The sequence below is a fragment of the Emydura macquarii genome, unplaced genomic scaffold (genome assembly GCF_026122565.2).
Source record: "Emydura macquarii macquarii isolate MOO-44397 ecotype Brisbane River unplaced genomic scaffold, CSIRO-AGI_Emac_v2 contig_1483, whole genome shotgun sequence".
NCBI lineage: Eukaryota > Metazoa > Chordata > Testudines > Chelidae > Emydura > Emydura macquarii.
Window position 1 is genome coordinate 17,718,743 of NW_027131620.1, and position 60,948 is coordinate 17,779,690.

Below are 60,948 nucleotides of genomic sequence, written 5' to 3' on the forward strand. Positions count from 1 at the left end.
GGTGGCTATTTAAGTGGACTGATCCCTAAACTCCCTGGCAATGGCCTCGCAGGTCATTCTGGGAGGGAGAGGCCCTTTCCATTTCAATTTGTCCAGCATCTCGTTTACGGATGAGACTGTGAGTTCTTTGGGGCACAGCCCTGGCCCTGTGAACTGCCCAATGTGTTTTTGAATGCTGTAAGGGTAATAAGATAATAATTTGGGAGCATGCAGGTTTTTTTTGCTTTCCTGCTCCCTTGCGAAAGGCTTGCTGAGCATCCATGGACAGAAAATATGGTCTCCTCAACTCTCTAGGCATCGGCATCAGGAAGACGAGAGCATTCCTGGCTTTACTGATGGCCTCCTTTCAGAGGATGCTGGAGGCAGGGAATTGTCCTTTTCAGGGAAGAATGGGGATCTCTCCCTGGGAAGTAACCCCATCTTTTTTGACCAATCACAGCCGACAAGGGCCTATTGCCCATAAAAACAGCAACGCTGGCTTGTCAGGGAATGTGCCTGGATTCTTGACCCTGCGCCATCCGCTTACAGGTCTGTGGAATTCAGAGGCTAAATCTTGGGAACTGCTCCACCTCCTGGATCAAATGCAGATCAGGACAGGCCCAGCATTCACTCCAACTCACTGCTATGGAAAGCATTGATTTAGCAAGTCCAAAACGTGCATCTTGAAATATTCTTAAGCATTAGCTGAACATGAGCCATCAATAACCCAGCCATTACTGATCCTCCACCTTAATCCTTCATGCCTTCTTTGTTGCCTTTTTGCCTCTCTGGGAGGATCCTATTCCTCCCCACTCCACAGGCATCACACGGGATCCTTCAGTTCCTTTCTCTGTAGTGGGATGTTCTTTGCGCCTCCTTTCTAGAATCCCTTCAAAGCCCCCACCCTATTCAGCAGTCCTGCCCACTGGCCCGTGTTGCTGGCTGAAGTTTAGCTTCCTAGATTCACTGAGTATTATTCATCTTTTCTGGAGTCTTTTCATTGTGAAAATGATCTGGGTTACCAAGATCTAGAAATGGGCTACTAAAAACTTCAATTTCGGTAGCCCCCTGGACTTCCGCATTACAAATCTCTTCTCCCCTACTCTTTCCCAAAGCGCTATCTAGAACAGGGTTTATTACAGCACCCATCGCTGTGCTGTTGCACCCAAGTACTGAGGCTCTTTAAAATGCCATTTGCCATCTGGTCATTGATTTAGTGACATTGTGGACCTGCGAAATAATTAGACTGCCAAGTCTTGGTAATACCACCACTCCCACTGCGCTCTGCTGATGCAAGAGGAAGCCACACTGAAAGAGCTGAGATTATCACCAGTTGCTGGTACTCAGGGCTTTACTGAGAATATACACGAGAAGGAATAACATGCCCCACTGCATATAATGCAGCTAATCCCAAGAACATGCCTCAGTCTGGGCACCCCGAAGGTCCCATGTCCTGGCACCCATCACCCATCCTACCTTCACCCCTCTGTTCAGGCAAGGTGATGTGGGCTACCTGGATCATGATCTGTGCAGACCCAAAGCTTGCCGAGGCTGGAGATTGCTCTGACTCGCACCATCAGTATGGCTGTGCCCATGTAAACCACAGTGTAGACAGGCAAAGCCCCTCATTTGCAGTGGCAGAGCTTATCCTGGTTACAAAGATGACCTCTGACGGCTGCAATAAGGGCAAATCCTTCACTTAGACACGGCCTCTCGCTCCCTTATAGCACTGCAGATTTTGCTGAAGAAATAGTAGCAGATGCAATTAGGGGGTACCTGGGCTCAGTACACAAACAGCTGGGAGCCTGGGACCAAGTAAAGCAGTAAACTGGGGAGTGTGTGGAGTCAGAGTGGCTTGGGGAGGGGTCGAAGTGGGTGTCTGTTCACCAGCTGATTCTATTGCCACCGGGACAACCCCAGTGAATTGGTCGGGTCACCGTTTAGCGGAGCCAAGGCAGCGCGGAGCTGGTGAGTGTGGAAACTGCTCCCCTTCCGCCTGCCCTTTTCCATTTCACCGCCGGGGTGGAAAAACAGCACCACTGACTTGCAAAGCGAGCGGAAGCCAGTGACCTGAATGTGGAGGCAGGTGTAGGCCGCACCCGGAGTTCTTATCTCACACCAACACGCACACTCCAGGGTCAATGGAGCGTTCCTAGGTTCACAGGTGGAAAAAAACTCCCTGCTGATTTCCTTTTCACCTTCACTGTGACATCACGGACATGGAACGAAACAGTTCCCAGAGCAGCTTGGGGCATTTGGTGGCATGAGGGCCCAGGGACGCAGGGACAGGGTTATCCCAGCAGATGGCAGTAGACCAATGAGCAGGAGTTAATTATGCATTTGGGGATTTTAAATATTATCCTTGATTCGGGCGTTTAGCTAAGTGCACACAGCAATTCATCCTCCACGTTTTACTGACACTTCACCGGTGTTAATGTGCTGCAGCTGGAGTCTTGGCTTGTCCTGCTGTCAGAGACTCAGGAGAATGGCCAGTCCTTCTGCCCTCTTTTCCACTCTGGATATGCAGATGCATTACATTCCCAGCCTTTCCCAGCTCACTCAGCTTTTCTCCTGACTCAGGAACCTGCCTGGGTCTCGTCACCTTTCCCCCTAGATCCCCTGTTACAAGAGAACTATAGACAGAGCCAAGGTGGAAAACCAGACTAAGCAGAAGAGGAATTTCAAAAATTCCTGGGACTTTAAAAGGAGAGGGGCAGATGGCTGCAAAGCAGTGGAGTTCAAAGTGATGGCCAGAGCGGTCAGGATGGGCATTGTGGGACACTTCCTGTAGGCCATTTACTGTGACATAACCAAGCACAGTGTCTACTCTGATGTTTTGTCGTGAAAAGTTTGGCGAAAAAGCTCTATGCCTCGCATCGAGGTGGTTTTATTTTGTCACAGAATCAGGGGAGTTGGGTTGGGGGGGGCATGATTGCAGTGTGTACACCACCACTGTTTTGCAGCAAAAGGCTGACTTTGGTTGACAAAAGTCTCTAGTGTAGACCAGGCCTTAGCTGAGGTAGCATGCCAGCCGGTTTCAGCTGTCTTCTGGGTATGGCACTGATGTCCCACCACAACCTTTTCAAAATTCACCCCCATGATACTGGCTTTTGAAAAGCTGTTCAGCACAAGAGAAGGGACTGACATAGAGCAGTGATCATATTGCAGCTCATTCACTCATGGAAGCAGCAATTAGGAGCAAAAGAACAGGTCTTCTGAGGATCTCCCATAACTGCCAATATCCATCTACCTACCATTGTCTACCCGGGGACTTAGGTCGGCTAAGCTACGCCGCTCAGGAGTGTGGTTTTTTACACACCTGACTGATGTAGTTAAACCAACCTAATCGTCTAGCATAGATCCGGTCTCAGGAGGGGCAGGCATGATTGTCCCACTGCCCATCACCTTATGCAGAGCCTGGGCAACCCCATGTGTTCAAAAATCATGAGTCACCCACCCTCCTGAAATCATCAGAGTGGCATAAAAATTATGAGCTTTTAAACATAATAAATGTTGGGTGTTTTTGTTTTGTTTTGTTGCTTTTGGTTTTTAAACCTTTAAGTTGCAAATGGATGGATGCTTTTCTCCATAACCGAAAGGGCAAGAAATATCTATCGAACTCCCATTTAAAGCTGGGATTCTCACATACTCACTTAACACCAGGCACTGGGATTTTAAGAAACACCAAACATTGGGCGAAATAGCTTTTTCCCTTGCTAGAGCTTTGCCAGCAGGTATCCCACAATACATTGTAAAAATTGCCCAGCATGAAGTGAGCCTGCAAGCAGGGTGACCCGTTAGCTACCATCCCCCACTAACCCACGTTTACATCAAGGCAGTGTGACACTTGGTGGACACAAATGATGTTGCTTTCACTCGTTCAAGGAGTAAGTTGGATGGGCCAAGTCTTAGGGCACTAACTGAGGACTTGGAAGACTGGCGTTCAAGTCCCTGCTCTGCTACAGCCTTCCTGAGAGAGATCGTGAGTAAGTCATTAGGAGCCAATGCAGTGGCATGCCATGACGTTTTTAACCAGGCATGCAAATGTACACTTGCATGCAAAAAGGCCAGGACCCCACACGTATGGCATGTGTGCTGGTCACGCTGTGAGAATGCCATTTTGTTCAGGGGCTGGACAGAAGTGGCTCATGGGCACAGCCAGTCCTGATGCAGGCACTGCAGGCCTCGCATGCACCAACAGCATATCCCTGGGCCAGTGGGAGTTAGGTGCCTATATAGCTTTTTTTTTAAAGTGGGCCTTACCCTCTCAGTGCTCCACCTATAAAACAAGGAAAACACCACTTCGCCAGCAGTGTTATGAGGATAACTACAGCTACAGTGCATGGTAATGGGGGGGGTCATATAAGTAGCAACGAGAGAGAGCCCCAAAGAGCTTATTTTTTATTTAACTAGAGTTACACTGGCAGAACTTGTGTATAGACAAGCCCTTAGATGCCAAAATGGGAACATTTTGAAAATAGGATCCTCCTGAGAAATAAATTCATTTCGCTCTTGGGTAAGTTGGGGGCCATTTGGGGAAGCACGCGAACAGATTTTGGTTAAAACATGTCACCTTTCGCTCCGAGTACAACAGAACTCAAAGGGGAGGATAAAAATCGTTCTGCTGACTTCAATTGGTGGGGCAGACAAACAGGCCGCTGAACTTTGTCCTCCTCGCAGCTTTGTTTTTATGTAAGTCAGAGCTGCCTGAAGCCATGTGACTGGGCTAAACTGGAATCTGGGAGGGTTTGGGATTTAGTTGTAGCTGAGTGAAGTGAGGCTTTAGCTTTATTTTTAAGAAGTGCAGCTGATTGATGCCAGCTCATGTGCCAGCAGGTAAAAATGACCAAGTTACATCTCATGGGTCAGTGCTAGGGCACGAGGCCCTGCAGAGCGGAGGTATAATCAGCCTTTTATCTAAAGCCTGTTATGCACAACCTCCCGCTGCTGTGAGATCTTGAAGGCAGTGAATGGTGGGACTGAACAGCTGATTCCAAACGTGAGTTTCGCTACTTTGCTCCTCAAGTTGATGCAAATCTCATCCAGTGGTTGAGAAAGCCCTTGCCCCAGACAGTAGGGAATAGTGCAGGGCTCAGGTTCTTGATGTGGGCAAAATACACCAAGATCCCTTTGCAAAACAAGCTTTTTTTCAGTTTCATCTATGGAAATGTTGTGGTGGGAGCTTCAGAAAGCTCGGGCAATTCCCTCAGCTCAGAAGAGGAAGTGTGGGCAGAAGAGTTTATTCAGAAAAGTAAATCCACCCACTCCTCATGACTGTAGCAAGTGGCACATGAACACCAAACCCAGGAATAAATCAGTATCAGTTCCCTTGGCAAACAGAAGTCACAGAGGAATAAAGGTCAGACATGATGCAGAGGTTGGCTGATATATTGGCCTTATTTTACACAAGAAGCAGATTGCTCAAGAGAGCCCAGGAGACAGGACATAAACATTAGAAAACAATAAGGGGTGACGTAAACATTGCTGCTACAACCATGTAAGAGTCTGAACACGTGAGCCCCAGTCCACTTCCCTGCACCTCTATTAATCCTGCCCCCTAAGCACCTGGGCAGGTGTTCTGCTTCTAACACCAGATAGAGGGGAATTAACTTTCACAGGGGCTATAATTCAGGTAAATACAGCACCTTTTGGAAGGCTCAGCACTTTTCCTAGTGAGCAGCCTTGCTCTTTACCACCTGGGACAGGCCATTTTACAGCCTTTCCTTACTCTGTGATCATGGAGGTGGAGGGGCTGCTCACATCACCACTGTGCTTTAGGCAGCCTCATACTATTAGATAGAGCAGGCAATAAGCTTCTGAGGGAGTGACTGGGTGCACTGGATCCTGAGGGCTATAGTAGCTCTAGGGTCCTGGTGTATACTTAGAGTTGCACCAGTTTAACTAAGGGCTTGTCTACACATGGAAATTAATCTGGAATAAGGTAAAGTGTGAATTTAAAGTGAACCCACTTGGAGTAAGGCAATTTGAACTACAGCACTCATGCTAGAATAAGGGCATCCACAGAGTTAATCAGGAGCAGCTATTCTGGAAGAATTCCTCATGTAGACAAGCTCTAGAAGTGTGGTTTTAAATGTATTCAGTTAGTGTGTCAGTACTTACATGCATGCATTAAATGTGTGTAACCAATTTTAAGCCAATGTGCGCCTCCACACAAGATTTTGCATGGATTTAACTAGACTGATTCAAACCTGTGTGTGTAGACAAGGCCTAAATGCTCTGTATTGTTTTTCTAAACAAAATTTTCTAAACAATTTCTAAACAAAATTTTAGAAAGTACTAGTTTATTTGATCAAGTACCAGTGATGAAAACAAAACAAAAAAAGCACAAATACAAATGAGAATTTCTTCCAAACATCCAACGAAAGACAATTCATGATTCACAGGTGGGGGGCACTGTCTGTAGACAGAATTGCAAATGGGTTATTTCCATAACAGCAGAATTAAAAATAAAACATTAAAAAGAAGTTTCCACATATTCATTCCAGAGCTAGGCCCTGGAACAGCCTTGTCTTTGAATTGAAAGGAACCCCTAAACAAGAGGAGAACTCCTGCTAGAGACTGTGTTGCCAGGGTTCTCAAGCTACAGGATCACACCTTAGCATGGAGTCCACAGAGTGGAGTCCCTTTGCCCCACAGCTATAGAACACAGAAGAGGTCCACTTGTCCTCTCCCTTAACACCTGATTTTTAAACTGGTGAACTGCACTGATTTCAGTTACGTTATACAGGGCATAACGACTATAAATGGAAAGAGAATCAGGTTTAAAGTCTATGAAAAGGCAACAGATTCAGAACCAGTTTGATTTTAAGTAGTCTTGTGCAAGACGACATCTTAGCCCATGCTGTGTAAAGTTAAACCTCCCACTCCCGCCCACCCCCCCGCGGCCAGCTATGTTGAAATCTTCCTTGTATCTGGAGAGGTAGAGACTGAGATCTAGCAAATAAGACTGATGAAACAAGAACAAGATAAGTGGGTGTTCCATATACCAATTCTGGAACTGCCGAAGTCTGCCAGAAAATCCTGTAGGACAGGCATGCATCTTCTACTCACTCTATGAAAGTTTTGTGGAATTAGACCAACTATGACAGAGGTAGATCTGCTTAAATGATCTATTAGAACACCTTAAAAAGAGTTAACAACAAGCGGCTTGAGGAAGCTCAGTGGTCCCATACAGCCACCTTAGCAGGAGACACAAATCAAACCATATTCTGAATACTGAAAGCATCCTTCCGAAGGAAAGGAATAAGGACACTAGTTCAAAGTCTCTTAAAATAAAAACTTAGCCTATAAACTGAGCAGCAGTTTTGCAAAAGAAAAGGTAACGCTTACTTCCTTTGCACAGTGAGCTGCCAACATCGGTTTGCATCTCATGCCATAAATTAGAAGTGGCACTTTGAAATGAGGGGCAAGGGATCTTGGCTCCACCACTTGACTATGAAGGAGCAAAGCCGGCATTTTCAACACAGCAACCCTGTTTCTAACTCACAGCAGTTAATCTGATGGCCGCTGCATTCAGGGCATGCACAGAGCATTAGTGACTTAGCTAGTTCAGCTACCATTAGCCTGACCCCCAGCTGTTATGAACAAACAAAATATTACTGCATTCAACATAAACAAGAGATTGCACAAAGAGCAGCATATAAACTAGACAAATACACCCTCCCTTACAGACAGTAAGACTGCACAAGCCCAAAAACCTCTAGACTTTTTATTCTTAACATTTGTACACTTTGCTGAAAAAAATATAATATATATAGCTCTATAGGACTGATTACAATATATTACAGGCCAAAAAACCCCCACCTTTCCCTATAACATACTTTAATCATGGTCTAAGATTCCCATTTTGCATATAGAGTAATTCTAGCAGAAGTTATTGCCTTCGGTTTATAATTAATAATTCACAGAATAAAGCTTAAATCGATTTCACAATCACAAGAGATTCATTATATTAGTGTTTTACATATAAAAAAGGAAAAAATAACCAAAGAACAAAACATGAAAAGGAACTATAAATAATCCTATAAAGATCAAATCCAAAAACATTATGGAAAGTCCCCATAAATATCTTTATCAATGACATTCAGTAGCTGCTATATAGAAACAGAAAAACCTGTAATATTCTGTAGCCAACGCTGCTTCAGTTCAGAATATGAATTGTATAAAACACAATATACAGCTAGAGAAATGCCCAGCAAAGGAAACAAAAAAGGATAAAAAAAATTTTAGGACTATTTTACAAAAGTAGGGTTTTTTTGGGGTTTTTTTTTTTGTTTTTTTATTTCAGAACAATTTCTACAAACATATAAACGTTAGGCTATTTTCCCTACTAAAAAATTATTATAAAATCCTGCATTAAAAAGTAATATTTCTCCAAGCTGTAAGAGATCAGGTGCGGGGAAAGGGTATAGTTTCAGAGTCAAACAAGCCAAGAGACTTTCCTGATTTTGCAGACTGTGGCCCTACCAAGGGCTAACAAGGAAAAAGAAACTTCTCCCTAAGAGCCATTTAGGCGATGTAGTTATTTCTCCCATAGGCCCTTTCTGGCATGTGGGCATCCTTAAGCCCAGAGGGCACAGCAGCTCCCTGATAAGGCAATGGTACACTGTAGTGTAAGAGAGTCATAAATAATTCTCTATACAATGCTTTACAAGATTGACCCGCTGCAGGACTGGCCCAATACTACAGGGGAAATAGAATAAAAAATCTTCTATAAAACAAGGCAAATTGGATAGCTGGATACCAGATGCAAACGCAGGCAACTGTCTGCCATATAAGTTGCATCATATACACCCTCCACACAACCAAAAATAAGGATTTGGCAATCTTTTGCAACTTTTTTTTTTGTTTTTTTAACCATAGCTATGACAATGTTTCCCTCCTCCCCCCCAACTCTTTGCATTTTGTTGTGCCCTTGTTAGTTTAGCAGGATGGAAGGGTTGCACAGAAAGATTTTTTAAAAATCACTTTGAAATTAGATCCAAGGGAGCATTTGTTCAGAGTGTCTTGGCTGAGGTCCAAATGCTTTAATGGTCCATTTTTGCCTCAGAGGGGCACAAGGTGCTGCTGGCTTTAAGCATAGAATTCATTTGTAGGGGCTTTCTTGTAGATCGGTTTTTTGCCAAGATCGTAACTGCCCTCATCCTTTTTCTTCATGCGATAGACCAACAGTAGGATCAGGAAGACAGCAAACAGCAGCCCCACTGTCCCACCTGCAATAAGAGCTGGAAGAGAGCATAGAATGAATAATCAGGATATCTGAGATTTTAGGAGGAAAGTACTGCCCTGTGAGAAGCTGCTTCACCAGTCATAAACCCATGACATCTATCCCAGGCTTCCATCCAGGTTAGCCAGCATTTCTGGGCTTTCTACTGATAGCTTCCATCTTGCTATAAGTGACATTTTCAGTCCAAGTGGCATCTACAGACTAGAAGTCATTTTCCATCCAGTTTAACAATAGTTAATGCAAGAGTTTAACATTAAAGTTTCTTCTGATTAAAGCAGGACAGAAGCTTCACTAATACACAGCGCTCTCCCAGCTCATTAGAACAAAGCCAGTTGGCTCAATTTCAAGTGACCTGTGGGGTGTGTGCTTTTGGTCACCAGTCTTGCCCTCTAAAGGGAGGAACAATCATACAACCCTATTTTTGGCATCCCCATTCCCCCTTCCTCCCACATTTATAGCATGGCTGATCTGTCACTAGAGTTTGAGGACAGTTAAGTTACCTGCAAGAACTTCTGTTCTCTCAAAGATGCTGCTGTTGGCTGTGCTGGCCATGGCAATCTTGTTGGACGGGTTCCCTTCCTCGGAGGGCAAGGCTTTGCGCAGAATTATTTCATTTTCTACAACCTGTTTTTCATCCACATCTTTTGTCCCCTCACCACTATCTTCAGGGATATTGTTATCACTAGAGATCTGAATAAAGCAGAGACAAACCACACCCTGTCACAAGCAGCTACAAAACACTTCAAAACAGGAGACACAAGAGGGCAGGGCAGATACCCTTTAATGACAGGACAATTGAGGTCATTTAAGAGTTCAGTCCATTGTGAGCACATTAATCCCACTCACGCCAGGGGACTGGATGTGGAAACTAGCTGTGGTTGGGATGAAGGTTAAGGCAACAAGAGCCTTCACATAGCAGACAGGTCAGACAGCAGTTCTGCCTTATGGAGAGGGGTTGTTGAGATAGGCTTCTCTGAGAGCGCTAAAGCAACACTTACCACAGGATTCTCTGCAATGACTGAAGTCACGTCATCTTCAGCATCTAGATACTCTGCAACAAAACAATATAGCATTAGTTTCCCTTGGCTTTCAGTGTGTTTTCCCAAAGCCCAGGCACACCTGTCTAACTAAGGATCTGCTCTGATTAAAGTTCCCTCTTATCTGTAAGTACTTTTGCCAGTTAATATAATTTTGATTACGCAAAGCCACATGATGCAAGCTCAAGACTAACTCATACATAGTAGAAATCTTCAGCTCATCAAGTGGCTCTTGTTGCAGGGTATGGGGATTTGCTCAGTAAACCAGTATGCTCAAGTATGCTGTGTTGGTTTCAGGAGGGCACTCTTTTGAACACCCATCCCTAGAGGATGATTTGCTAACATGCTAACCACAAGATCTGTCCGAACATGTCATATGCTAATTTCTGAGCTTGTTCTTTACCTTTTGAGAACACAATGTGCATTATGTGCACATAAAAGCTGCAACAGGGAGCTGTTGGAACTAGTTTATGCTGAAAGCCAAAAAGAGTTCTCTTATAACACTGACTTTCCTCTTTTTACTTGCCTAACTTTATCTCCTACACAGATTTTAGGGCAAAGTGGGAAGTTTTAGAAATTTTGGAGCTAGAGGAAGATGAGATTTAACAAAAACTATTTAACCTTACAGCCCCTTGGTATTAAGAGGGGAAAAAGATCTAAGTAGCGCATGGTCTACTCACTGAAGAGAGTTACTACAAGGGTAACCTACTTGGATGCCCTATAGAGTGAAGACAGAATAGGAGTCCCACATCGTGGCACGGTGCTCTTTTGCTATTCCTATCTGTGTACTTCATTCAATCAAGCCTCCATATGGGAGGCATTTGATTAGGCTGCTCTACTGATCCGTCTGAATGACTTGCTGAGCTCAGCTTTACAGACTAGCCCATTGCAAGTTCCATCAGAGAGCCTGAGACTCAAGGGATTGTGTAGTTTTTCCAGGTCAGTGCTATGAGGATGTAATAGTCAGAGGAAGACTCCAGTTTAAAGACTATTTCTCTCTTGCTTCCATACCTTCATCGCCAGAACCAGAAAACCCATCATCCTCTTCGAGAGTGAAGTCAGGCCTGGGGTCACTGATGTCTTCATCATCTGGCAAGGTTCCAGAAGAGAAATAGCCCTCTCCATACTTTTCTGGGTCCATAGTCTCAGTTTCTCTCATCTGAGAAGGGAAAGCTGGCATTAGTTAGCTGATAGAGACCCAGACAGTTCCACAAGACGGCAGTTCTCAGGCTGCTAGCAGCCATCTGCAACCAGATCAGTTTAGCCAACACAGTAATATTTCACCATCTAACTGAAGTTCAATTCAGCCCTGCTAAAAGCAGGGTCTTTACTTGCTTGGAATGAGCTGAATTCCCCTAGGAACAGCTGAATTCCCCTAGTATTTTTCAGAGCAGGAACAAAGACTGGCCTGAGTGGGGATTTCCTGAAGGGTTTGAGGTTCAGAAAATTCCCATGAAGTGACCAGGGTCTGAATTTACTGGAAACAGCTTTTTGTGCAAGAGCTCAGGGCAGAACCCCTTGAGGTAGAAGGGAGGAATAAATTTATTGTGGTAGGCAGGAGAGCAGTGGGACTTACAATACCTGGAGACTCTTTTCCAAGCCTGCGTCAAGAGCTAGCTTGGGTGGCCACTGTAGCATCGAAACCTCAAACTCAGTAGGTTTGATAGCATCATTATTTCACCTAGTTTTAACCTTTGTACGATAAAGTGAGATTTGTTTCCCGCCCCCCATATATTCTATTGAACAATACAATGAGATCAAAAGCATTATAAATAGTAACTCATTTGTATGAAGTGTCCCCTCAACAACACACCCAATTCAAAAAGCAACAGCTCAGCAATTCCCTCCTGAAATTAAAACCATGATACTGCTATCTGACTAGCAGTCAGAGTTATGTGCATCAGCATGGCGGCAGCAGCACAGATAAGCCAGCCTGTGGGGGCATACAAAGGAGCCCGGCCAAAGTGACTTTACAAAGATTTGGATGTTAAACTGCATGACAATGGTTTAAATTGGAACCCATTTTCACCTGAGCCTCTGAAGAGTAAGGGGGTGAAGGCAGAAAGTTTAGGCCAGGATTATATAAAGTCCTGTAACTGGTCTATATAATGGTGATGCTTTAGGGCCAATCCAGGCAAGGATTCCATACCCCTGAGATCATGGAGGGTCCACACTTCCAAATTGGCAGAATGCAGTGTTGGCTGTGGAATTCCAGCAACAATTCAGAATTCCACAGCCATTAAGTCATTCGCGTGGTAAGGGATTTAACCCTTTCCCTACAGTTGGGAGTACAATGCAAACTGAATGGACAGCTGCTGAAACTGGCGGTGGCAGCATTAGCCTTGTTTTTCTACTCATTCCCATTGCCATCACCAGTTCCACGCCACTAGCAACAGAAATGCACTACGGTTGGTGGTGGTGCCTAGCCACCTGTTACATGCATGGAGAGGCAGAGATTCACTAAGCAGGGTTGGGGGGAGGGGGGAGGAGGGAGACTTGGGAGGTGTGGGAGGAACCAAAATTTTGGTTCTCCATCAAAGCAGTCACGCTCCCCTCCCGTCCCCCCCAGATGGAATGCTCACTTAATCTAGTAGCCACTGTATGACCATTTTGTAATCAGGGTCAAGTGCTCTCAGTGCATCAAGTGGGTCAGAAAGCAGCCTCGCTGCTGCCTTGCTCCAGGTGTGGTCCCACTGCAGTAAGAGACCTGTGGCATGGCTGCAGGGATGACATGCAGGGCTCAGGCTGCAGGGCTAAAAACTACATTACAGACGTATCCATAGACACTCCAGTACAGTGCCAGATAACAATTGTTTGTTCCCCCTTTCCCCCCATGACCTGCTTCCAATCTGTAGGCACTGGGGTTGCCCCAGCCACTAGGTTCTGCAGTCAAGGTATGAGAAGCTTCTCCTCATATCCTGTATTCGAAGTGCCAGAACAGTGGTGCAACAGCTTTTCAGGCAGCTCTGGTTTGATCCACCCCTTCAGTCAAAAGGGACCAGGAAACACTTGATTGAGCATCCTGAAAAAACCAAGAATCGTGGAGAACCTGATGCTGTCAGACTCCTCGTCTCCCATTATGACCTAACTAGGACAGCTAAAAGTGCAGCCTGGAACAAACATTCCCAGCATCACTGATCATTTATTTTATAGGACAACATTTTCCTCCAATGTTAATTGGAAAGGAGGCATCTGAAGCTAGCCAAGACACCAGGGCTCCCTGGAGTGATGCTACAGTTGGAATAATGAAGTTGCTCCCATCCCAGATGTTTTATTAACACACAAAAAGCATTCGATTGCCATTTACCACCAGGCTACCATTTAGCAAGCTGGGGTACATCCCCCAGACAGCAGCTTTCATGTAGTATAATAGCAATGAGTTAAGAAGGTTTTCCCTTGCAGGCCACAGGGCAGACAAATGTTGTCAGGTGTCTATCACCCAGACTGTACTCAGGAGGGGTGAATCACAGCCATCCGGCAGACACAAAGCCAAGTGCTAACAAGGGAGGCTCAACAGAGAAAGAAGCCTGGATCAGTGAGTCAGTATTAGTGGGTACTCTGGAATACACCAAGTTCAGATATCACAGAGGCCTCATCATCAAAACACACAGTCAGTGTGTATATGAGTGAGGTCCAAGACGAAGGAAGTTACTGACTCACAGCAGTAAATGAGATTATATGGAGTGTTCTACACCGCTGCTCATTTGGCCCTGGGCCCAGGAGAACACAAGTGGGACGTTCACTCTTCATCTACAGGAACTTCCTGGTAAAACATCCAGAAAGCTGCTGGGGAAGGTGGGGGTGGCGGCAGGAGGGAGGGAGGCTACACTTTTACCCACAGAAGTGTAATTGGGTATCCTGGAGTCGCCTCAACTCCTAAGCCCCAAATACATAGTCTTGGGGTGCTGTTGGGCACCTCACTTCACCATATTCACACACACAGGAAGCTCATTCCAGTTTCTCCCTGCACAAACTCAAAACATGCCCACATAGCAAGCAGGCACCTCCCAGGAGCTAGATGCAAATCCAACCTTGCAGAGCACTCTGAATGAGTCGAGTTAACAGTGCTATGCTCTTTGCAGGGTGGGTCTGGAACAGTGACATTCTTTGCATACACACCTGCAAAGGGCATACAGGAGCCATTCAGCACTCCAGTGGGGTTTGTGGGCTCAGGGAGGGGCTTTTAGTTCTTTAACATTGTCTTATAGGGACACTGCATTTCTAAAGCTGGAGGAAAGTCTCACCCGCACCACTCCTGTATATATACTACAGGCTTCACCGGGAGGCAGATCCTGGGAATGCAGACTCCCTGCCAGATGAGAATGTGCAGAGTCTCTAAACCCTTTTTCAAAAGCATTTGGCACTTGCCAAATGTCCTCCACAGCCACATTCAGCCTTACATTTTTGGCAGTCATCAGCTGGAGGCTGGTATCTGACTTAAACTGCTCGTAGCCAGTTGTTCCGACACCTGCTATTACACTGCTGGAACCGCCTAAGGGCAGAGGCCAGTGACTCTTGTGGGAGAGAGACTAAAGGACTGCGCAGCCCTATCTACTTCTAGCAGCTGAAGTCAAGCCCTCCTGATAATATGCTTGATCAAACAGAACCCTTTAACTACAGAAGGATGTTGCTTCTGCCCACGTCCAATTCCAGGATTTCTGCTGAATGTTAAGCGGCTTTCACCCACAGTGAGTGCCAAGAAAGATTAATAAACGTCACTCGAGGGGGGAAGGGAAATAATGGGGAGGAGCTTTCCCCTGCCTAGCAATATCAAAGAGGTTTACTTCTTAGCTGCCACCCAGAGCGTGTGCAGGTATCCACACACTCCACCTTCACCTGCATGTGCTGCTTCAGTAGGATCCACACAGGGGAAGTTAATGTTTAGGTGCTACAGGAATCAGCACACTAGAAGTGCCAAGATAACAGAAGGCAGCTACCTCTGCATGGATCATTCATGTCGACGGAGAAGCCTATATGGCACCAGGTAGAGGAGCTGGCAGGGCTGCGATACTTGATCCCCTCTCCAGATGAGGAGTCCAATTTCATCGTGGCTTTGGCTCCATTTCAGGAGCCCAGATCACCACTAGTTGCTTCTCAAAGTGACGTCTGCTCACAGTGCAGCATACAAGATTCCCGTCCAACACGTGACTTTCCTCAGCCACTGACAAGGACAAATAGTAAACTCTAACCAAGCCTGCCTGTCTCCTCCAGCCCACACGTCACTGCCATCGCTTACGTGCCTTTCACAGGAGCAGCAACCAACCAAGTAACATTCTATTGGGCAAGAGCAGAATTTTCCAGACATGAAAAGCACATGATCAACTTTTAGTGCTGGCCATTGTCTCCAGTCTAACACACCAATGTTTGAAATCACTGTTTGCAATCAGGTTTCTTTGAAGGCTGGTAGAAAGCGAGTTGGATAGGGGTTACACATGCGGAGTCCCAGGTATCTGAAGTAAGTTTCCAACAAGCCAGATAATAGAGCTGTATAACTTGTTTCAGTGTCTCTGCTACCCAGCACTGTGTACACACGCCCAGGAGTAAATAGGTGAAAGTCAACGTTTCACAGACAAAAGAACATGGACGTGGGCCAAGTTTGGGAGGGCGGGAAATGACAAGGAGGCAAATCAGCACCTGGCTAACTAACTATCTGCATCCTGCAGAGACAGAGGTAAGGGGAGCTGGTCTGGTGGCTCCTTTGCAGATAATCATGTTTACAGATAGTAAACAATTCCATTGTTTTTAGTTTCAAACACTTAAACTTAGGAGGTTAAGAACTGATTTCCAGAGGCACTCAACCACACACACACACGGATGTGAACCCATGGAAAGTGACAAGTGACTCCTACCCAGAGAAGTCCTACTGCAAGCTCCCCCACTGAATCTGGGAACGATCATACAGGATTAGACTAGGGATCCATCTTGTCCTGTATCCTGTCCGACAGAAAATACTCAATACTACTTACTCAATACCTGAAAATACTCCATACTTGAACAGTCATGGATTAGCCAGCCCATATGGGAAGTTTCTTCCTAATCTGGTCAGTGGTTGATTTATACTCTGAAGCAATTATCCTGCTCAGTACAGCCAGTTGTTCGCAATAGAAATATCTAATCCTTTTGAATTCTACTCTGATCTTTGTCTCAATAATATATTCTAGCAATGAAGTTCCACAGTATTATAAACAGAGTGAAAATATTTCCTAGTTTTGAATTTGCCACCTTTCATTTTCATTGAACGTCCCTTTGTTCTTGTGTTTGAGACAAGGGAGAAGTTCCTGATCTACCTTCTTTATGGAGAACCATCTTGTCCCCTCATTAAACTCAGTCCTGATTTTTTCAGTCTCAACACAACAAACTGTGTTCCTCTAGTCATTTCCCTTGAGACCTCTTAACACACACTGTGTTCTGAGGTTTGAACACCCTAAGTGAGGGCATGCCACTAATTTATATAATGGTATTGAATCTTTTTAGGATTCTTCTCCAGCCAATTCCTTATGCAGTCTAGTTTTGTTTGCTTCTTGCTGTGCATTGAGCATTGAGCAGAAATTTTCCATTGAGCTGTCCACAGTGAGGCTTAGGGCTTTTAAACTGTAACCACTCAAGAAAAACTACTCTCACACAATTTAGTTGTAGGGAGGACTGATGGATCCCCAGTTACCCAGACAGACTGGAGTGGTTTTGAGAATATGCTAGTGCCTGTCAGCCAAGTGACCATTAGGGACTTCCTCCAAGATGCAGATCATAGTGTACGTGTGGCTCTAGGGACTAGCATGGAGTCATTAAGGGCTATTGTATTAGTTGGGAATTCATGATAAGAGAGACAAGAGCTATTACAGCACAGCCTGCTTAACTCAATCACTCTTTAGTGTGTTCCTTTTTGGCTTCAATCAGAGGCATTGATGGGGGCACTTGGAAAGGAGTGGCATGTGTTGTTTATCTTATGACACTAGGACATATCCCCCATCCTCCCCAGGCATACATATACGGTCACATGCAGCAGAAGTCATATTACTATAATGCACATCTAGATTTCAAGTTAAAGGGTTCTTCAAATGGGGGTTATACAATACACTACAGAAGCCAGCTCCAGAGTCTGTAGTCAAATAATCTGTGTGTAAAAGCATGCCTACACAACCTACACTAATTAGCCCCCTTGCTAGATGTGTCAGCAGAAGGGCCATGGACAGCGAACTGTGTCAGTGCCAGATTTAACGCCCATAGGGCAGGGACATGAGGCACATTGGTAGAGTACATACGTGTAGCTTCACTGCTGATGCTTGTGAGATGATTGACTGAAGTCTCCATGGCTGTCCTCCTGACATTAGCACTGAGTTCACTTAAATACTTCATTTCTGTCCCTTCGTCCCTATTCTAGGTCACCAAAGGGTTGTTATTCTTGTATCAGGAGATCCCCAAAACTAAGCAATTGTTGAAGTAATTTTGGCCAATGTGAGTTTGTCCTACCATGACACATGGCTGGGATCCAACTAGTCAAAACTTCAGTTTGCTGTAAAGCTAAGTGTAAACCACTGGAAATTTGATGCTATAATGGAAGTGCTGAGGCCAGCTGGCACATGCTGGAAGAGCTGTGAGGACAAGGTTGGCAAGAGAGCAAGAACTGCGTTTCTAGAAGCAAAGGCGCTAAGGCTGGGACAAGAGGGAATTTCCACCCACAGCCCTTTGTTCTATCTGATTTACTTACCTGGGACTCGTCTTTACCCCACCTGCTGGAAGAGACTGTAACTTCATAGTAAACCGTTACTTTAACAAGCACTCAAGAAGAGCCTTCCAGAGAACTCAGTGATATTAAGATACCTGAACCTCAGTTCATTTTAGCTTATTTTACAGATTCCACCAGACAGCTCTCTCCTATTAAGAGATGCTTTAGATTAACATCAGGCTCAAAAACACCTCCAAAACAAGAGCCACTCATTCCCTTCTAGCTTCTCGAACACTGAAGCACTGTAGCACCGGGGATATGCATGGACAATATCTTCCTTTCTCGTTAAGAGCTCTATTAAAAGGAAATCATCACTTCAGAAGCAAGAGTTACAGAAGACAGAAGTTTAGGGACTGCTTACTACTGTGGAAATAGAAGTTGGATGGTATCACGCCAGTCCAATATGACTGACCTCTGATTGTGAGTGGTTCAGCACAGCCAGGTAGTAGAGCTATCCTAACATCATGCCTTCCCAGGATAATAAGCATTTCTGCCTGTGGTGAGCACAAAGGCCTGGTCTACACTTTAAATTTAGATTGACATGTTAAGTTGCTCAGGGGTGTGAAAAATTCCAACCTAACACCTGGTGTAGAGGCGGCTAGGCCAATGGAAGAATGTTTCTGTTGACCTCGCTACAGCTGCTCAGGCAGGTGGATTATCCACCATGATGGAAAAACCACGTCTGTCACTGTAGACCGTGTCTCCACTACAGTGCATTGCTATAGCACCGTTGCTGTGCTGCAGCGCTGAGAGTGTAGACAAGCCCCAAGTCTCACTAGCAGAAAGGGCGTTGCTTCTTTTCCTCGCTCCAAAACTCCTCTTCTTCACATATATAAACTCCTTAGCAGAGACATTGAAGAAATCACTTCTGTGCCTGAGAGCAGCACAAATACCCTAATTTCAATCCAGGTCACACCTAATTATATGAGCATCCCTCTGTATAGCAAGCACTGTAACAGATCCACATTAGCGGACTCTCTGTGCCCTCAGGTCATGGGTGCCTGTTTGCTGGTCAGCAGGCCCCACATTATTCACAGGATAGACAGCACCTTCTGGCTTTACTGCCAAGGAAGAGAGTTTTATCAAGGTTTTACTGCACATGTGTGCACTTATATAGGCTGGAGCCTCCTGAGCCAATTGTGCTAGGAGCGTTCAGCGACAGAAAGTGCCGCTGTGCATTTCCTCCAATATACATTAAAGTGTTAAGGGCTCGGTTATATTGACAACGCTGTAGCAACAGCTCTCGCTAGGCAAAGCGACCTTTACACCCAAACTCTGTCACAGAACTACTTGGCTAAGGTCTCCTCAGGTCAATATAAGCTGCCAAAATAAACCCAGAACTTCAGATTAGACCCTGAAACCTGTGCAGAGCAGGAAGTGGCAAGAGACAGAACGGTAGGCCAGGACTTCTGCAGACAGTTACCGTCCAGGTGCCTGAGTGGCAGTGAGAATGCAGCAGGCAGAACAAGTCCATAGTCAGGCATTTTCTAGTCACCAGAGACTTGGAGCCTCACATTCAAGTTACAGTGCAGCCCTTCTGCATTTCTCTCTCTCAAGTTCCCTACCAAGTAATAAGGATAAGGATAGTGATTCACTTGTTATTCCTCCAATACATTCCTATTGTGATGCTTTAAACTCTGTGGCAATGAGGGGCTTTCCTCACCACTGCCATCAGCCAACACTGCAGTGAAACGATAATCCCATAGCAGTAGTTACAATGTACTAAGCATAGACGTTGATTTGCCATCACCAGCTCAGCAAGAGGGCTTTACTGTAGACAGAACCCGAGAAGAGTTAGTTCCACTATGTAATCCAGAGTTTGCTCTGGATTACATATTTGTATTCTGGGTTTCATGCTCTCTAGGATCAGTTAGTCTTTTTTTTTAAAAAAAGAATGCACATGGGTCAAAAGCTATGTCTGCATGTGTCACTTTAAAAAAAATACTCTGCAAAAGATGCAGAGGAGGAGAAAGGAATGACTGGGAGGGAATGAGTTCTTGTTTAAATACAGTTGTCTGATAATTAGCAAACACAGAACCATGAAAGAGGTTGTACAGTCCCCATGACAGACAGGCATATGCAGGAATATATTTACAGCAAGGACACTCATTAACTAGCATTATAACCTCTTCTTATGAGCCAGCTATAGGTGTTTGGGTTCTTAAGTATCTATTGGTTACAAAGTCTAATTTCAGTATCTTCACTGCAAGGATCTACCCAGGTTTTAAAGAGAAATTCACTTAAGCAGCTCAAGACAGGGTAAGTAAAGCCAGTCACTGACAGCCATAGTGTCCAAATTCAGGGGAGGAGGTCTATTATGCCTGTTCTCCCAGGGAGGTGAAGGCACAACTGATACTCAACAGGAGACTATCCTCTTATCAGGAGATTTATATACCAAACTTTGATGTTTGAATGACAGAGACCAAAGCCAAAGAATGCAGCGTAATTTACTTGTCTTCCAAAGTTTAGTCTGTTCCTTCCCTCACCTGAGGGAAACACATTGAGATCTTTCCTGGAGCACAACTCCATCTCACAAGTTATTTTGCAGGGCAGTTTTTTTTTTGTTTTTTTTTAAACTTATTGCAGAAATCATGCTCACGTGTGTCTTGCATCTTTATATTCCTTTGTAACAGTATGAGCAAGATTAGGACAGGCAGAGATCAGATTTCCAAGAGAATTAGGCACAGTAGAAGTTTGGTGCCTTTCCTAGCTGGCTCAACATGGAGCTAAGCTGGCCCAAAATGCAGTTAAATCTAGGCTTGTTTGTACAGCTGAGATCCTGATACTACACCTTGCAAATGTTTCCATTCCCCACAATCTCTTTAAATTGAAGCATACCAAGAGACCTAGAGATTTAGGCTTTGTTTACACTTGGATGGGATTTTTTTTTTATTAAGCTAACATAGTTATGCCAGCAAAACCTTCCTAGAGTGTAGTTAAACCAGAAAAGCTTTTAAGTGTAGCTAAGGAAGGCTCCACTAAGGTCTTGTGTCCAGGCCCAGGAAGCTAATGCCCAAGTCTTACCTATTCCAGGTACTCACACTTTCCCAGAACCATGCAAGTCACCTACTTAAATTAAGCATGCTTGCAGCACACCAGAAATCTAGTGCTTGGTCCCCTGTCCTCCTACCTAAGGGGAGGGATATTTCAGCTTCACACACACACACCCCTATTATGGTGGGGGGGAAGTGGGGAAATGTCTTTCTAAATGCAGGTTAGTAATCTAGAGGACCAGAACATTTTGTTTGTTCACTCCTTCTTCGGCTTCTGGAAGCCATGGACCTCACAGGGCTAACAAGGCATTTAGTTACCAGCATGCACTGAAGACAAGGCACGTTAACAGGAGTAGTGTTTATACGACAGTTTTTTCTGATGCTTGACCTTTTGTTTTGTTAGAATTAGTGCCAAGACCGTGTATAAACAGCTTCCTATATAAGAGGCTTTAGAGGATGAGAGAAAGGTTCAGGATCCAGTGTACATTTCTATTGGCAATAAATATTTTTCTTTTCTTGGAAAAAATCCTCTTAGTAAATGAAGTTTCCCCCACTCGCCACCCTTGCAAGCAGAAACAGTCTTTTTAATGAGCTCAGAGTAAAATGGAATCCTTACCACCTTAAGGAAAGGTACCTGCTCTGAGGAGACTGTGGAATTCACAGCAACCCCTCCTAGCACTGTGATTACTGACCAAATTCCTAATTCTATACTGTCAGATAGGGAGAAGAAATCAAATTTAGGAGTTGCAGTTTAGCCTAATCAAATTTGATCAATGGTCCATCATGCTAGGTATACCTTCCTCCTACCACACTCCATCAGTCCATTGGTCATAGTTCAGTGTCCAGTCATCAGGAGTAGCCAGAACCTGATATTATAGACTGTAAAATTCATAATACATCTGAAATCCTATACCTGAGGCTGTCTGCACTGCAAAAAAAGGGCGTGAGGGTTTGGTTTTTTTTTTTTAAATAATAGAATTGAAACCTCTCAAGAAAATTCAACCCCTACTCACACACCTACCTGCAGCATCAAGGAAAGTTTGAGTCACTGCTTCTGGTAAGAGAAATTAAGCTATTACTCAAGTGCTGACAAGAAATTTACAAAGGCTTGTTGTGGTTCTTTCTTAGAAAAAGTAATTTTCAGAATCCAACAGAATATTTTAGAAGTATGACTTCCACAAGTCCAGATCAGAGTGTAACCTCTATATTACCATTAGTAGCAAGTTCTTGGAGAAGTTCTGAACAGAGACAGCTGTGGGTTTAATGCTTCAGCAACTCATCTGTATGAGGAAAAGGTATTGGACTCTAAAAGTCTAACTTAAGCTGTGTATCTAACACAAAGTGAAAATTCTCACCCTCTCTGTCCCAACCGGAAATGGGAGTCTGAAGTATTTAATCCAATAAAAAGCCAAGAGGGCTGCATTCAAGTAGGATCTTTTATAGCCCGGTAAAACAGTAACTTACTACATCCAATGTGAAGTATTTAACAGGCTGCCCCCATCCCATTCACTAGCAATGTACTCAACCTCGCCTCATCACAACAGCTCCATTCTAGTGCAAATCATTTCATGCCTTAATCTAAAGGGCCTGCATTCCACCAGGTTTCAGCAAGCAGCCACACGCTCACTGACAGAAACAGCATAGAGGTCAGACACTCACAGCTGGTCTACACAATTTTTGTACTGGAACTATATTGGTTTAGAAATGGATTATAGTTAGAGAAGTACAACCCTCTACTGTTTGACACATTTATACCAGTATAAAGGTGATGACAGAAGTAACGTGCACTGTATAGCTTATTTCTGTCATCACTTTTATACTGGTATAACTGTGTCAACATAGGGGATTCTACTTCCCTAAGTACAATCCATTGCTAAACCAGCATAGTTCAAGTGGTACCCAAAAGGAAAAAGACCTGTTCAGATCGGCCAGGACAGCATGCTTCCAGGAGGGACAGGATAAAGCGAACATGAACTCACAGCAGTGCAGAGATGTGTGCGGTGAAGATATTTTCCTGTTTTGGGGAGTCTATTATATACAGGGTTATGCACCAGAGAATTCCCCAGCAGTCAATCACTACACAAAAATTTAATTCTACTCATCTGTGTGAAAAAGGCTATTTCTGACAACAGAGGTCACTTATTTTACAGATACTAGCACCACATTATTCCCACAGAGGCAGTTCCAGCCCAAATCACACCAGGCATTTAGTGAGTACCATGTATAGAGCAAAACAAAGAGTCTTCCAGTTGAGGACAAACTATTGCTTTAAAAAATAAAATAAGAGAATCAAATCAAGTGAGGATTCAGAGTCAGCCAAATGGACTCAATAAGCTAGTGCAATTTCAGTACAGTATTCAGCAGCAGTAGGAGTTTGAAGTGTGGTAAAAATAGGCTGTGGGAATTCTGCTGAAGTTGGCATGGTGAAGACAGACAGAATCTCACTCCCATTGTTAGGCTGGACGTAGAGTTAACTGAGCTCAGCCTTACAGTTGAGAAATAGGACAGAAGTAGGGCAAGACAAGACACTGGATAAGACAGCAGAGCCATATTAGTATCCTAAAATGGATTCAAATCATGCACATTGGAAAAGCTTGGAATTGCCTCCCCCCACCCAAAAGAAGCCCACCAAAAACCAGAAAGGAAAGTCCATGGTATCCTAGCCATAAATAACAGTTTTCACAACTGCTGGACTGGAGTTGATTTCAGCAGACAAATTGTCCATGTATCTTTGCGCCAGCAGTAATGTGGGAAGGGGCAGGACTAGGAAGAGCATTAGGATAACAAACATGTTTAACTTCTTATACATAATGGACTTGGGAATCTCTAATATTAGAATTCTCTGAAAAAGTGAGGCTGCCTCTATCTGTTCAGAATGGAAGATCTCTCTTCAGCTCTTCTCAAACAGGGGACTCAGAAAAGTAGACATGCAAGGAATAAATTCCCCAGCTTCCATTCTGGAGACCATTTCACAAGAGAAGTTCCCCTCAGGGACCCATCTTGCTAGTCCTTCGTTTCCAAAGGATTTCATTCTCTGAGCCACAGGGAAGGGCTCTAGGACTCCTACTTAAAAAGTTAATGCAAGGATCCTAGTTCTTAGTATTCAGAGTACTGAAGGAGGGGACTACACCAATGTCACTCCCACCCCATTGGTTGTGACCAGTTTGTATATTAGAAACATTTCTGTGAAGTGCTGAAAACTAAGAGCAACTAACTGCCTATTCCAGTGGTTTTCAACCTTTTTTCATTTACAGACCCCTAAAAACATTCACATGGTGGCACAGACCCCTTTCAAAATTCAACCTGTAGTCCACAGACCCCTACCACAGAAGTCAGACTGAAAAGTAACTGAACAGAATTCAACTGTAAATGATGCACATACATGGCATTTGACACAGCGTGAGAAAGGATGCTAAACTGTGGGCTTCTATGGTAACGACAACACTTCTGGGTTTTGACTGGTAGATGGGGATATTCACATACTTTAGATTTATCAGAAAAATGAAATGCCTTTTCTGGGACCTAAAACTTTATTTTTCATAGTCACTTTTCGTGGACCCCTTAGACATAGTGTGTGAACTCCCAGGGGGTCCAAGGACCTCAGGTTGAAAACCACTGACCTATTCCCTCCAATACAGCTGCTAGTTTGAGAGGAGGCATTAAAAAACATTGGATTTCGTGACAAGAGCCCTTCATCTCCTCCTCTTTTTCCTTCAAAACTCTGGTCCATGTGCATTAGTCTTTTGTAACACAGTCTGCTGCTCTATGTTGGGGAGGTACTGCTCTGGCCAAGTTAAAGCACATCCTGGCTGAACACATTCACGCACTCAATGAACCTGCCAGAGTCAGGTGAAGCAGTTGGACAATAAAGTTATACATACAGATAACAATATTTTGATTTGATTCGGAGGGACAGATGAGTAACTGGGCAAAGAGCAGAAAGAACAGGCCTCAGGGACTGATGGTGGCAAGACAAGCCAAACCGGTTTAAACATTAATAATGCTGCACTACTTTCCAAATACCGCCATTGTCAACAAAACATCGGCTCAGCCAGTCAGATGCCCACTGAGTTCTGAGAAGCATTTAACACTTAAAAAAAAAAAAGCGTTAATAAAACAGGCAGGTGTTACAGCAGAAATGCAGCGCCTACCTGCTTCACTCAAACCTCTTTTCTACCTTCACATCTACCATTTAATAAGAGTTTGATTAAAGAGACAGTTTGAACATCGTAAGTGCAGAACTAGTGTATGAAATGCTGCTATGATATGCCAGGCAGTGCTGCCAGGCTTCCCACAACTAAAGCTACCAAGCCTAGCACAGGGCAAAAACTTCTTGGGACAGTGCAGCTTTTGGATGCTCTTTGACCACATTTGGTGTGAAATTAATATTACAAGCTAGTGTGCTTGGGGAATATGATGGGCTGTGGATTTGCTATGCTGTGTTCTATAGAGTTCAGATGCCTCCACAGAAAACACTTCTGCATAGTTGTATCTGTAACGCCTTACGCTGAGCTTGCAGAACATTCAGTACAACATACTGCCCAATGCTTAAACAAGTTTGGTTGTATTTTAGTGTTGCAGTACTAAATTAATGTACACCAACAAATTTGCTTAAGTAGAAGTGCTCATAATGGGTCTCCCCCCGCCCCCCTCTGGTCTGGTGGTGACAGAGCATCTAGTTTTAGTGAGGGGAGCTCCCTTTTTGTAGTGTTGGTACAACATGCTGGATTGCACAGCATGTGGCTTGTAGTTTCTGAAGGGTGAAGACACATTGTTGGAACTCCATAGGACATGGATTTTATTTCCTGTGTTTGTGTAAGGGCAGGGCCTTGAGGGCTATGTTATGCTATCTGTCGTTGTTCCCACAGAGCCTGTACAATGCAAGAACCAGAAATGCTTTGGAGCAAGCTACACTTCTTCCAAATGGAATGAGGTGATACTCCATGTGGCTCTCAATGCAGCCAGATTTTCTCTGATTGAGAAAGCCTTGTACATGTAAGAGGGATGGAAATATTCCTGGAAGCTCCACGGCAGAATTCCTATCCTCTGTTAACATGATCCAGTCCGTTACTGAATGTAAACATGATGTAATATTTAAATGTGAGAGCATTCCTATGAGCCCCATCAGTTTTAGGAATGTAGGATCAATCTTTATGAGGCACTGTGCTGCCTTTTCAAGGAGTTTGTATCTATGAATTTACTCAGGCTTGCTGGTCATAGAGAGCTGCTGCCCAATGTTAAAGGAGTAGACACTTCATGTATTTTGGCCTGAGAGCTTTCTTGCTAAGCCACCAGCAGCCCATTTCAGCAGCATCTTTGATTAGACAGCAACAGCAGAACTTCACAGCAGAAACTGAACAAAAAGTAGTAAGTAGTGATCTGCCTAGAGAGTCTTAGGCTCCATCCAAGTGAAACAATGTGGGCGATTAAACCTAGTTTTGGGATACTCTAATCTCTTGCAATTGCCCCAGTCCCAATGCAGTCCCTACTGACCAACACCAAAGCAGGAGTCAGAGCTGGATGCTCTCTGATCGGAAGGTAGACACTTGTTAAAGTTAAAAGCCAGAAACCCGTTTCAAAAGAAAGGTCTGTGTTACATACATGCCTGGTATATGTCCAGGCTCATTCTGCATTACCAATGGAAGTATTTTCCCTCTCCCAAAATACCTCCTTGGAAATTAGAGAGGGTCTAATGCCCATAAAATGAGGGGTCCCAGTAGATAAATTTAGAGAAGCTTATAACCAGAAGTTTTACATTTACAACACTCATCATGGTATCTGAGCACCTTACAAGTTCAAAATATAATAATGTTGAGGGTTTTTTTTAAATTCCTTTCCATTCCCCTCGATTTTTGCTCTCCCATACAGTTTTGCTCCTCAATCCTAATCTACATTCTTGCTATGCAAATCCTGTCCTGCCCGCCTTTCCCCAAACTCTACCACTGCTCCTCAAGCCTAACCTGCAGCCTCCCTGCTAGTCCACTTCTGAGCCTCTTTGAGAACTACTGGGGTACAGACAAGCAAGAAGAGCAGGGCCCATGCAAGGCCCGTGTAGTCACAGAAGCAGAATTAAAGGGGAGACCACAGAGCTAAAGGAACGCAAGAGAAAAAGCAGGTACTGTGGTAGATTAATTGTAGGATGAGTAGAAGGAGGAAGGCTGTAAGGCATCGAACTAAAGTTGATAAAAACAGAGCCTGAAGGGCAGGAGGGTGGGTAGTTAGTAAGAAGGTAGGGCCAGCATCAGAAGAGGTATCACCTGATGGGAGGAGAAAAGAGGAAGACGGAAGATTTGTGAATGCTCGGAAAGAGGCGGAGAAGAGAGAAAAAGAGATGGGGGACCCCTTATTTGCAAAGGGTAGAGAAGGGAAAGGAGTCCCTGACGCAGCGGAGGAAAAGAATGTGGTAAGGACTGAGATGAGAACAAGGAACATGGTGTAGACAGGCTAACTGGAAGCAGAATACAAGTTGAGTCTGGGGTGTAGCAAGTCAAGTAGACAGGGAAATGGAATTTGGAAGCATAGCAGTGCAAAGGCAAGTGACAGATCCATTTGAATGGCAAGCCAAGTAAGCGTTTGTCAACTGAATGCCCAAAATCAGTTGTCAATATATAAATAATGGAGAGAGTAGTTCATCAAGCTAGGCGGTCCTGTCACCAGCATATTTTCGGATGGAAACCAGCGACTCTTCTCTCTCATCCCACTCCTTTCAATACACAAGCAGGCACAACTAGGGATGGTTTTGCAAAACCACAAAACAGGGACAGCTTGGATCTAAATCTGCCCCTTCCTACTACCCAAAGTTCGTGGAGGTGGGGAAAATCATGGCCATATTTACTTCAAAGCCCTGCTGCATGTTCCCTTGCTCGATAATGGATGTAGGTTGCTTCAGGAGCAGACATAAAATCATCTGGAAAGAATGGCCTTTCTGTTCTCTCACAGAAAACCTGTTTCCCTCCTGATGGGAAAAGCCAGGTTTCTGCCACCAGCACATACAACATTAAGTCAGGGAAGGACAAAGAGTCTCACAGGGTATTTGAGGGGGGCAGGAGGGGGAAGAAGCTAAACCTGGAGTCCTGGCTCCACAGCTTAACATTCAGAAAGATGGGGGCGGGGAGGAAAGGAAGAAGGTGTTTGATCTCTCGAAGGCTGCATGACACTTTTCTCCTCCGGTAACAAGGCTGCGTGTAATCCATTATTACTCCCCCGAGGAGGAGCTCGAGCTAACGAGCGACCAGAAGGCGAGGATGGCAGTGGAGCAAAGCTGCTCTTACCCAGCTATAGTTCGGCTGGGAGAGTCCACTGGGTTTCCCCCCAGCAGCCAGGCACGCTCAGCCCGGGGAAGTTGGGGACTGGCCCAGGGTAAAGGAAAGCCCCAGCTGCGGGGCGTGCCAGAGGCGGGGGAGTCCAGCCGGTCCCGGTGACGTGAGGCTATTACCGCAGAGCGGGGGTCTGGGGCAGCCTTACTCACGGCCCAGCTATGAGGACAGGGCGCTGTTTGCGCCATGGGCTGATGCTAGAGCCCGGGGGCGGCCACAAGGGGGGGGGGGGGCAGGCGGCACCGTCCGGCCGAGGGATGACGCCGTTCCACCCCCGGGACCTGCCACTCCGCCCCGCCCCGCCCCACCAGCAGGGGACGGAGGCGGGAAGAGGCTCCCGCGGGAGCTGTCCCGCCTAGGGCTCCCCCCTTTCCAGCCCAGAGGGGACTTTGTCCTCCGCACTCCGGGCGGCGTCGCCGGCTCGTCTCGGTTCCTGTGACTCGCCGTCCGTGTCCCTGATGGTCCCCCCCGCGGCCCGGCGCCAGGGAAGGGCTGGGGAGCAACCGCATTCAGGCAGAGGAACGAGCCCCCGCTGGGCTGGGAAGGGGGGAGCCCCGGCCCTCAACCCGTCCCTGCCTCAGGCGGCCCCCGCGCTCGCAGCCCAGCGACGCCCCCCGGCGGAGGCACGAAGCCCGCCCCCCGCGCACTCACCGACTCGGCGGAGGCGGCCCTGGCGGCAACCAGCAGGAGCAGAGCGGCACACAGCGCCCCGAGGCGCTTGGCTGACAGCGACTGCATGGTGCGCGGAGCGGAGCGGATCAGTCCCGGGCAGCGGAGGCGCAAGCGAGCGGCTAGAGCCAGCCCCACATGGCCGCCCGTCTTATAGGCGCCCCGGCCCCCGCCTCCGGCGGGCCCAGCCCTCTTAGAGGCGGAGTCGCAGAACCAAGCGGGAAGGGGAATGGCCGAGTCGGGGACGTGCCGCTTTCCCTGTCCCGTCAGCAAGGAAGGGAGCGGAGCTCTTGGGATTTGAGTGACCGCCTCACACACCTTGACAGCCGTCGCCACCATTCCCCTTACAACCCACTTCCTATCTCCCCTCCTGCCCCCATACAATCCCCCTCCCAACCTCCTGGGGCCCAATCCCACCCTTTCCCCCCTCCACCTAACAGCCTCCTTCCCCAGTCCTCTATTCCACCCCTTCACCTAGGGTGGCCAGATGTCCCGATTTAATAGGGACAGTCCTGATATTCAAGGCTTTTTCTTACAGGGGCACCTATTACACCCACCACCCCATCCTGATTTTCACACTTGCTATCTGGTCACCCTACCTTCACCAATCCCTACATTTCACTACCACTTTACAGCCCTCTTATGTCCCCTCCCCCACACTCTCATTTGCAACTTTAACACTTCACCTTCACCCTTGAAGGCCCTGCCACCATCCCCTACACCCTGCATCCCCAACTTCCCTTACACTCCCCACCATCCTCCCTCCACCACTTTCTCATATACCCCCCACCCTCTTATACAAATAACTTTATAAATACATAGGAAGGGAAGGAAATAGCATGGCCCAAAATATGAGTTACCATCTCGCCTATGTCTCTTAAAAACCAACATACAAGAGAGAAACCAGCATACGATATCATATAATTATGATTTCACATATTTTTATATATAATCGCATGTTTCCATCTGAAAATATGCTGGTGAAAGAGGACGGTCTAGCTTGATAGCTATAGGAGGATTTTTTTTTTTTTTTAAATCCTCATTATCCTCCCCTCTGGATTTCCCATTTCTGCCCATCTTCTCTAGGTCTCTCCTGCTGATTACAAATCATTCTAGATAAGATCTGGCTGTACTTCTGCGTGTTATACTATGCCTAGCACACTGTTGGCAGTTAACAAATAATAGATTACCCCAAAAGGGGCCAATGGGAATTAGTGTTAATAAAAGTGCACCATGAAATTAACAATGACTGGTCATTTTAGCTTCTTCTGGAAAGAAGAAATGCTCAAAAATATAAATAAAGCAGGTTGTATTTTAAGGGTATCAGAATGTTCCATTGACCATTCTCCTGAAACAAGGAGAGCACGTTTTATGGTAGGAATGAGGCCCTGATCCTGTAATCTGACTAATGCACCTGGACTCCTATGCCTATGAGGAACCTTATTGATTTCAGTGAGACACCACTCAGACATAAGGGTCTGCCAAAAGGATTTAATTACAAGATTCAGGCCAATATCTAAATCCAGAACAACATTAAAAACAACAAAGACCATGATGACAATGTTCTCTCCAGCATTTAAGACTAAGCTGTTAAGACTGGTGATGTTTCCAGAGCAAGTTCTCATTATCAGGCAACCCTTAATGCAAAAAAATTTCCAGGAAACTCTATTTTGCCCCTGAGCACTGACTGCAACCACAACAGACTTTTTGACACTGAGCTTAGATACTACAGTGCCTAGATACAATACCTTTGATAAACAATAAACAATAATATATTACTCATGTATTTTAGGAGCAAACAGATGTTTTAATATTTTTGCTAGAAGCTACACAGTAAGGCATTAAAAATCTATATTTGTTTTTGATCAATGCAATAGAATTTTAAGGAATATTTCCAGCCTTCCTTAAAAATAACAAGTGTTTTGATGTTGTTAATAATATCTGGGACAGGCAGCAATTTGAGCCCTGATCCTGCTATGAACCTCATGCAGGTGTAGGCTCTGTTTGCATGGAACTCATTGCAGGACTGGGGCTTAGGTAGTTTTTTTTTTGTTTTTTTTTTTAATATTTTAAGCTGCAACAATTAGTACCATAAAAATGGAATCCATAAAAGAACATGAGTAGGTAATATAGGTCCAAAACGTAGGTTTTGTAACTTTTACACAATCTGACATGAATACAAATGTTTGTTTCATTTGATGAAAACATGAAAATGGTTTTCTGTGTGAATTGAAAACTGCCACTGCTGTATTACATCACTATGTTCCTGAATGATACCCCAAAAGCAAAACTGCTTGATCTGTTTTCTGTGTCAAAGTAGAGACAAGAGCAAAGAGCAAACAGGAATCACAGATGGTAAAAAGAAACTGTTTAAATGTTTCAGTTTTAATCATCTCAAGGTATTAGTCACACAAGTAAGGGAATTTGTTTATACTTTTTAACCTCATAAGGTCCCTTTAAATAAGAACCTCAGTTCTTTGTAACCAAACTGATAAAATCTTTGGCTCAGGCTCAGTCATAAATATAGTGGGAAACGAGACTTGCCTCTAATGTGTTTTCCAACCTTCAGAGTAAATTTGCATAAATCCAGTAATGACAGACTTCCTAAGCACATTTTGTAGATTATCTTTCCCCTTTTTGAGATATAAGTTTTCTATCTACTGTCACAAAAAGAAACTGCATGGTCGGAAATACAACCCTAAAAATCTCAACACTATGTTGTGAATTCATGACACAAAATTGCCTGGTTCATTTTGCCCTTCAAATGTCCCCTTTCAGAATGTTTACATTTTACCCTCACTAGAACAATACAGGAGAAATCTTATGTACATGGCGCTCACTGAGAGCAACTGGACAAAATGGGCACAGAGTGAATGAATGAGTAACTGAAATTTTCTCTGCTGAAATCCCACCACCATTGAGTGGCAAAAAAAGTCACATCTCAATGCTGTGATTTGATCAGATGTATACCTAAAAATGTCATAATTCACACGTCGCCCCTTGTACAACATAAGATTACAGCTTTCAAAGAAACTAAAGAAAAGTCATCTTGGTGAAATCAAACCGTAATTGTGAATTAAAAAAAAATCTGGAAAAGTTAATTCATTTATAATTGTGAATCTGTGACAAAAACCAGTAGGAGGAACTATGATTCCAGATAGATTTTAGTTTTAAAAACACATTTTTCTTTTGTCTTCTATAAAGCACAGATTCAGTTATCTTCAGGAGGTCATGCATAAAGCCGGCAAAGACTACTTTCTAGCTAAATCCATCATAGTTCCTACTGGGCTGGCTAGGGAAAGTCAACTTCCAGCCAAGACTTGCTCAGCACAGTTTCTAGAGTCAGATTTTTAAAAAAGCTCAGGCCTTGATTTTGAAGTAATGAAACCAATTACTGTGGCTTTTCAAAAGACTTCAGCACCCAACTTTTGAAAATCTGACCACTTGCTCTCGTGCCTAAATGGGAGCCGAGCTCTTCTTAAAATCTGGCCCCAATTATGGATACTGAGCTGTTTTGAAAATCTACCCTTTACGGTCTTCCTACCAAGACCACCTTAGTGGTCTATTACTACTTGCTCGTCCAGAGGGTGGTGAATCCCGGCAAAGACCAGTTCAGCTAGTGAGGCTTCCATCACCTGGTAAAACATGCCTAGTGTACATATAAACAAATAAGTCAGAGTATTAGAAAGTGATCCATTAGTACGGAAACAATATTATCTCATATAGCCATTTCTTATAAAAAGAATTCCTAGCTAAATAGAATATTTTTAGTTCACACCAGTGATAGAGAAATGACCATGAGAAGTACAAGTGACCCTGGGTAATCTCCACTGAAACACATTCTCAGGGCATTTGATGTGTCCTGGGCACATTGCCATTTATTCTCACCATCTGCTGCTCTTCATGACCCAGGCATATAAGCATAAAACTGGCTGCTGTTTAGGAAAATAAAGGAGTTTTGATTCAGAAGCAAATATCAGTCCTATTAAAAGGGTGAAAATAACGATCTCCCATCAGAAAGTGATAGTATTTTTATGTGGCCTCTAGAGTCTAGACATCTTTTCCTAAGCTCCAAACCCCACCTTCCCTGAAAGCCCCCCAAATTTCTCCTTTCGCAGCTCACATTAGTCTTCTCTGTGGGCTTGTCCTTCTCATCCTTCCTTAAAATCCTGGGGCAAATTAGGTGCGTAAATGCTGCGTTTTCCCAACTGTTCCCTGACATTTTCTCCAAATGTGTGAGGAGGATAACTCAGGCACTCTCACTGGATAAGGAAGCCACCAAAGTGTAGTCAGCTTCTTTCTCCATGTTAGAAGGCATGTTAGTGAATGCATGTAAAGAAATTTGAATATGCCTTCTCTGGCTGAGCCAGGAAATGAATTCAGATTTGTGCTGCTCTTAGATGGGCAGCTGACTCAAGGACCCTTTATTTTAATTATTTTGGGCTGGGTCTCTTTATTGTCCCATCACAGTTACATTCTCTCAACCCAGAGTGGGAGCGAGTGAATGTCAGGAGTCTGTACTCTTCTGCTTCTGAGTTGACTGCTGCTTGGTTGGCTCCTTCAATCATTGTCCAGCAGTTGTGCAAGTGGAAGTCTTACAATTTTTACAAGGGATTAAAATTCTGTAACCTTTAGAAATATTAGACAGTATCCAATGGTCTCTATGATAGCAAGTTGAGTCAGAGAGCCAATTGCTAAGAGTTTTAGATGGGTTTCTATAGTGGATTGATGGAAGATTATTATTATTCAAGCATTTGTAAAGTCACCACTACCATAGTGTTTGGGTGCTTATTTTGTACTTAAAAACAGCATAATCAAAGGGAAAGTCAGGATGTAAAGACTGAAAATGAAACTAGGAAGTGGAAGTTAAGATCTCGCCAACTGCTTTCAGTTCCCACTTTGCACAGCAGAGTTAGCAAATGGAAACTAATCTCTACAAAGTACTAAAAAGAAGCAGTGCTTTAGCTCATAGTTCTCTGTGATATGCAGACAGCAGAGATAAACTGTGTGAGCCTCAATGACGGTGTCTGGGACTTTCCCACACTCATTTTGTATTTAGTAAGAGCTTGATTCTGATGTAATTTGTAGACATCTGGAGGGCACAGAGCCAACATGTTTTTTGAAAATGGTGTAAAGCTTCCGCTAACCTGCACAAGCCCTTTTGAGAGAGGAGGGAAGTAGCAGGCTTCAGGGGGAGGAAACTTGTCAAGAGCTGAGCCTGCATCATTGTAGTGATGTCACCCAGAATGGGGAAGAAAAGGCAAGCAGAAAAACCACATAAGGAACTTCCCAGCTGGGTCAATGGGGAAAATCCAAGCGTCACAGGAGAATATGCAAGAGATAATGAAACATAACTTCTTATTGCCAGGAACATTCCCCGCCCTCCACCGCCCTCCAATACCTTCTCACACCACAAAAGAACTGGCAATTCTTCATCCTCCTCCATCTCAAACAGACCTAGAATTCCTGTTACCCTCTTACATCCCACAAAGACCTGGGATTCTTCCCTTCCTCTGTCCACAGAGAAGTTGCGCTATCTCCACCATCTCAGTGTTGGGCATTAGCCAATGAACTACTCACGGTCCACAGGAAATGAACAAATAGTGACAGGTAGGATAATTGAAGCTTTTTATGTACAGCATCCAGGTTTCCTTTTGGCCATGACAACTCAATACATTATTTAAGCAAATAAAAAAAATCCCACTATTTAGGAAGAGGTCAAATAAAAAATATGGAAAAACTGGGTCACTCTCACCTGACTGGACAAAAACAAATACTAAATTGGGGAATTTCCCATCTAGAGTAAATCAACATATCCAGTGACCTTCCCTAGGAAAATCCAGTCTTCCATACTGCCTTGCATGCTTGGTACACCCTCTCTCATGAGCCCCTAACATCTCTGTATTTAAGTCATTGTTGAAGACCCACTTCTGCTGTGATGCCTATGGAGAATCTAATGGACATATACTATCTAGTCATTTATGCAGCTAAGCACAACCTGGACCTACATATATGTTATACCGTTTTGTTCTACTCTGTCTGTTCTTTTGTCTGACTTCAGAATGGAAGGTCCTTAAGCAGGAATTGTGACTTACTTCTGTTTACAAAGTGCCTAGCACTTCTTGGGCACTACCAGTAATAAATAATAATAATGGAAAGCCAGGAAGCTTCAAGTAACTGCTATATATCTCCATTTAACATTTCACAGTGAATCCAATGTAAATTTCTAAAGGTCATATTTATCTGACCTCTCCATAAACCTAGGTTGTCCTATTCCCAGCCCTGAGGATAGCAAGGGAAGTGGGAGGAAGCTGCCAAGTCTCCTCAACCATCAGTGTGGAGGGCAATGATTACCCAGGTATCATCACAGAGTTCAAATTACCCCAAATGAACTTTTGGAATGTTGAAGATAATTAAAACAAGCCTCAAGAATCAAACTCCAGAACGGAGAGGGTTAGACTAGGATCTTAACTATAACAGGGAAAATGCTCTAAACCAATTGTTTTCAATCTGTGGTCTGTGGACCTCTCAGGGTACGCAGGCTATGTCTAAGAATTCCAAAGGGGTCCACACCTCCATTTCCACCTGCAAATGAATAAAGGTTGAAAACCACTGCTTAAAAGCAAAATAGAGCATTTACCTTCCCCCATTGTTTGGCTCAGCAGGGGTACATGGTGAATGGAATGGCCACCGGTAGAGAGCATGATGGAATATTATAACATCCAAGGCAGCTCTGAGTACTGTAGAGCAGAAATCCAGCCCAAAATCAATATTTTACTTTAAATTGTGCCTAGTACTGCTCCTCAGTTTGGTTATTTTGAGCCATTCAGGTCAGCATTCTACATCTATAGTCCTAAATCTATAGATAATATAGATATACATGTACATGGACAATACTTGCCAGTGACCTTTAAGGAAAAGCTGCTTTACTGAAACCAAATCCCCAATACATAACAAAAGATAACCACCATCTAGTGACTGCGTGGCCGTAGTGTACCAAGACAAACAGCTCCAGAACTCTCTGGTCAGAATAAATTCAACCCCAAGTACAAGCAAACATTTCTGGAAAACAGAGAATTGTTTAAAATATCCAAAGTGATGAAGCTTCCCACATTTCCTTGGGAGACTGTGCCACAATCAGATACATTTCACTGGCAGATGACGTCCCTGAAATTCAGCTTCAATTTTCCCTTTCTTAACTCTATTTTATTAATTTAAGTTATAACCCAGTGTAACACATGGAACAATTCCTCTCCCTCCTTATTTTACCTTTCAGCTCTTACAGACAGTTACTTTGTCACTGTGTCCCATCTGCCTCCTGTTGGCAATCTGGCAGGAAGAGTATAATAAGATCTAATGGCTAGAAGTTGAAGCTAGACAAAATAAGATTGGACATAAGGCATACATTTTTAACAATGAGAGTAATTAACCATTGGGACAATTTACCAAGAGTTGTGCAGGATTTTCCGTCACTGACCATTTTTAAATCAAGATTGTTTATTTTTTCTAAGAGGCCTGCTCCAGGAATTATTTTGGGGGAAGTTCTATGGTGTGCATCATATAAATCATCAGATTAGACAATCACAGAGGTCCCGTCTGGCCTTGGACGCCATGAACCTGTTGGTCCTCCCATGCGGCTAACCCGCAGAATGTCATGTTTGACCCCAATCTCGTTAACAGTGAGGTTTTTTTCCGTTGAGTCTAACACCTGGGTTCCATCGTCTGACACCCCACGTCCCTAATGTCAGAGATCAGCATCACCTGGGCTAGGCAAGTGAGGTCAGCAGGCCACGGCTCTCCTGCAGAGTGTCAACCCTCAGCCCCGGCCTGACAGGGGGCTGGGATCAGAAGTCACATCCCCCCTCCCCCCGCCCCGCATCCAGTGGAGCTGCACGGTCGCCAGAGTTCACAACGTCACGCCTTATTCTGTGCAGCCCTGCCGGGGTCAGAGGTCATTGGTCTCCTGACCACCTGAGAGGCCGTACACCTCAACTCCGAGCACGAACACGTCCTCCGCCCAGGCCGTGCGCACTCAGGGACGCTTTAGTCAGAGGCCTCTCTAGCCCCTGGTGCCGTCTCAATGGTATTTCCGGAAATCCGGTCCCGATGATGGCGCTCTAGGCATCTGGCGCCTTTTCAGTGGTAACTGGCCGAGGTGTTGTTAGTGCCGCTCTAGGCGAGTCTTGCGAGCTCTGTGGTCCATGCTGTCAGCGGAGCCGACGAGACGGGCCTGGTTGTGAGTGGCTGAGGTGGTCTTTCCTGCCCTGTCCCGAGTGAGTCAGAGCGCTGCGCGGCACGGAGTCGGGCACCCTCCCGGAACCCCGAGCCAGGACCGACCTTGAGCCGAGACCTGGGGGCTGCGGCCCGTGCGGGAGGCTCGTGAGTGCGGGGGAGGTTTTGAGGGGGAGGGGTTCGTGAGCTTAGGGAGAAGCTGGGGGGAGGGGAGGAGATGCCCGGGGTGGGTTGGAGGGGTTGGTGAGCTGAGGGAGATGGGAGGGGGTTGGTGAGCTGAGGGAGATGGGAGGGGGTTGACACCATGCAATAAGGGAGACCCCCTTGGGACTGGGCTCAGGTGGGTGCCCCTGTGGCTGGGCCAAGGGGGTGAGCTGGGAGCTGCTGTTGGCATTACTCCTGCCCTTCTCTTCCAGGTGCTGAGGAAATCACCCGGTATCTCCTTTCAGGGCTGACGTGCATTGGCTTTCCCCAGGTTTGATGTGAGCTGCCGTGGGAATGGCAGGCCAGTTCCGTAGCTATGCCTGGGACCCTGTCCTCATTCTTTCGCAGATTGTCCTCATGCAGACAGTCTATTACAGCTCCTTGGGGCTCTGGCTAGCGCTGGTGGACAGCCTGGTGCAGAATAGCCCTTCTCTTGACCAGATATTCAGTTATGAGGTAAGATGCTTTTTCTTAGCTAGAGCATGGAGAAGGTCTCAAATACAGAGAAGATGGAAGTAACTCAGAGAATAAAACACTGCTGTCTAGCATGGTCACTGGCACATTCTGAAATGTGGAGTCCTCAGACCACATTGGATCTTGGGTCTTTAGCACCACTGAGCACAAAATTAGGGTGATTCCACAGAGGAGATCTGGGTTCAACCTAACCAAAAATTCATACATGAAACTGTTCAACTACTAATTGTGGCTTAAGACCTAATCTTCTTCTGGCAGTAGCATTGTGAAAAAGAGGATCACAATGCATACAGCGCTTCTGTTTGCAATGCACACGCTGACAGTTCTTCCACAACTCAAACCTCCCATGCTCTGAGTGCTCCAGAAGAGTCAGTATCTCAGAGTGCCAGTGAGATTCTATATTTAGTTACCACATGCAATAATCATGGGATTTCTCAGAGAGAGAGATCCCTGCTCTGAAATCTGGAGAGAGCTGTGTTGCAGAAACTGAGATCTAGTCTTACCATTGTTGTCCTCCAGACCCTCTTTAGACCTACTGTGCCAAACTCAGCCTTGGAGTAAGTTTACTGAAGTCAGTGCAGTTCCATCTGAGGTGAATTTGTCCCTTGTGTGTTGTGACACACAAGTTCTAAAATTCCCAGATGCCAAGATAGAATTAACTTTGTAAATACAAATCCACAGTTTAGGAAAAGAAAACATATTTGTTTAAGTTTTTGGTTTTTTTGTTGTTGCTTTTTAAAAATCTAGAAATATCAGTTTGTCAGCTTTGTAGGGAATAAATATAATGGAACAGGGCCACTAGGAAGAGCCTGAGCTTAGACTCCTAGCTGAAATAATTTATCTAAGTATCTGTCTTATTTGTAACCTTATATAGATCTTAGGATTCTCTTCCCCACCTGGAAGACTTTCCATGATGGCTTTCATCCTCAATGCACTCACCTGGTAAGTCAGCTCTCCAGTGATCAGATGTGAGATTTTGAGCTTCTGTTTATCCATACTAGGATTGGACATTTTCTATCTGAGATTAGCCATCATTGCTTTGTCTAGATTAGAATTTAAAGGTGTGATGTTAGCATGTGCTAGCTAACACCTTTTAAAAGGCCATTGTAGATAAGGCACACTGCCTTTAACACAGCGAGGAACCTAGGCTTTAACTCAACCAGCTTAACACATGTTAAAGTCTACACTGCTGCCCTGTCTATGCTAGACTTTTAGACTGTGTTAGTACACATTAGCTAACATGCTGACAACACAGCTTGTTGCCCTACTCTTGATGAGGCTTGTGCAGTGCTGATGATAGGATTGTGGACTGGGTTCAGAACTAGCTGAAGCCTTTTACTCCACCTGAAATGTGATGTATGAGTCTGGTGAACCTTGTAAACTCTGTAGGAAATTGTGCTTGCAGCCTGAAGGGAAGTGATATAAGTGTCTCTGTTGTGTATCCACAATGTGAGCTTGGGGCTTTGACTGTAATTTATATTTGTCACAGTGAGAGAGCCTACTTTTATTATTTATTTGTTCATAGCACTTGCAATATGGTAGGTATCTTACAAAGCATACAGAGCCACAAGTTCCCTGCTTGAAGAGCTTGCCGGCTAATGGTAGACATGATGCAACAAGTGAGAGCTACGAACAATAGGTGGTGAAACAGGAGGATGAGCAGATGAAAACTGTAAAGATCAGATCACACATTGGGATGGAAGGGATTGGGGAAACAGTCTACTAAAATGCTCTTCCAGGGCAAAGTGCCTTTTAGGGCAGTCATCTTCTCCCCATCTTTCATTGCCATCCAGCCACTGTCTGTCCTTACTTCACATGTCAATTCCAGGCACGTCATCCTATGAGCATCTCCCTGGGAAAATTGCCCTCTTTCCTCAGCACAACTTTCCTACCCCTATGCATTAGTCCTGCTCTCGAAAGCTTCCAGGGCTAAGGGCTGTTCCTATCACCTGCCCCTTTGCTAAGATGTCCAAGCAGGTAGCTGATATTGTATCTGATTATGTCTTGTGTGATGGAACTAGTCCATAATAAGAAGGAGGTGCCAGGAGGTCATTTGGGCCTGGTGACTCGAGTGTCTCCTTGATCCTTTTTTTGTTTGGGTGGAGGTGTGTGTATTAAGGTCATTGTGGACTATGTTGTTGTCGAACAAACATATCTTGTTCTTGTTGGCTGAGACCTGAGAATTCTTTCCCTTTATCATTTCTTGAATGGGACAGTTGGCAATTAGGAGGTCTAAGCACAGGACTGAGAATGAGGAACTCCTGAGTTCTAATCCTGACTGATGCTGATTCTTCTGAACCCTGTACAATCACTGCCTCAGTTTCCCCGTCTTTTAGCTGGGAATAAAATATGTATCTGAGGGATTTTGTGGAAATTAATTAATATTTTTAAATAATTGTTTATCTATAAAGTGCTAAAAAAGTGTAAAATACTTAGTCTCAGTGGGTGGCGAAAGATTCAGAGGAGACAAGGCAGAGAGCCAACCAGGAATTGTTAAACTAAAAGCTCATTCCCCTGCCATCACGTAATTAAAATGCCACAAGCCGCTTAAGTTTTACTGCAGTAACATAGAGCAAGGTCAGAATAGTCCTGACCTCAGAACAGTTCATATTTCTTTTTAATGGATAAATAATCAGTGTAGATAACTCCTGATAGCTGCTGCTAGCTCCCTCTATGGCCACTGCAGTTTAAGGCAGTTTACATATAATTATAGTTACATCTGTCTCCTTTCTTCTTGCAGTGCTTTGGGCTTGTTGTACTTTATCCGGCGAGGAAAGCAGTGTTTGGATTTCACAGTCACGGTTCACTTTTTCCATTTGCTGGGTTGCTGGATTTATAATGCACACTTTCCCACAGCTCTGACATGGTGGCTAGTGCATGTTGTGTGCACAGCGCTCATGGCTGTGATTGGGGAGTATCTCTGTATGAGAACAGAACTCAAAGAAATCCCATTGAATTCAGCACCCAAGTCCAGCGTATAGTCTTGTTCTGGGGATGTGTTGCATCAAGCCATCATTTCCAGCATCTCGGCAGTGACACAAGACAATGCCTGAAAACTTCATTAAAGAAGCACAGCGGGTCTGTTTGGACTTTTTTAGATCCTGGTGGCTGCATGAGTGTGAAGATCTCTGTTGTTGCCATCAGACAATGAACAAAGCAGAAGTTTTATTTTAATAACACAAGACATTTGACATGACTATTACATGTGAGCGCTTTCACTTTTCATTCAAGTGATATGGACCAGGGAAAAGTCAGGCAACAAAACATAGAGCATGAGAAGCAACTGAAATGTAACTCATGTGCAATGTTTTTGGAGTGCGTGTTGGAGCTGGGTTGGTCAGACCTTCTGTGAGAAACACACAGTGACTGACTGCTTCTTTCATCTTCTCATGCATTTTTCCTTTGGTTGGTTTTTGTTTTAAAATCAAGGAGCTAAACTGATGTAGGATTAAAAATAGTTGTGCTTGTCTCAGTCATCGGTAGTGAATCTATAAAGCCTATATGCTCATATGGGCTTGGTTGCTGTTCCTGTGTTTAGTTCCCAGAATACATGTAAGGCAACATATGTTGCTGGATTGAAGAAACTCTTTTTTAATGAAATAGTAAAAATGGTATTAAGTTGCCTTCAGTGTGTTACAATTCTCCTGGTGAGCTGAGCACTTTGAACTGTGCAATGAATGTCCATGTTACAGCAATGGAGTAAGGTCTGGCCAGAAACAAATACCAATGGTCACATTCTAGGGTTTGTAAAACTTTCCAATATGAATATTAAACACCACAAGCCAGAAATCAAGGAGCTAGTGAAAATCAACCAGGTTATTCTCATCTTGCAAGGAGGGTTGGCCGTAATATTCTCCAATTGTAGGTTGAAGATGGTTGAGGGAAGCTTTCTTCTGTGTGTTATAAGCACCATTTCATCATTCCTATTCTGTAGTGACCTGTGTCCATTAAATTTCAGTACTTTAATCCAGCTTGAAAGCTGCCACCAAAGACTGTTTTCCAAAATTGGTAGGTGTTTCTTGCTGCAGGACTGTTATTTGTCTTTTATGCTGTTAATGAGATGGTGCCTTTGACTGAGAGGCACTTTAAATAGATCCTCCCTTCTCATCAGGCACCGACTCCAGTGTTCCCTATGAAAGGAGTAGGCCAAATTATTGCCTAGGGTCCTGCATCCCAAGCGGTTAGACTTACCTCTTGTGTAGTTTCCTCTAAGGAATGTTGTCTGTGCTGCCTGTGTGTAATTCTAAATGGGGGCAAACTAGGATTTTAACATTGAAATTGCCTTTTTCCTGTGTGACATGCTGCTGCCAATTTCTTTCCTTTGTACATTAATATTGGTGAATGTTATTTGAATAAATTATATTTGCTAAGTTAATGTGCAGTTTGTAAAGAATTGGAATTGATGGGATGACCTGACAGAATTTGATAAACTCTCTCTAAAATGGCTCTTTTGATTTTGTTAATTTCAAAGCTAAATTGCAACTGCTTGTCTCATGTTCCTATATAGTGTTTTCATCCAGGGTAAAATATTTGTTTGAAACTCTTCTGAGATATTGCGGAGCAGAGAGGCACTCCCTGTACTGTCAGTGAATAAAACACTCTCTGTACTGTCAGTGCTGCTGTTTACATGAGCAGAGCACCATGGCATTATGAGGGTTGCTGTCTCTGATTTTCATCTGTCCTATGTGAGTAGGGACAGTGTGAGACTTGATTCTATCGTATTGGACCTTTATTGAGTGCTGTCTGGAGAGCACAAACTGTTTCAGTTTAGGCACAATTCTGCTAATTTGTATTTTTCTCCTCCATACGTTGGGGACATGGGAAGGGGAAGCATTTGTCTGATGGCAGGGTCCTAGTTTCCTCAGAATTCAATTGCTCCCTGCTGTTCCAGTGAAGTCAAAACCTTCTTCCGTTGGCATCACAAGCCTTACCAAAGAACTCGATTCTAAATTAGGAAACCAAGAATCTGTTTCCGTTAAATGACACTAGGGGAAAAAAAAAAAAGGAAGGAAATATGCAAAGCATTTGCGGTGCAGCTGTCTTTCCCTAGAGAATAGGTTAGGCATTTTTTTTCCCTAAAGAGAGCAAAGAGCTCTTTAGAAGGCCAGGTAGATGGCCTTTTCCTGCTGTTGATAACTCAATACTGTGGTAGCCAACCAGCCTTTATCCACCTTGTCCTGGTTTGCCTACCTCAAATTTCTTCTACTTCCAGGTCTGTCTAGGATGTCTGTTTCTTCTAGGCATGTTTAATTCTGGATGTGAATTACCATTTCTTCCAGGAGGTGGCACTGTTTCCACTTCTAGAAAGGAAGGCAAGTGCCCAAATGTGATTGGAACAGAAAATGTGGGGCATGCTGTAGCCTTGGGTTGTCAAACTTTTTAGTGTAACAACATTTCACAATGGGATGGATTCCCCTGCTATCCCTGATGAATGTGATGACATCATAATCCTTTGGCAACTACTGTACTTGCTTACAGGGAAAACTACTATCAGGAAAATATTTCTTGTATTTTTAGCTGTCTCCAATTGCAGTTTAGCAGCTGAAAATAAGAAATGCTGGCTTTATGTGACTGTACTCTTTGCAGACCATCAGCAGCTTCTCAACGGACCACAGTTCGAGAACCTTTGCTGTAGCTTTATTAAACACACTCACTAGGGCCCTACCAAATTCATGACTGTGAAAAACGCATCCCAGATTGTGAAATATGGTCTCCCCGTGAAATCTGGCTATTATAGGGGGTTGCGGTATTGCCATCTTTGCTTCTGCACTGCATTCAGAGCTGGACAGCCGGGGAGTGGTGACTGCTGGGTGGGCGCCCAGCTCTGAAGGCAGTGCCACTGCCAGCAGTAGGGAAGAAGTGAGGGTGGCATGGTGTGGAGGGGGTTGTCACTTTGAGGGAGGCAGGACTGGCCTTACAGGTCAGCAACATGGGTGACCACACAGGTTGCAGTGGTTGGGGGGGCACCTTGGTCACTCCCCCTTCCCCACACACACAGCCAGCCCAAGGCCCTTTAATCTCAAGCACTGGGCCCAGAACTGGGGAGTGCCAGGGCTGGGGCTTCCCGAGCCAGGGTCTCCTTCTGTGCACTAGGCTCCAGCTGCTAGTCCCGGCTGAGCTAGGAAGGAACAGGACTTCCTATTCCCCAACATGAGTTGCTGCAGGGGCCAGATCAGCCAGGAACCTTTCCCAGCTGCAGGAAGCTCCGCGGCTGCTGCCTGGGAGCCCAGCTCTGAAGGCAGCACCGCTGCCAGCAGCATCACAGATATCAGGGTGACATGGTACGGTTCTGCCACCCTTATTTCTGCACTGCAGCCAGTGGTGGTACTGCCTTCAGAGCTGGGTGCCCACCCAGCAGCCACCCAGCTCTGAAGGCAGAAGTAAGGGTGGCAATACCATGAGCCCCCGCTCCCCACAACTCCCTTTTGGGTCAGGACCCCTGTGGTTACACCACCATGAAATTTCAGATTTATATATCAGAAACCATTAAATTACAATTTTTTTAAATCGTGTGACTGAAATTTATCAAAATGGACCACAAATTTAATAGGGCTGTAACCATCACTGCTGGCTCAGCTGACCTGGCATATTTTCAGAACAAACCTAACCCCATTTGTAGTGGTTTTAGGGCTGAAGTATGTAACCAGAATGATCTCTTATGATGTCTTCCAGTCTGCATTATCCCATACAATGTATGAAGAGTCTGCTGCATGTGTACCCCAACTTCAGCAGTAATCTCATGAGACCATAGCTGTTAGTTTAGAGCTAAGATGACTAAACTATCTTTCCACTCTTGCAATATTGGTAATTTGGGATATTCCACATCCCAGTGAGCCTCTAGATCAGTGATTCCCAACCTTTTTGGCTTGAGGGCCACAGATATCATTTGTACAACCCAGAAGGGCCACCAGTCTCTGCCAGCAGCTCCGCCCCCCCCCCCCCCCTCCGCCCCCACAGCCAGATGGAAGGACCTCCTTGCTGATCTCCCCTCCTGGCTGCAGCAGGGAAATTCCAAGTGTCCTGTAGCCCTGTGCGCTCCACCTGGGTCCCTAGGCAGAGGCTCCCTTCTGCAGCCAGGGGAATGGGAGATCAGTGCTCTCTTCCATCTGGCTCCAGCAGGGACCCCAGAGCCTATGAACCTAGGCAAAGCGCTTTGCCGTGCTCCCTGCTACAGACAGGGGGAGGGGAGTGCTGCTCTCTCATCCCCTTGGCTGCAGCAAGGAGCCTACCTCTTTTAGCCCTGTGGAAACGCGCTCCGCTTCAGCAGCGGCTCCCTTTTGCAGCCAGCAGGAGGGCAGCCATGGGCCGCTTTAAAAGCTCCCGTGGGCCACTTTTGGCCCCTGGGCCACAGGTTGGGAACCACTGCTCTAGATGAAATTGTGATATTCAACCTTAATGTCTCCTTTCTGTGAGTACTAGTGTGAGGGAATGGCTAAGTAGCCTGAGTCCCATATGCAGAAAGACCTACAGAGCCTTGGAGGTTTGATTAGTGGGTCAGTAACACGCTAACAGGAGAGTGAGAGCTCCTGTGAAGTCAATCACATTTTAGTGGTGGATCTTCTTGAAAAGTCAGAGACTCCTTGATTAGAGTAGATACAAGGGAGAAGCAATGGAAGGTTGCAGTAATCCCACTCATTAAAGGGGAAAGAGCTGCTGGCTACAGATACATGTTTGGGAGCCTTCCCCCCAATCTCAGGGCACTGCTACACTAGCGAGCTCTCTAATGTTACCACTTAGCTAATGGGAGAGAGCTCTCCTGTCAGCTTAATTGCTCCAGCCCGCACAAGCAGCAGTAGCTATGTCGTGGAAGACGCTTTCGACATAAGCTGTGGTGTAGACAGAGCCTAAGTGTTACTGTTATGTTTCCCATTCTTATTTGGAAACCGTACCACTTATCTCTCAATGGACTAGACCATGCTGCATTGGCATGAAATGCTGTAATGTGGGATTTGAAATATGTTTGTTGACAGGTCTGGATTTTTTGCCTCTGAGGACTGAATTTATACCATGTGTCAGTGCCTTTTGTAGGAAAATTCAATGCCTAACTGTCCTTAGTTGAAGGGGAACAGGATCTTTTGAAATCGAAAATTGAGTTGGAAATTCTGAGCCCCTCCACTTCCATGTCAGGAAGCCTAATTTTCACTTTAACATAGTCAGTGATTTCTCAGCAGCTCTTTGGCTTTGGAACTTTTACTACTCCAAATCAGAGCAATGGCAGACGGTCTATTTCTTAATGAACTTTTTCTTTGGTGCATTGGAGCTGGTGGGTTTTGTTCTCAGGGAGATTTTCTCCAACACCTGCTCCCTTTCTGGGGTTGCAGTAGTGTCAGCAAACTGGATATTTTCATCTGTAAGGTCTGTAAAGTTTGGCAGGAAGAAAGCTTTTCAGAGAGCACTAATCATTAAGACTTTACACCTCTGTCTCCTAGAACTGTTTAAAAGCTTGGAAGTTTAACAAAGGGGAAGATACCGATCCATTAGAGCAGCTAAGAAAAGGGAGCCTGTTAAGGCATTAGATTAGGTCTAGTCTAACCCATATTATTGTTTCCTCTAAATTAGAATTAAACAGGTGTGGCTACAAAGCAGCCTCTGCCTTGGCCATAGGCAGTATCCAGGTACTCCAGCTTTCCCCCCCAGAAGTATGTGTAAGGAATGGCAGGGACACCGATAGCAGGGAAAGGAGAGAATGGAATGAAGCCATAGCATATACTGTATTTGCATCAGAGCAGAAAGTAGAACCCAGCTGAATGTAGAGTTGAAACTAGTTAAATCTAAATCCTACAATGCTCCTTGTCAACTACTTCACCCAACAGATACCATGATGCACAATGCCAGAGGTGTTTGTCTCCCTGAAATCCCATATGCCACCATTAAGAGTGTGTTAATGTCTTCATTAGCAAAATCCCTGGATGTCTCACCTGGAAGTTGCATTGTTTCCTCAACTCACTCTGTCTGTTTATCACATCACCTTTTGTCTCTTGTCTTAAATTTAGATTGTAAACTCTTTGGGGGAAGGGACCACCTCTTTGTTTGTACAGAGCCTAGCACAGTGGGGCCCTGATCCATTGCTGGGGTCCCCAGGAGCTACAGCCATACAAATACAGAATAATAATAATAAACCAGTATATGCAGCCCAGTCCTTTTAATAAGTTTGTTTATTTATTTAAGAATAGCTCTGAAGCACCAGAACTTTGTTTTTTTATATATATATATATATATATATATATATATATATATATATACAAATGTCATTCATAATTAAGATATTTATTCTCTCAATCATCTTTCATGCTCTAGGTGTTATTACTGGAGACCTGTAGGTTAGGCCCACAATCCTGCAAAGAATTATTCACCTGCTTAACTTCATGCACTGTAAGTAGTTCCATTCACTTAGTTGAAATCAATGGGGCTACTGATGGTAAATAAGGTCAAGCATGTGTGAGTCTTTGCAGAACCAAAGCCTTAGACATTATTACAGAAATAAATTTTCCCTTGCTAAACCTACCCACAATTGTTTCCATCATTCTAACCCATGTGCCTTGGGGGATTACACACCATTTTGCATATCTAGGGCCTGATTCTGCTCTTGCTTACATAAGGCTCCATTGATGGTGGAGGGGGATGTTGCTTTTCATTTACTCTGGTGGAAATGAGGGCAGAATGTAACCTTTGCCCAGACGAGCTCTTTTCTGCCCCCTCTGATGACATCACATTATGGTCTGGGGGTGTCACAGTTCAGCCTAGTGACATCACATTGCTGCATGTTTCCCTTGTTACTGTAACATCACATTAACCCTGCCTGTGACCAGTGTCAAAGCCTCCTGGAAGTGGGAGATGGGTCCAGGATTGTGTTGTTTTCCATTCCCTCCTGAATCTGTGGATTACGGACAATGAAAGCTTTTCAGGCCAAGGATGTCTCAGAAAATGTCCTCCATCCTGGCCCAGAAAGAATAACCCTCCATGGATGGAGATCCTAAACATGATCTTTTGCTAGGACTGTTGGTTTAGGAGAAGGTACTCATTTGCTGGTAAATTATTGGGCTCCTATTTGGGTTTAATTTAAATGTAGCATAATGAGCCCAAATCCATCCCTGGAATAATACCATTGACCCTACTGGAGTTACAGCAGGGATTAATATGACCTATTATAGTGAATAGAAGTTTGTGACTGTACAAAAGAGGCAAAATCAGATTCCTTGTCCACGTGCAAGTATCCTCGACGAGGACGCCCATTTCAGTCCGCTCGTCAGAAATCTGCATTGCTATAAATGCAATGGAGGTGAAAACTGCAAAAGCCACCTTTGCCAAACTAAATCCAACTCAGCTCCCACTTTGACACATGCCACAGACACATTTTGTGTCTGAAGGATGCAGGTTATCTCTTTATTTGTAGAATTATGACTCAGTGCATCACTCAGTTGATCTTTCTCTTGAAATCTCACTCAGTCTCTGCTCAGCTCAGAATATCTGCCAGCCCTGAAAGGAAAACAAACATCAACGCTATCTGTCAAGAGAAGTATCATAGAGTGCAGTGATCAGGGCTTCTCTAGGCTGAAACATCTAGGGTAGCTGCTTATCTGCCTTGGAATCGCCATACTTCGTGCAGGGTCAGAGCTAATGTGAATGATAATTATGTACATCATAATCCTATTAGTGTCATCAGAGGGGGAAGGTCCTGTTAATGGCTGGAGACCACCTCCATGGGGAGGCAATATATTCTGTTCGGTCAATGGGTGTTACCCAAAATCAAGGAGAACAGACTTTGAATGTGAGCCCTACATGGGAGGGATTGTCTTTACTTGGTTTGCAAAGTGCTCTGAATATGTATAATTCTATATAATTAATACTCGGTTAAGAATAGGCCCCACTTGTGCCCTGGGTCAGGCACTGCCATTTTGGAAATAACCTCAGTGAAGAATTCAAGGTGTGCACTGGATTAACCCACTTTGTCCAGTCCCATCTGGGCTGCGTGGTTGTGACAAGAATGTCTAGCTATGGAAGGAAAACAGGAAAGTATGAAAAGTGGCCTCGGGGCACAGTGCTTGCTTGCATTGCTAGCATGCCTGGGTTCAAATCCCCTTGGAACCATGGCTGTGGCAGTGAAAATTCTAGGTGCTTAGGTACTGTGGTGAGGAATGTGGTATAAGAACCTATAGAAGAGGGGACCTCCATGCTAGTCCAGCTGCCGCTTGTTGTGCTACTACATAGATGATGCCAGGTTAGGGCCCTCATTCAATCTCCAGTTTCAAAGGGCCAGCAAGGACTAGGAATCGGGGCAGTGCAGAGGCAGCAAGATGGGTGGGAAGCACCTTAGCTGTCTGTCTCTGCCATTGACTGGATTTAGAAGGCTCCAATCTAACCAGTGGAGAAAAAGTTGCAGTGACTCAATGCCTAGGAGAGAAAGTTGCAGGGGGCTGCCAGATATTTTCTCTTCAGTCGAAAGCCCTAGAGTCAGGAGGCTTACAGGAAGCAGACACCATCACTCCTGGTACTGGATGGTGAGAGTGCGCTCCAGAGTCTCGCCACATGATCGGGTGCAGCAGGGTTTGATCCATCGCTGGGTCGCTGGTCTACAGAGCACCTTGGGAGCTGGTACGTGTACCCTCTGGGGCAAGCCTTTGAACCAGCTCTTCTGTTGCAGATCAGGAGGCTGGGTCTCCAAGGGCAGCTCAAGGTCACTCTGCACAACTGCAGCATCTGTATCCATGTCTTCAGCCTCGGTGACAGGATTAGCACCATCATCTGCTTGATGTGTGTCTGGGTCCTTGGAGGAGACACTGGTAGTAAAACAAAATCCAAAAAGAACCATTATTTTTGTCCATGCCAGCCATCTACAGCTTCCAAAACAGCTTGTAAAACAAAGTCCTCTTAAGTCAGCTCTCGTGGAACTGGCCAGAGAGACAACCCTTTTGACTGAAAATGCAGGGCCCAGGGAATGGTAATGATCATTCTGACAACTAGGCACAGGAGTGAGAGAAGCCGAAAGGAAATGTGTAGGGGACCATATGCACAAGAGACACCGCCAATGCAAAAAGGAGGAGGAGGAACAGTCTCAGAGTGGCTCATAGATAGAGAGCAGGATGCACGTATTGAAAAGGAGCTACTGCACAAAGGGAAGGATGTGGCCCTGCTAGGTGACTGTAGCGAGGGACCAGGCCACTTTGGTACATTGCCTCTCAAGTGCCTGGACAAAGGGTAGAGCTGGGAACAATGACATGAGTGAAAGGCAAACAATGCTCTAGAGATGATCAGGGTGATCCAGGCTGTGACTGCCCTCACGTGCCTCCACTATTTCAAATATGTGGCATTTTCATCAGGCTTCCTGTGTTCAAAGCACTGGACAGAAATTAGCTAATTAATCCTCACAGCAGCCGGTGAGGCAGGGAGGAAACTCAGATTATCCTCCTTTGACAGACAGGGAAGGTGCAACAGAGAAGGTGAAATGACTAGCCTGAGGCCACACCCACACCCTGAGTCAGTGGCAGAGCCAAGATTAGAACTCAGGGCAGCCTGACTCCCAGCTTCATCCCAACCGTCATCTCGTCCTGCTTCAACAGTTGTACCTCTCGGTGCCACAGCCCAGCTCTCTGGACTTCAGCATGTGCAGAAGGGGATGCTGCTGCTGACCTTGCCATATGTACAAAGTGCAAGTGCATCACTCCTGTCTCCAAGCAGCTGTTGTGTCCCAGGGTTATTACAGGATCCAGCTCAAAATTGCCTTCTTTGATAGGAAATGCCTCCATTCCACTTACTGTAGGTCACGTCTTCTCTAGTACCTTCCCTGGTCCCTCCACCCCTCTGGCACTAGCCTCTGAGAAATCGGGGCATGACACCATTCCTCAGCCCTTTTTTAAATCAGGCATGTGGAAGCAGAAATCAGACTGTGCAGCCCCAAGGAATCATGTCTGAGATGTGGGTTAAATATTCTGAATTAGCTAATTTCACCCTCTGCTACTTTTCACTTTCCCCTCTTTCCCTCAGGACCCTAGACTGACTCCCTGGCCCAACCTGCAAAGATACCCCATCTCACACTGTACTCACACAAAGCTCACCATCACATAACCATCTTCAAGTTCATGCATCGTGCCACTCAGACAGAGTCACTTCCACACACAGGGAAGCAAAAAGCCAGGGATTCCTTTATACAGTCACTCACCCAGAGGGGACAACAAGGAGGCCGGGAGGTTCCTCGAATGCCAGTGACTTCCAGTAGCTGACAGCTAATGCACGTAGCCGGAGGATCCTGCGATCAGCATTCTTCAGCAACTTCAGCAGTGACAGCTTCTTGAGTATCTGCCAGTTTGGGTACAATGGGAATTAAAGGCTGAAATACTTTATTGCCTTCCCTGATCTCACAAGATTGTAACAGCCAGAGAAGGAAACAGAAGCCACAGGCCGGTCACATCCACCCACACATCCTTTCCAGGCCCTTGAGCCATCGTGTCAGACAGATCCCCACTTCTGTGTCTCTTCTGGGCCCTTGGCCCATAGAAGAAAGAGACACTTAGAGGTTGATATACCCACCATTGCCCACCCTTTAAATTCCAGCCAAGAACCAGGCAGAGTTTGAGATGCACCTACATGGAAATGTCCATGTGCTGCAGCGCAGCCAGCAGAAGGGCAGGGAACAAGGATCCTGACATGCACAGACCCCACCGTACCATCCAGTTTTACAGTGTCTACTGCCTTGTGTGAGGGTGACACCTATCTACTAGGGCCTGTTACATGTGAAAAACCAGGGTGGCTTCTTACCGTCTTTAGATGGCTCTTCTCTTGTTCCATGTTGCTCAACTGACATGGTCCAGTCCCCACATCTTCAGTCTGTGAAAGGGACCAGGCATTCTTGAGGCAATAGATTTGAAACTAGAGTGGACAAAGCACTAACAAATACATTGTAGGGGACAATCCTGCCCTGTCCTCTGGAGGAGCAGAGTCTAGATAGGACTTAGGAGGTCTTTTTCTTATCTTTAATGTCTCTGAGTCAGTGCCACATTTAACAGGCGATTGCTGGATAACCCTCGTAAGTGTGCAGCATTGCTTTAGACTTCTTTAAATCCATGACCTTGCTGGGATTTTCCCCATTGAGTGTATTTATTATTGCTTTAGTGGTTGAGCTGCATCAAGGTGCTCAAAACGCATGGGAAAACAGGTCCCAGCCAAAAGACCTTACAGTCTATATCAGTGTTTCTCAACCTTTTTGACACCAGGGACCAGCTTTCTATACTGTGTCAAGGAGATCTCAGGGACCAGTGCTGGTCCATGGACTGGTCGTTGACAAAAACTGATCTATATCATTGCAGTCTAAGGGCAAATTCTCACCCTCCTCCACACCTACTCAATCCCTTTGCCAGTTTCAAAAGGGTTCGGGGAGGAGGATCACTAATTCACTACAGCTCATCATAGGGTCTGAAGCAGGACTAACTGTACCTGGTGAACAGGGGCTTTCTTCTTCCCTGGGGCCTTCATAGTCATTCAGGGATGGTTCTGTAAGGACTTTGATGGGAGGTTCTGTGGCAGACAGACAAGATATCTGAGTGGTACCTGGTGCTCCCTCTGGCTCTGAGATGCCACTGGCCCTGCCAGAGTTTGAGGTCTTGGGGTGATGTCAGTTCAGACAGAGGCTGTGACCTCATTTATCTGTGACACCAGAAACCAGATGTCAGTACTGAGGGTGAGAGGGTCTGTAGGGGAGTTGCAGACGGGATGTAATGCACACCATGGGAGGAATAAAGGGAAGGCAGTAATGTCAATAGTGAGGGGTTCTGTCTCCCCCAGATAGGACAGTTTCCAGTTTAACATAGGAAACCAAGGAGTGAAGCAGCATGGCAAATGTTCAGGGCAGGGGCCTGGCAGTCAGAAGTCCTGGGTTCCACTCCCAATCTGCCATCAACTCACTGTGTGACTTTGGGAAAGTCAGTCAGTGCCTCAGTTTCCTCATCCATAAAATGAGAATAATCCTGGCCTCCACCCAGAGGGGCTGTGGGGCTTCATTAATTAATGTTGATAAAGATGTAAGGGACTAGAGTAGTGCAAATTTAATTATTTATAAGAATAACTAACTCACTACCAGGAGCTCTCTGGGTCTCATGATTCCTTCCACAGAAAGACTTTGGCTGGCCACATGCTAGGGCTCGGGATATAGCTGTCGAGGCAGAGAGCTGTCCTCTTGAGCCACGGCATGTCAGATGCTGGTTGTGAATCCTCTTCAAGTGGCTGCTATGGGGCCAGAGGATGCAATGTTCTATAGAAGGTCTGTGAATGACCTGCCCTGTTCTCTGTAAGGTTTTGAAGTACCAGACAGGCTCTGTGGTGGGCTGTGAAGTACTGGGGAGGGGGTTTCTGTGTAACTGCTAACAATGTATTTAGTTTATGGAGAAGCTGACAAAACACAAAGAGAAAAGGTGTGGAAATATGAAAGGAACCGGCTTTGGATTTATTACACACACACACTGTTTCTGGGGATCTCTCTCCTGAGCCGACATTTCTGATACCAATCATTCATAATGATGGATAGATTTGAGGGAAGGGAGGTAAATGTGAGTATAACAGGGCAATCTGCCCTCTTAACAGCCCTGGGGTAGGTGAGGAAATAGAGAGCATTGACACTGCACTAAAGAGAAGCCCAGAAGGCAAGTGCTGGGAATTAGTTGACAGGGCTAATCAGCACTTCATGATTGGCCCACACACTCAGCTGGACAATATAAAGCATTCAGTCCCATGAAGAAGGGGGAAGCTAGGAGTGTTTGTGTTCTTTAGTAAGGCCTGCCTGGGGGACAGAAAGGCCAGGACCCTACCTGATCAGGCTGATGTTTGGGGTGGGATTTTGCACAATTTTCTTTCCTTCTTTGTGAAGGAGATAAATAGAGCCCTGAAGAAAGAGCAGCAAACTAACTTGGTCATGTATGATTGGCTCTCCTCAGCTGGTGAGTAGGGCCACCAACGAGAATGGGTTTAAAGTGAGAGGCAAGTGCACTGCCCTGAGCATTGTGACCTTGTAGGCTGCTCCCACCAGACTGGGGTGTTCTCAGTTTACAGAGCTCCTGCCCTGATTTCTTTGTGTTTATAGAGCAGGGATGCTTAGACCTCAGTGGTTCAGGAGCCAAATTAGTGATCAGCATCACCCAAGTGTGAATTCATAGTTTCATTTACTATAGTACTAGTCCTATTTAAACAGTATGATGGGAAATAGTGTGTGTGTGTGTGTATAACTTAGTGCAAGTTGATAACTTAATTGGTTAATAACATAGTAAAAGCATCATAATTGGTTAATAACTTAAATAAATCAGTGTTTTTAATATGTGCTGCAAAGATCCACAGGACCCACATACTCCCTCTTTAATGCATCTGATAGAGGGAGCTCCAAGTTCAGTAGAAATTGGTGAGGAACTGCCCTGCAGACCTCTTCCTACAGCTCTGGTGTGAGCGCACCTGGTATATCGTATCCAGTGCTGGGCAGCTCATCCCTTGAAAGAAGGGCATTCGGGGTCTGCTGAGGAGAGTAAGAAGAGCTAAACAAACAGTGGGAGTGGGATGATTGAGTGTCATATACAGGAGGCATACCTCCAGTGAATGGGGTGATATTCAGCAAAGGAGTGCAGGTTGAATATCAGAAGCAAACTTCCTGCCAATGGGAATAATTAGAACAGCTACCAGAGCAAGGGATCATCACTGGGGTATCTAACAATGGACTAACCAATCTACTAGCAGAGAACAATCTCAGACCTTCCCCCACCCCAGCAGAGAGTAGGCCTTCCCTAGTCCCAATTCCTACAAATACCAAGTCATCACCCAGAAAGTAAGCAGGTGAAATCAAACCTGGGATGCAAAGAACATGAGGGGAAGGAGGGAAACCTGTCAAAGAGATGGAGAATGCAGGGCAGGAAAGCTGCAACTGCACATGTCTTGCCATAGATTGATCTCAGACAGAGTGGAGCTGCCCTGATGGGGCTGGAAACACAGAGCAAGGAACTGAGTCAGGGATCAAATATACCGTACAAGGACAGTGCTATCTTCTCCTTTTAGTACCAGGCTAGCTAAGTGAACAAAGATCAATACTATTGCTACTGTCCCTGCCAGTCCTGGGGATGGTGGACCTGTGTGTGTGACTGCAATGCTGCTGGGTTTGAAGGCACTGTGCATGGGTGTGTGAGTATATATTGACTTACATGTGTAGCTATCTAGTAATGTATCTGCAAATGAAGGCACCTGCATATCAGTGTGTGTGAGTAGCATACATGTGTGTGTAACACTACTATATTTAAAAGTGCTTATGTGTATGTACGTACATGAACATGTATCTGTGTACGCATCTAGTAATGCTGCTCCGTTTGAAGCTGCTTCTGGCATTTTCTTGTTCTGAAGCTCTCTCTTCAATGGGGCCAGGGTGCGATTCATCACCAGGGAGGCACAGATGGGAGGAGCACTGCAGCACAAAGGCTGAATTCTGTAGATTTGAGGTGGAAGGGGAGCCTGGTGACATGCCTGCTTTGAAGATGTCCCTCTGAGAGGCAATCAGAGCTGATGATTTGTTTATCCGTGAAAGCTGCCTTGTTACCGCACTGTGTAAAGCTTGGAGCTGTTAGCACTGGATGGCTGCACTGCAGGCCATGGGGCCATGTGCGGCTCATTAGATGGGCAGTGAATCAAAGAATTGTAGAGTGGAAGGGACCTCGTGAGGTCATCTAGTCTAGTCCCCTGCACTTATGGCAGGACCAAGCATTATCTAGATCGCATTGCAGTGAAGGATGATTTCCCCCCATTGCCAGCTGGACTCAGCCATTCAGGCACATATTCTGAGCAGCTAACCCCTTGCACTGGTGTGGCTATGCTATATTTTTAGTGCACTTGCTCCATCAGAGCTAGCACGGGTATGTCTCCCAGAGCTGGGAAGTACAGCTCCACTTTGAAGTGCAGACATACACCCTCAATCAGAGATGATCTTAAATTGGGTTTAGGGTTTCAGGAATGAGTATTTGGCTGCTTCAGTCTATCCTGGGGATAATTTTCTTCACCACAAGGAAGCTATCAGCTGCACTCTCAGACCTTCCTCTCTGCCTTTCAGCTCTTTGAAGGCAATGAAGGCCGATGGGGAGAAAGACATAAGAAGGCTGTGATTTGATTGCAATCTGACAAGTGCTGCTAAATGTTTAAAATGAAGGGGCTAGCATATCCAGGGCAAGGACTGTCACTTTGTTCTGTTTGTACAGCCCCTATAACAATGGGATCCTGGTTCATTAGGTGCTATAGTAGCAATAATGTGTGATAACTGAGGTGGGCTCAGGGATGGACAGAGGCAGCGAGAGACCTTCTTGTATAGGTGATCAATTCCTCACTATCCCTGAGAAGTCTCTGCCATCTAGTGGCTGGTGACTGCCCCTATGTGAAAGGAATTGGTGGCTCTGCCAGCTACCTACACCACAAAATCCCTCCTCCTCCAGGGCATGGGCGGGTGCTCTCAGCAGAGTTCCAAAGGGGTAGCCGTGTTAGTCTGTATACAGCAAAAACAACGAGAGTCCCGTAGCACCTTAAAGACTAACAAATTTCTGTGGGCATAAGCTTTCGTGGATGCATCTGACAAAGTGGGTTGCAGCCCACAAAAGCTTATGCCCACAGAAATTTGTAGTCTTTAAGGTGCTACAGGACTCTCGTTGTTTTTGCTCTCAGCAGAGAAGAGGCTAAGGAGTGAAGGGGCCATGGACACAGAACTCATCTCTCACCCCTGTGGGCTGTTCCCCCAGATCAAAGATTACCCCCAGCCGGGGGGCAGTTGGTGCTGAATTCACACTTTAAAAATGTGAATTGAATTTTCATGCTGATGTGAAAAAAGGAGGAAATAAAAGTTCCTGGATGTCAGAGCTCTGGCTATTCATTAGCTGTGATTTATTTGTTTAACACCAACAGTGAGTGGGCTTAGTGCTGTACAACACCCTAATACAAAGGCAGTCCCTGCCCCAGGCAGCTTACAGTCTAAAAGACAGACATACAAAAGCTGGGAAATCCAGAAGTAAGGAAGACTTATCATTAGCATATTTTCAAACAAATCCAAGTGACTTAGGAGCACAGCTCAGCTAGGCAGAATGGCAGCTCATTTAAGAGATTGCCACAAGAAGGCTGTGTGCTATGGCCAGGTGATGGTTGGGAAGTTGGGGGAGAAGATCTGACAAGTAGAGCAGGTCAGAAGAATCTGGATGGAAGAGTTTTCCAGCTGAAAATGCAATTCCATCAAAAATAAAATGTTTCATGAAATTGTACTGACTGCTGAAATTTCATTTAGGAGAATAAAAGAGGCGGGGGGGGAGGGGGGGAGAGGAAATAGTTCAGACAATGTTGAAACATCCCCCTTGAATATTTTCAGTATGAAACATTTTTATTTTTTCCTTTTGAAATAATGTTTCCTTTTTATTTTTAAAATGTGTTTTATATTATATATTAGAATTATTGTAATTTAAAATAAAGTCAGACTCAAAATGAAACGTTTTGATCAATCTGAAATGAAACTTTTTTTTGGAATTTTCTTTTGCAAAGGATTTCAGAATTTTCAGTTTTGTTCAGAACAAAACCAAAATTTGAAATCTCAAAATCCTTCATGAAATGGAATTTCTGTATTCTGCAGAGCTCTACTGGTAAGCCAAAGTGTCCTTTGCTCTGGTGACCATATTCCTCATTGTTTGGACCCCAAATGAAGGAGCTGGTCAAAGTCATAGAGAACAAAGTTCTCACAAGGGTAAAAGTATTTCCCTTTCTCCACCTCCCACACATCAGGGGTTACATGTTAACTGGGGGTTGTGAGGGGGCTCCTTGGGGGATGTGCATAGGACAGCATTTCAGATGCAATTGAGATGGCTAGTTTGACTTTGTTAGCTGAGTCCCCAGATCTCAAAACATCTATGCTCTAGGCACGTTGTGCTGCCACCAGAAGACAGAAGTGAGACAGTAAAAATTCAAATTCCTGCTGTGACTCCCCCTTCTCAGCTTTGTCAAACACTAACTAGGCCAGTGATGTGTTTGTGTCATGATCATCATCTGCCCCAAGACAGGAGCTACCTGCTCTGAAACTTTGGCAGGTGACTTGCATTGGGGTTTGAGCAGGTCCAAGTGGTGCATCCATCTAATGAAGCAGCATAAAGGAGAGAGACAGCCAAATTTACCCCTTTGTATAACCTCCCACCACATCACTGACATTGCCGCAGGAACAGCATTAATGGACCTAGAGTCATCCAGCATCTCCTGCCCTGCTGTTGTCTCTGTGCTTCTCCTCCAAGCTTCCCAGGGCCACGTGAGACATGTTCACTCCAGAGCAGCCACATTCCTTCAGTGGAATTTATGGCTTTTCAGGCTCCCATCTAGCCTGGACCAAAATCTCCCTTCTAAGGAAACTTCAGGATTGCTGGAATCAGATGGATTTTCACCCTGGATGGGCTGTACTCTGACTCAGCTGTAATGTATTGCCTCATTTGTTAGGAAAGAAACCCTGCCCTGTCCATGGCAAAAGGCCAATTTCCTACTTTACTCCTGTAATTTACAGAACAAATCAAGCTGCAAACTCTTCCACACAATGCCTGTGAAGAATAAGATCTGTTTTTCACTGCTTTATGATTCAGTGCCTGGTTGAGGCTCATTCACCTTTCACTTTGCAGCTGATTTATTCCCTAATCCACCCACTCTCCCTCCTATCCCAGTGGTCAGGGGCCTGAGTCACCTCCTGTTTTCTGCAAACCTATAATAGCTAAAAGAAACCTGGGCAGGAAATGCAGGAGGAACAAGTCACATTGCATTTTATTCTGATGATCGGAGTGTTCAGCTATCAGCTCATCTCAGGAGCTCAGACAGGAACTGAATTTTGTGCCATGGTGATGAAAGAACTGTTTCCCTCCCCTCCACACCCCCCAGGATTGCAATGGACTCTCACATTTGACCTGTGACCATGATGTCATCTCAAGAATTGTGGGCACTAGTTATTATGATGAACTGGAGAGACTCCATTCAATTCAAGGACACTTTATTGACAAGTGATGCCAGTGTAAAGAAAAGAGTGAAACCCTTCAGGTACCTGTCAGAGAGAAGTAAGATTCCTTCTTGGCAGGGCTACATGCTGTTTGACCCCTTATTTCCATTTGTCAGCAGTGTCCATTCCTCACCGATTGCTCTGCAGTGTGATTCCATCTCTGCCTCTCTCCCAAGGCCAGGCAGGAGGGACCAAGGTGGAACTTGCAGGACTGGTTTAAGTTAATTTAAGTAAAACTGATACTCAAATGAGCAATGGGGCCTATGATAAAATGCCAGGATGCTTCAATGTATTCTACATGCAGGGGGCAGTGTTGCTTAGTGCTGAGAATTAAGATACCTCTTTGCCATGGAAACAGTAGAGTGAGACAACAGAGGGGTACATGTTTGCTGTGTTATTTATTTTTATTTATTATTATTATTAGTCAGATTCTGCCTCTCTTATTCCCACTGCATAATAATTTAGTCCTCAATACGCTCTATTAAAATTAACAGGACTACTCATAGACTAAGATACTACTCACTGCAAATAAGGGTGACAGAATCTGGCCTTGAATCTCAAGTTAGTGACTGGTGCCAAATCAGAAAAAGAGACATACTATAGCAGAGCTTTGGGCTGATTTCCTGGCCTGGCCTCTAGCTCCCACAGCTGAGTGTAGCAGGATGTCAGAAAGGATGGTGTGAGATAGGAACTTGAGGAAGTGATACTACTGGCTAAAGCCACTCAATACTGATAAGAGCTGTGCAAGAGTTTTCTGTATAGCATTACCAATGTACCTCAGTCCAGATCTGCAGTGCCCCTGTTATCCTCATCTTAAGCCCCTCACAAACACTCTGCTGGGACACCATAATATTAACCTGCTGTCCCCCTGCTCTTCTAATTCCGGGCGCCTACCAATGCTCTTTAATCCTGACACCAGGCTATCCCAATCCTGGACAGAAACTGTCATGTGGAACACTGGGGTGTGGATAATAGATTTATAGACTATAAGGTCAGAAGGGACCATTATGATCATCTAGTCTAACTTCCTGCACAATGCAGGTCACAGAACTTCACTCACCCACTCCTGTAATAGACCCCTAACCTAAGACTGAGTTACTGAAGTCCTCAAATAATGATTTAAAGACTTCAAGATACAGAGAATCTACGAGCAAGTGACCTGTGCCCCATGCTGCAGAGGAAGGCGAAAAAGGTGAAAAATCACCTGGGCTAAACTGAAACCTCACAACTAATTTCATTTACATCAGATGGAATCAGTGACATCAGAGCTGCACAAATAAAACCTCCGTGCATTAGGTGTGAATCATCTCCCTCCCTCAATCTAGCATCCTGGCATAGCAGATTAACTACCACTGGTGCTGTTACAACCACCGTGTCAAGGGGCCAAAGTCAGGAGGGCAGCAAAACAACAGAGTCCAAGTCAGGAACAGCTGGGACACAAACAAGTCCAACCTCTTTGCTTGTCTGGTAATGTGGTGACACAAAGCCTCTGAGGCAGCAGGCTGGGTGGGACTGACAATGGTTGCTGGAAACTCCTTTTCTGGCTGTTCCATGCAGAGGAGGAGTAAATCATTCTCTGCGTTGTTGTGAATCTCCCTCCCTTGCATGGCTGTGAGCAGATCCTGTCTGCCTAGAGCAAGAACTGGGCACTATGGAGGGACTGAGTCACTCTGTGGAGACAGAGGAAGGAAATAGAGAGCCTGCTCCTAAGAGAACTCTGCCACTGACTCCAAGCCCAGCATGTTTCAATGACAAGGAGAGCTTAATGACGAAAATATGCTGGATGTGGGGCTGACAGAGGTGTCTAAGGGAATCCGTGTACTGGAGACACAGGGAATCAGTTATGAGGCTATTGCCTGCTCTATATGATCATGCGCTGTTGCATCTAGAGAAGCACAAGACATTAATTATTAACAGTAGCACGGTTTTCCAAAGGCACTAGTTCCTGTGCCCTGCATATCCCAGCTTTCTCCACAGCAATTGCAGCCTGTTGCACTGGGGGGGAGGGATGCTGATACCTGCCCCCACCCTGCTTCTGCCATAAGTGCGGGATGGGTACAGCAGGGACGC

At 45.0% G+C, this 60,948-nt stretch overlaps 2 protein-coding genes across 3 annotated transcripts; one reads left to right on the forward strand and one right to left on the reverse strand.

The window, feature by feature from the left end:
• Positions 1-6,264: 6,264 nt before the first annotated feature.
• On the reverse strand, positions 6,265-29,095 carry SDC4 (syndecan 4). Its single transcript, XM_067554368.1, has 5 exons — positions 28,947-29,095; positions 11,275-11,422; positions 10,225-10,277; positions 9,727-9,916; positions 6,265-9,224 (listed from the first exon to the last, which is right to left on the reverse strand). The coding sequence occupies exons 1-5, from the start codon at positions 29,031-29,033 to the stop codon at positions 9,073-9,075; spliced, it is 630 nt and encodes a 209-aa protein (XP_067410469.1). The 5' UTR covers positions 29,034-29,095; the 3' UTR covers positions 6,265-9,072.
• Positions 29,096-36,835: 7,740 nt separating this feature from the next.
• Positions 36,836-42,320, forward strand: SYS1 (SYS1 golgi trafficking protein). Of its 2 annotated transcripts, none has more exons than XM_067554371.1 (4): positions 36,836-37,343; positions 37,613-37,856; positions 38,749-38,816; positions 40,615-42,320. In XM_067554371.1, exons 2-4 carry the CDS (start codon positions 37,695-37,697, stop codon positions 40,853-40,855), a joined length of 471 nt encoding a protein of 156 aa, XP_067410472.1. In that variant the 5' UTR covers positions 36,836-37,343; positions 37,613-37,694; the 3' UTR covers positions 40,856-42,320. The 2 variants fall into 2 exon arrangements, with proteins under 2 accessions (XP_067410472.1, XP_067410471.1); XM_067554370.1 differs by having other exon boundaries at positions 36,836-37,237.
• The last annotated feature ends 18,628 nt before the right edge of the window (positions 42,321-60,948 follow it).

What these genes read in the sequence shown, in the direction of transcription:
- SDC4 (XM_067554368.1), bottom strand. Translation starts at nt 29,033, where the DNA reads ATGCAGTCGCTGTCAGCCAAGCGCCTCGGGGCGCTGTGTGCCGCTCTG. An exon ending in GGGCCGCCTCCGCCGAGTCG is followed by an intron (nt 11,423 to 28,946) that starts GTGAGTGCGCGG and finishes TTCCCTTCTCAG; the next exon opens with ATGAGAGAAACTGAGACTAT. An exon ending in TCATTGCAGAGAATCCTGTG is followed by an intron (nt 9,917 to 10,224) that starts GTAAGTGTTGCT and finishes TGCTTTATTCAG; the next exon opens with ATCTCTAGTGATAACAATAT.
- SYS1 (XM_067554371.1), top strand. Translation starts at nt 37,695, where the DNA reads ATGGCAGGCCAGTTCCGTAGCTATGCCTGGGACCCTGTCCTCATTCTT. An exon ending in ACCAGATATTCAGTTATGAG is followed by an intron (nt 37,857 to 38,748) that starts GTAAGATGCTTT and finishes AACCTTATATAG; the next exon opens with ATCTTAGGATTCTCTTCCCC. An exon ending in ATCCTCAATGCACTCACCTG is followed by an intron (nt 38,817 to 40,614) that starts GTAAGTCAGCTC and finishes TTCTTCTTGCAG; the next exon opens with TGCTTTGGGCTTGTTGTACT.